This window comes from Theropithecus gelada, chromosome 5 (assembly GCF_003255815.1).
Source record: "Theropithecus gelada isolate Dixy chromosome 5, Tgel_1.0, whole genome shotgun sequence".
Lineage (NCBI taxonomy): Eukaryota > Metazoa > Chordata > Mammalia > Primates > Cercopithecidae > Theropithecus > Theropithecus gelada.
In genome coordinates, this window is record NC_037672.1 from 12,979,744 (window position 1) to 13,051,832 (window position 72,089).

General features: G+C 39.2%; 1 long non-coding RNA gene across 1 annotated transcript; it reads left to right on the forward strand.

The window, feature by feature from the left end:
- The first annotated feature begins 16,898 nt into the window (after positions 1–16,898).
- Positions 16,899–45,882, forward strand: LOC112625135. Its single transcript, XR_003119533.1, has 4 exons — positions 16,899–17,082; positions 33,376–33,592; positions 33,892–34,024; positions 45,608–45,882. It is a non-coding gene; the product is annotated as an uncharacterized LOC112625135 (long non-coding RNA).
- The last annotated feature ends 26,207 nt before the right edge of the window (positions 45,883–72,089 follow it).

Sequence of the window (72,089 nt, forward strand, 5' to 3'; positions counted from 1 at the left end):
TCCTCCAATAAAAAACTGAATAGAGTACATCTTATTTAGAAGTGAGGAAGATGAAGCTCCACCCCAAAAAGTGACTTTCCCAAAGGCACACTCCAAGTTGACGTCACAGCTGCGATCTACAGCCAAACTGATTTCCTGGTTCTAAGACTGCAGTTGTTGCTATTAAAGTGTGAGTCTGTGTGTAGATTAGAGAGTTAGTACCCTCTATGGTGAGGAGATTTTTCCATACTATGTGCATGCAGACACCTAAGGTGTTTAGCCCCTCTTTTTAGACTCTAGGCAGCCCAGAAGACCTCTGTTATTCAGAATCTTTTACGGAGATACCTTTGCTGCAGGTATTTCAGGACTTTTTTTTTTTTTTTAAGACAAGCAACCCTCATTTGCACATGGAGTTTATGAAGCAAAATTCATTCTCTACTTTCAAAGCCCTTATTTACTGTATAAGGAAGTAGGCTTCCCAAGGAGGCCATGAAAAGCCAGAATCTCAGTGCCCAGAACAACTGAGTTGCACTGGTTTAAAGAAGTAGGCCCCATGCTTTTACAGTAATAATTTGGATGCATCAACTAGAGGCACATTTTAACAGTATATTTCTATCTAAAAGAGAGACTTTCTTTCTTTTTCACAAGAAGCTGGAGAGCCAGAACTCTGTCTGCACTTTGTTGGCCAATTTCTATTGTGTTTCTCATGTGAGGCTATGCTTAGGATCAGGAAATAAGAATGACATCTAGGCAAAAAGCATGCTGAGACATGGGGCTTCTCTAGGATTCATAGCAAGCATCATTGGAGGCAAAATGCAAGCAGAAAGAGCCGTATGTCAAATGTGACAAAATAAGCAATGGGGAAAGGATTCCCTATTCAATAAACAGTGCTGGGGTAACTGTCTAGCTATTTGCAGAAAATTGAAACTGGACCCCTTGCTTACACCATATAAAAAATTAACTCAAGATCGATTAAAGACTTAAATGTAAAACACAAAAATATAAAAACCCTGGAAGACAACCTAGGCAGTACCATTTAGGACATAAGCATGGCAAAGGATTTCATGGGAAAGATGCCAAAAGCAATTACAACAAAAGGAAAAATTGACAAATGGGATCTAATTAAAGAACTTCTGCACAGCAAAGGAAACTGTCAACAGAGTAAAGAGGCAACCCACAGGAAAGGAGAAGATTTTTGCTAATAGACATCTGATAAAGGTCTAATATCCAGCATCTATAAGGAACTTAAACAAATTTACAAGAAAAAAACACACAACGCCATTAAAAAGTGGGCAAGGATGGAATCAACCTAAGTGTCTATCAATGATAGACTGGATAAAGAAAACGTGGTATGTATACAGCATGAAATACTATGCGGTCACATAATAGAACAAGAGAATGAGATTATGTCTTTTGCAGGGACATGGATGGAGCTGGAGGCCGTTTTTCTTAGCAAACCAACACAGAAACAGAAAACCAAACACCACATGTTTTTACTTATAAGTGGGAGCGGAATGATGACAGCACATAGACACAGAGGAGAAAAACACACACTGGGGCTTCTTGGAGGGTGAGGGGTGGGAGGAGGGAGAGGATCAGGAAGAATGGCTGGTGGATGCTAGGCTTAATGCCTGGGTAATGAAGTAGTCTGTGTAGCAAGCCCCTTGGATACATGTTTACCTATGTAACAAACCCACACATCCTGTACATGTACACTTGAAGTTAAAAAAAAGACTCAGTATCCTCCTTCATCGTAATTCCACAGCTGGAAAAACCCAGAGACATTATTTGGGATTAATTTACATACTTGCCTTGGGGAATGATGAACTACCTTGAGTTGTTCTTAAGATTTTATTTGCATTTGTGTCCCTGAGCCAATGGATTTGAAAAATGAACAAGAATTTGGGGTTATTGCCAAGTTTCTTGCATTATCTCGGTTTGAGCTCTATTAGGAGGGTGTGATGGTTTCTAACCTAAAATCTTTTCTGTTTATGGGCTGGGGACTTGGAGGTGAAGGCTTAGGGAGCATGAGCTTATTTCAGCTTGGGTGAGGTTCCATTTTTCTTTATGGAACACTGCTAAGAACTAGGACTTTAACAGCGACTTATCTAGCTTCTATTCTGCAGAAGCTCATAGTCATGAGGAAACTGACCACACAGTAGGGAAATATGTTGCAATGTAGTGATTGCAATTGTGGAGACCTGAATAGTGGCTAGAGAAGCAGTAGCAGGAAATAGGCTGCTAGAGAGGGGACCTAACCCAGGAACCAGAAAAGACTTCTTTCAGAAACAATGTCAAACAATATAAAGGACAATAAGAAGACAGGCAAAAGTATCACAGGCTAGGGCTGGGGACAAGGTAAGCACAGATATGGAGGTGAGGAACCACAACGTGGGAGCAATGACTGTGAGAAGCTCCATGCTATAGGAGGGCAGAAGTGTGAGGTAGAGGATGAAGGAGTTGAGGTCTTGGTGAGGAGATAATACTCCTCACCTCCTCCAGTAACATGATGAACTGATCACTATTAAGCTTGGGAATAACATGGAGAGATTCTGGTTTCAAACAAATCATTCCCATGGCCTGAGAGGAGGATGGATTCGAAGGGAAGACATCACAAAGAGAGAGATCAGTTAAGAAGTCACTGGGAGCTGAAGATCCTAACAAGAGCAGAGGTCACAGTGATGAGGAAGAAAGGAACAGTTGTCATACATTATTGTAATAGTATCAGTTCATCTCAAGATGAGAGATAAGGAAGAATTAGAGGACCGGACCTCTGCTCCAAGGTATAGGAAGAGGGAGCTGAGAGGTAGCAGATACATGACCCTGAAGTGATTGAAAAAAAAAGAAAAATGAAACCCTAAGACTTTTCGTGTAAGTTGCTTAAAAGCCTCCAAAAGACTGTTCTCTAGGGGTCATGCTGCTGAGACAGCTAGATGAACTGGCTAGTCCCTGGAAGACTTTAATCTTTTTTTTTTTTCAAAAGAGCATTACCACAGAAACACCACTTCCAAAAAGACCCTTCAACTGCAGGACCCTCTGGAAGGTTGGGTCAGCAGGTTCTTCCCAGGAGGCTTACAGGCAGCACAGGTGGATAAGCAATTGGGGGCTGTGAGTGCTGGTGCAGAGGGCCAGGGATGGAGGGATGGAACCTAGTCTTGGGAATGCCCACTGGCTGGACTGCCACGCTTTTATATTAACAAGTAGGGGTTTTTTCATCAGAATCCTGGACGCAAAGCTAGGCTGTAATATGTAGTTTGACTAAAACCTCAATTCTTTCCTTGTTAGGTTCAAGTGTGTTGTTGTTTGAATTATGTCTTTCCAAAATTTATATGTAGAAGCTTTTGTCAGTTCATTTAGTGTTGTAACAGAATACCTGAGGCTGGCTAGTTTATTGAAACAGGAGGTTTCTTTAGTTCTGTAGGCTGGGAAGCTCAGGGCACAGCATTGACTTCTGGCAAGGGCCTTCGGGCTCCACAATATCATAATGGAGAAAGTCAAAGGGAAAGTGGACAAGTGTAAATAAGCTAAACCTGAGGGGCATCCTGGCTTTATAAATACCCCCTCTCACAGAAAGTAAGCCATTCATGTGGAGAACTAATCCAGTCTCACCAGAGTGAAAACTCACTCACTACCATAAGAACAAGAATTGCACCAAGACATTCATGAGTGATCCACCCCTGTGACTCAAACATCTCCCACTAGGTCCCACCTCCCAGTGTTGCCCCATTGGGGATCAAATTTGAACATGAGTTTTGGTAAGGAGAAACAAACCATAGCAAGGCCCTACACCCTAGCACCTCAGAATGGGACTGTATTTGAAGATGGAGCCTTTAAAGAGGTGATTCAGTACAAATGAAGCAATGAGGGTGCATCCTAACTTAATCCGATGGTGTCCTTATAAAAAGAGGATATTAGGACGTAGACATGTACAGAGGGAAGACCATGTGAAGACACAGTGAGAAGACAGTTGTTGACAAGCGAAGGAAAGAGGTCTCAGAAGAAACCAAACCTGCTGCCACCTTGACTTTGGTCTTCCAGTCCCCAGAACTGTGAAAAAACGAGTTTCTGTTGTGTAAGCCATCTAGTTTGTGGAATTTTGTTATGGAAGCCCAAGCAAACTAAAACAAGGTACAAACACGAATTTCATAAGGCAGTTACAGTTACTATAAATAAGCATATAGAACTCCAAGCAGTGACTGTCACATGCTAATCTTTTGCTAACTGCTCATAGTTTATTGTAGTAGACTTCATACTACCGGTAATGCTAGTGTTATCTTCACTGAAAGGAGGGAGCACATGGTTTCTTGGGCTACTGTGTGGTTCAGGAGCTTCTCTGTTCATTTGTCCTGGCCTTTTCTGACAGGATTTCACTGCTGGTTTCTGGGAAGTTCTGGGGATGTTTCCAGATCATTGAATACCCTTAAAATTTAGTTTAGTGGCAATTCTCAAAGTCATATCCTGAGCACTACTAGGTTCCTGGCAATAGGATAAGAAGTTCTCACATAGAAAAAAGGTACTCACTTTGACCTTATGGAGCTCACAGTCTGTCTTGAATTTTAACTTGGATTTCAAATCCCAGTAAAAAAAAGTATATCAGTTAAGGTAACACTAGGTGATATAATAACAGCAACAAGAAAACCAGAATTATAGTGGTTGAACACACTTAAAGTTTATTTCTGACTCAAATATTAGTCATATGTGGGTCGTGATGGTTAATTTTATGTGTCAACTTGACTGGGCCATAACATGCCCAGATATCTAGTAAAATACGATTCCTGGGTGTGTTGGTGAGAGTGCTTCCAGAAGAGATTAGCATTCACATTGGTAGACTGAGTAAATTAGATGATCCTCTCCAATGTAAGTGGTCATCAACCAATCCATTGAGAGCTCAAATAGAACAAAAAGGTGGAGCAGGGTTGAATTTGCATTCTACCTGACTGCTTGAGCTGTCCCATGGATCTTCTGTCCTGACACTCCTGGTTCTCAAGCCTTCAGACTCAGACTGAAATCCACGGGATTAGCTCTCTGGCTCTCAGGCCTCTGAACTATACCACCAGCTTTCCTGGATCTCCAGCTTGTAGAAGGCAGATCATGGACTTCTCAGCCTCCACAATCTTGTGAGCTAACATTGTGTGTGTGTGTGTGTGTGTGTGTGTGAGTGCACGTGTGCCCTGTTGGCTTGGTTTTTCTGAAGAACTCTAATACATGAGTGTTCCTTGTCATTGTGTAGCTTTCTATGTAGTAAGTGAATCTTGTGGCTCCATCCTCCTCTTTGCCTTGAACACCTCCACCTTCAGCTGGAGATGGAGACAAAGAATGAGCAAGACATGACACATCTCTAGCTCCCTGTCCTGAAAGTAATAATTATCTCTCCTGTTCACATTTTATTGGTGAGATTTAGTCAAATCATCTCAGATGCAAGGGTGTGGGTCACAGAGGGATAGAATCATTCTGAGCAGCTGTTTCCCAGCAACAACATAAAGCTGTGGAGGGAAAAGCATGTTATCTCTGAACAAAAGCTGATAATCTCAGCCAGAAACATATGCTGGATTTGGCCCGAGAGTACAGGATTAGAAAGCAAGATCTCTGTGTTAGGCCGTTTTTGCCTTGCTGTAAAGAAATATCCAAGGCTGGGTGATTTGTAAAGAAAATAGGTTTAATTGGCTCACGGTTCTGCAGGCTCGACAAGCATGGCACTGGCATCTGCTCAGCTCCTTAGAGAGTTTTTACTCAAGCAAAGGGTGAAGCAGGAGCAGGTACATCACATGGTGAAAGCAGGAGCAAGAGAGAGAATGGACGGTGAGGTCCTACAAACTTCCAAATGACCAAATCTCATGAGAAATCACTCGCTATCATGAGGACAGCACCAAGCAGCTGGTGCTAAACCATTCATGAGAAATCTGCCCCCATGATACTATTACCTCCCAGGCCTCACTTCCAACAATGAGGATTACAATTCAACATAAGATTTAGAGGTGACTCATATCCAAACTATATCAATCTCTTTTTAGGTTTCCTTTACCCTATTTCAAAGGAGCAAATAACCCCTTCTTTAAACTCCTGGGTTGAAATTAAATGTGAAATAAGATAATACTGTTATGACATCATTGAGATGGAGTGCTGACAATAGAGGCAACAATATCATAGTAATTGTTATGATGAGCATTGAGGGTGGATTTATCAAAGAAACATTTTCTGACAGGCAAGAATTAAGTTATAGTGTATCTTGACCCCTCAACATTCCTAATAGAAACCTGGGATTAAGGTAGTCTCCTGAGTAGGTACTTGTATTGCTTACTTAATCTTTTATTTCTTAAACAAACATTCATGGATAGCCTTCTTAGTATCAGAGACAGTAGACACAAAGATGACTCAACAGGGTCTAGGACCTGGGAGTACATTTGGTGCAGGGGCAAGCAATCCACATTGCCTGTGTTCACTTCCATATTACAGTGGCAGAGTTGAGAAGTTGCAGCAGAGACCTTATACTCTGCAAAGCCTAAAATATTTATGGCAAGTCCTTTACAGAAAAAGTTTACCAACCACTCATCTAGGGGAAGGTAGATGGTTGTGGACCAGCTTGAAATTAAATGGACCAGACCATTTCCAAACTTCTGGGTAACTCATTTCGATTCTCCCTCTCTCAGATTAATCGGTGTCTCCCTTTTAGGTGTTTTCATAGACCCATATGCTTTTCTTCCATAATGATTACAGTTGATATAATTTTTCACTTTCTTGGTAATTAATTGATGAGTGTCTGCTTTCCTCACCAATATAGGCCTGATTATATGCCCAGCACTATTCTTGGCACTTTTCATACATTCACTCATTTAATTTTCTCAACAATCCTCTCAACCTACTCTATGAGGCAGATACATTATTATCGTCATTTTACTGAAAGGACCTGAGACATAGGGAGGTAAAATAACCTGTTTAAGGTCCCTTAGAAATAAGTGGTAGTGTCAGGGTTTGAACCTAGGTAATTTGGCTCTAAAGCCAGCAATTAAAACATTGTACAGCATGTGATGGGCCCTAAAATACACTTACTGAGTGGATGAAAGATACAGTACTATGGGTCAGTGCTAGTCCAGAGAAATGGATGAAACGCTGTGCAGACAGAAAAGACGAGGCACATTTCTAACTGCATTTCAGGTGAGATCAAAGGGAATGGTATATATGACCTTCATGTTTTTACCTTGACTCAAGGTCTTAGAATAAGAAGCAAGAGAGCAGGCACCTTGTCTTTCTCCATTTTCATTTGCTGTAGTTAAGGACTAGTGCCCTCGCACGCCCCCACGTACCATCTCTGGGCTAAGGTCATGCCTCTCCGGCCGTCCTTTCTGTTTTTCTGATCTGTGCAGTTGCAATCCCCCTCTCAAAGCAATTCCCTTGTTTCAACTCCCTCTTCCTTCCCCAGACTCTATTAAGCTTCAGGAAGCATAAAAGCAGCTAAGTCATTACCTGAACTGAACTTGAACTCTAAACCTCAGGAGATTCACCCATCATTGTGCTGAAAGGGCTCCCTGGGTTTTCAGCTGTAGCAATTTTGTGAAGTCAGCACAGTGTGCCCACGAGGATGCACCATACTTTATTCTTCAATCGAGCATGGTGCCGTCAAGGATTGCTTAAGTGGCTTGATACCAGCACTTTTGTTTTTCCCAAACAACTTATGAGCTTGACGTGCATGAATTTTGCCTGTGTGTAAGAGTGTCAGTTACCAACATTTTTCAAAGTCTTGGTTTTCTGGTTCTGAGTGACTTCAAGAGTTTCCTCCACTGGGATCCCTTGGGTCCTGTTCTTCCAGCAGAAGGTCAGCCTCCTTTTTGCTGTGCAATACTCTGTTGACACAAAATTGAAGCAGCCAAGTTCCACCTCAAGGATGGCAGGTCAGGGGTCAGAGGTGGCTTCAGGTATTTGGTTGGTAGCATACAAGACTCCTTACTTGCAAATTGGTGGTGCATTTCTGCACTGCTTTCAGGCTGAGCAGAGTCTCTGAGGCTGAGAAAGCGAGTGCGGTGCTGACTGCTTGGAATCAGGTAATATTTTCCTTCAGCCTGCTGCTCTGACTGGCTTTTCAGAAGACTGTTGCTTCTAATACAAAATTCCTTATTTTCACCTGCAAAGAAATCTGACTTGGACAGTGAGTATCTCTTGTCTTCTGAAATGCTAATTTTTACAACATTGAGACAGCAGCTGCAGATGTGTATTTGACAGTCCACCTCCCTTCTACAGCACAGCTGAGGAAAGAGAGTATGACTTGAGCTTGTAGATAAGACAGTTTTCATCCTTACCCATCACAGCTGGAGAGATCTTGATCTTCCTGGTGCTCCCCCCATACATTCTATAGACTTAATTTTTGGTAGGTACAGTGTGATATATAACTTTTCCAAGATCAGAGAATATCAGGGAGAATATCATAGGCCCTATCTGTCTGTTTTTCAGAGACACCCAAACTATGACCCAGTGATTTATTATGTATTAATTCAACAATGGCAACAGCACCATTCTGCCAAACTCTAATTACTCTCTATTTGAGACTGGAGGAAATCAGAGCTTTGGTTCTAGCCAGTACTAGGTTTAACTGCTCAGATCTGAGTATCAAGATTTTACGAAACCCAATCTCTACTAAACTTACACACACACACAAATTAGCCGGGTGCAGTGGTGCACACCTATAATCCCAACTACTTGGGAAGCTGAGGCAGGAATCACTTGAACCTGGGAAGCAGAGGTTGCAGTGAGCCGAGATCATGTTACTGCACTCCAGCCTGGGTGACAGAGCGAGACTGCATCTCAAAACAAAACAAACAGATTTTAGGGTAGTCCAGACGAAAGTACTTTGTAAGTTAATATTCAACATTCATAGTTTCTAGTATATGTGAGTGGGTTGTAAACTGTAAAGCACTGTATGTGTTTGAAGCATTATTATTTAGATTATATACAGGCTATTATTACTTAGATGATTATATTATTAAGATAGGTTTAAAATTAATAACAGAAAAATATAGAACAAATAGAAGGATAGGCTATTTAAAGTATAGAAAATAATCTTAAATATTATTTTTTTCTATTTCCCCTTAAGCAAGAGGAAGGGGAGTTCCCGGTCATCATTTACAGTGTTTATTTAGTGCCCACAGTATATATCCCTTTTGTAGCCTTACATTTTTCAACATCTTTAAAGCGTAAGATTAAGTTTCACGGGGGCAGGACAATATATCTGATCAGTTCATTGCTCTAGCACAGAAAAGGTCCTAATATATATCCATAGCATGAGTAAATGAGATAAAACTTACCACGTACATTTATTAAATGATACATTTCTCTCAAGGTTTGTAAGGAAACAATTTGAGTATCAACTACTGTGATCCAAAGTGCAACAGCTTTTGTCACTCTCAAATTCCCTTCAAAACTTACTAATGACTATTAGTAAGTATTTTGCTCACATTTATCGAATAGCTAAATATTCAAAATCCACCACACCTAGCATAACTCAAGGTGCTTTCCTCTCATTCAGTCTTGGGAGGTAGTTTTTTAAAAAATAGGTTTTATTAATATTCAGGTGGGCGAGTCCAACAGATCAGGAGAAAATTGCCAGATAAGATAATGTATTACAGTTGCCAGAAAGAGGAAGCCCACCATGCCACAGGAGCCACACAGGAAATCACTAAGATTGATCAGGAGGCAGAGAGAGCAAGAGGAAAACTGGGGTAAGAGCCTTTATTGTTGCTTTATTGGGAAGGAACAGGTGAAGTAGAGTAAATAGTTTAACGTTGTCTAGTTTGAATTATTTCAGCAGTTTTGGGGGCATAGGAGCTGTCCTTAGTTGCCTGGTGCTGGCACTGGGGTGATTAGGGCAGAGGAGTAGTGACCTGAAGTGTTAGAGCCCGATAAATGAGATGGTCAAGGGTATGGGCTCTGTATTGGCTGGTTTGCAAATGAAGGCAAGTCCTTTATTTGTAGGAATTAGCTAGTCCTGGGAAAGGCAATCCCTCCAGAGTCAGCAAGCCTTTAAGATGTTAAAGCATCAAAAATATAGAAAACAAAAAGGCATGGTTAATGTATGTAGGTATTTATTTACATATTTCTGCTGAGAAAAAATGTTGTTCTGAGAAGTTAGGTGGCTTGATGAGGTGGAGACAGCAGGAAAGAGTATGTAGGAGTAGAACCCAGACCGCAGGAGGGCATACTGGCCCCAGTCTGCAAATTTTCCTCTTCTATTCATGACATCTTTTAGTAGCAAACTTGAGTTAGTTGAAACTGATATCTATAGTGGGAAAGGTAGGAATTTGAGAGTAGAAGGTGATATGGAAGGACTCTCTTTCCTCAACTCATCTTTGCTTTTCTCTGCATATGGCTTCAACCTTTCCTCTTGCAGACTGCCTTTCTTCAGAAGGCTGGAATAAAAACTTCGAGAGGTTTCTGTGCCCGGTCACTCAGGTATTCACCACTTGAGAGGAAAAAACACATTTCATACAATGGGAGGTCACTGACTGATATAAGTTGGAATGCTATTCCACTCTGTGAACTAATTCTTGTCACCTGAGAAGTGAGCTACTATTGTTGCTCCATCTTGGGTCAGATGCTTATCTTCTGGGGGAAGGGAGGAAAAGGAGGGAGAGCCGTCACTAAAGAAGTCATTAGATGGTGGTTAGACTAAAACATTAGATACCCACCACAGGAGATTTGGTTAAACTCAATGTAAAATCTTCACCTTCCATTCTCAGTCAAATTCTTGGATGGTGTATTGGGTCATCTGAAGTGTTTTTACCAGAGCAAATCCCAGGAACATTTCAGCAGTCATAAAATGGATGGAGAAAACATTTCTTTCGTTGCACAACAGAAAAGTAAAGTTAAAAATGTCAGCACAATTGTGAATGGAGGTTGAATTTTGTTCCAAATAAACATGAAAGACAAAGAGAAGTGTAAGGGTTCTTTAGCTCTAAAGAGTGAGATTCTCTGAGCAATACAGCCCCTGACAGTCTGAGTGTGGGGAAACCACACTGATCCTTATAGAGTCATAAAGTGCCTTGAGTAATAAGAATCAAGCATTTACAATTACTTCTAAGACTTGGTCAGTACAGGGCTAAGGGAAACCAGTTCCCTTTCCCAATTTCAAACTCTTCAACCTTAATTTTTTGGGGGTTGGAATCAACTTTCAACATTTGTGATCAGGACAAATCCTATCTTTGCCTGACTTGACATCAAAGAGTCATCCACTTGACAGAGCACAAACTACATGGAGTGCTCTGTCCTTGTGTGTCTCTATCAAAGGTAAGTGACCACTTCAGACAGTACCACTGCCTACCCTCTCCTATACCCACCTGCGATTTCCCTTAGTAGTTTAAGCTGAAGTCTTTACAACACAAGGCTGTTGTAAGTTTAGAGTGCACAGTAGGGCATGGAAGGCTTTGAACCGAAGATCCCCATCTGTTGTCTTCAGCCCCTGAGCATTAGTAAAGAGGTGAGTGAGGGTTTATAAACCATTAAACATATCAAAATATCAAACAGAAATTAGATGTTGGCCAACATCAATGTCAAAATGGTCAATGCATATAATAATTGCCTCCACTTGTTGGAATTCTAACAATTTCCTTGTGTGGGTTACCTTCCCAAAGATCAGAATTTTCAAAGTTGGGCAACATGGATCATTGATTAGTACAAGCAGTAATCAAGAAATTAAGAATTATTATCTATAATGCATTTTGTGATTAAAAAAACTATTTCAAAATATAAAGATTACTTCAAGGGTTCATTTTTTAAAGTACTTTGAAAGGAATAGCATTGAATCTGTAAATTAGTTTGGGTAGTATAAACATTTTAAGAATACTAGATATTCTAATCATTGAACACAAGATGTCTTTCCATTTACTTGTGTCTTCTTTAATTTCTTCACCAGTGTTTTGTAGTTTTTAGCATACAAGCCTTTATCTTCTTGGTTAAGTTTATTCCTAAGTATTTCATGCTTTTTGAAGCTTTTATAAATGAGATTTACTTAAAAATTCATTTTTTGGTAGTTCATTCTTAATGTATAGAAATACCACTGATTTCTATATATTGATTTTGTGTCCTGAAATTTACTGAATTGATTTGTTAGTTCTAATTGTTCTTTTTTGACATCTTTAGGATTTTTTTATATGTAAGATCATGTTATCTGCAAACAGAAAATTTTACTTCTTCCTTTCCAATTCTGGTGATGTTTATTTCTTTTTCTTGCCCTATTGCTCTGGCTAGGATTTCCAGTACATGTTGAATAGAACAGATGAAAGTGGATATCTTCAACTTGTTCCTGCTCTTGGAGGAAAAGCTTTCATATTTTCACCACTGAGTATTATATTAGCTGTATGATTTTTATTCACATATATCAATGATATCTCAACAAGCTGTTAAAACATAAAATAGACTCTGATAGGAGAATATTTGGAAATATTAATAAAAGTTTCAGGCCCAGGCTGCTAATGGTGATAGCAATGGTGTGTGTTTAAAGTTAAGCACATTTGAAATGCAATGCTATATTTTTGTGGGAGAAGGGGATGAGACAGTTTTTCTTGCTCTGGATCCTTGAGATTCGGTGGTGAGAACAAGATGAAAAGTGCCTTATGGGAGGATCCTTAGGTTATGTGGTAAAATGTGTACAAGGACTAAATTCCTCTTCCCAGTGAAAATCCTGGAAAACAGCAAGAGCAGGGCATGAATAAACTAGCTCTGTTTATTCTGAAGGGTCAAAGAGACTCACCTAGAATACATCATGGGTGAAGCTTCAGAAATTCATTACATCCAACCCACCATTTTTCAGAGAAGAAATCTATGGCTTGGTGTAGAGGGCTTTGTCAGGCAAAATAACTTACCTATGATCAAGTACTCATAGTACAGGCAAGTAGTAAACTAAAAGTGAACCTGTGTCTGGGTGACACCTTCACCATCTCCACCATCATACTCTTGGGAAAGTATATGTTTTTTCTGAAGTACTTTAAAGGCTCATGTTAATTTTTTTTTCTGTTTGACTTCAAATGACAAAGAAGATAAGTGGTTTGAAATTATAAAACATAACCGAATACATAGAACATTTTCTAGGAGTTAGAGCTGTACAAAAATGGAACGAGTCAGCATGTCGTAGATCAAACTTTAGTGAGCATGGTTTTGGGGAGGTGATAAGCCCTCCATAAGTACGAGAATTCAAGAATGGCATGACCAGTGTGGTAAGCTCAGAGACGTTTCCCCAGCATTGTCTTGGTAGGTGGCTGGGAGAAACTTGAAAATCACAGGATCTTAGTGAGTCTGAGGAAGGCTTGGAAGAGTAGTCAACTCATGATAGGGGCACTAGACCTTCCTCTACCTTTCTATTCCTTCAGAAAGCCTTCCATGTTAAGCTTTTCCATCCTCAGGATTCATACAACCCTGTGACAATTCTCAATTATGACATCTGCCCCATTAAGTTAGTACAGAATACTTGACAGGGAGGTGTTCCTGAAGGCCTCAAACAGTTCAAGACTATTCTCAACCAAGGATGGTAGACTTAAAGACCTCAAAAAATATTCACTATTCCTATTGTTTTTATCAGCTGGCCTTTCTTTCAGAATATTAGGGGATGAAATGAAACTACTTCATGAATGCACTGTAACATAATGAAAATACATGGACTTTTAGGATCAGCCAAAATTCATTTCAAGTTTTAGCTTAATCATGTAACAGCTCAATAGCTCAAGGAGAAGGGCTTAACTCCCTCGAGACTCTGCCTTTTCATCTGTGTGATGGAAATTAAAATTTGTCTCAGGTGGGTGCTGCAAAGATTTACCAAGGTGGCATGTAATACAACTCGTCTAGAGCTTCATCTCTGGGATTAACACCCTTTGCCAGCCTCCACTGTTGGGCAGCTCACATTGCTTAAAATATCCTCTTTTTTTGTCCTTATTTTCAAATACTATCTGCTTACTTAATTTCTGCTTCCACCAATGGATTCCAGACATACCACTTTTATTGTTCTCACTATGCAAAAGAGCTGACTTTTCTGCCTCAAGTTCCCATGTAGATTCTTCATGTCAGTGGGGGCATAACAAATAATATTTGACCATGCCTGAAAATTAACAGTGAATGCCTTTTACTTTGTATTTCTAGTGGTGGCAGGTACTTAATAAATGCAAAGGAGTATTACATTCTGTTACAGAGATGAATACTGGTTGGTGGTATAAACGAATATTGTCTGTATTGCATTTCTCCAATCTTAGAATAGCATTATGAAAGGATCAATCATTTTGTCATTACGGTCTTCTTTGGCTCAAATCCAGCTTATTGGATTCCTTTAGTTTCAAGTAACAGTAAAATGAATTGCCTCTTGTATTGAAAAGGAAAATACCATGTCTGGGACAGAATTGAGATTTTATGACTTAGATAAAAATGAACCCACTGAAAATATAGGCTTCTTATCCATGGGCCAGTGAATTATATGTGAATAAAGTCTATTCCTTTTCCTTATTGAGGACTGACATTATGTCATTGGAATTTGGTTTTTGAAGATGAAGATTAGCATTTTGATTCAGATATTTCTTGTGTTTTGGAAGGAGGCAATAAAAAAGATAATCTATTCTAATATCTTTGATTTATAATAGAGAAACCAAGGTCCAAGTTCAGCCCTTAAAATGGCTTTTGTGTGTGTATTATCAAGCCCTACAGTTTCTCCTTTAACTTGATCTAACAGTCACAATTATAGGCTCCTGAAGTTTTAAAACTAGTTTGGAACTTGCTGATTATCTGGTCATACTTATTTTACAGTTGAAAAAACTAAGAGGTAAGTGGTTGTTCAAGGTCACATGGAGAATTACTGGAAGATTTGAGAATAATAGTCAACTGCCCTAGGACTTTTCCAGAGTATCTCATTTCCTCTCTCTTTTTATTTTTTCAATCAATCAAACAAGCAAGCAAGCAGCCACCTGTGTTTGAAGCTTCTCCACTGTGCTAGCACTATAAAGTAATATGGACGAATGAGGCAGAGAAATAAAATACTGTCCTTTTCATGGAAGAACTTAACACTCTTAGGAGACAAGATGTCTTAGGGAACAATCCAAGAAGAAACTGAGAGACAATAACATCCTATGTTCTTGTGTCCCTCCATCGCCCATTGAGTCACCTGCCTCTGTGCCCTCAGAAGTTTCTGCTCTCATCTCTGCTTTAGCCTTTATCTCACAGAATTGCAGTTGTTCACTTAACTTTTCTGGTTTTCATTTTTGTTTTTATTTCTTTGCCACTTGGCAAGTCAGTGCCTCACAATTTTCTACTCACAAACTTCAGGATTTGAAGCTACTAAAAATATCAAAATGTCAGAAATTCAGAACACTTTAGCGTAAAGAAGTAAAGAAACAGCTTACACAACTCAATACATTCTAAAACACTTCTCCCATCCTGGCCTCTCTCCTACCCTTTCCTTCTGTCTTAAATTTGTAATGACATTTTAATTTAAAAGTTGATAAAAATTATCCAGGAACATTTAACATTTGTAGATGGGGGCTGCATTTTTACTCAGATGGAACCTCCCAGCTTGAATGATTCATTTGTGGGAGTTGTACACAAGAGTTGCTTGCACAGAAAATCTTATGAGTAAATGATAAGTGAAGTCATCCTTTTCAGAAAATAAGAAGAGTTATAACTGGGGTGGAGAAGCACCTGCCCTCATCTCAAGAAGGGACCTTATGCATGGCCACAGAAGAGTGAGGCCATAGCCCATGATTTTGGCAGTGATCATGCCCTCCCTGGGCATAGCAGGAGCCATTAGGTCAATCCCAGCATTAACTTGACTGTATTTGGATAAAACATGAGAATCGATCTTAAGTACTATTAGCGAGACCTGCCTATATTACCAGTAGCCAATGCAGCAGAAGCAGAAACAGCTGGAAAAAGCTACAAATCGGCGCCATGAGGGGCAGATGTAACTTGGCACTCAGGACTACAGAACATGTGGGGAGGGGCAGCAACAGCACCTCCTGTGATTTTTCTGCAAAGATTGAGGACAGACTCTGAGCTAGTATGTAAGTTTGTTACCCTTGTGATTTTCATCCAGGCTCTTGATTATTTTTTTTTTGAGGTTATATGTCCAGGACACTCTTTTCTTCCATAAAAGAATGGAGCAAGAAAAGATGGGGCAGAAAGAAGGGAGAATGACCTGTTATTGGGAACATTCTGTCTATAGAAAGAACACTGTGATTGGTTAAAACAAAAGCAGCAACAATAAAATTACCAAACACCTCTGTGTTCTGGATAGTGTGCTGGACAGAAGGGACATAGAGACAGTGGGATGAAGTCATATAACTCTATTAGTATATTTATCTTAGCTCTTATATTATAATCATCTACTTGCCTGTCTTTCTAAAAAGACTGATCTCCTCTAAGGCAAGGATACTGTCTTTTCTATCTTTGTGTCTCCGATGTATACTGTATCCTTGCTGGCTATGGAACTTGTGCAAACTGAGACACTTGTGAGAATGAAATGGGTGCTATAAATGATTACTCCCGGGCGATAGACACAAGCCAGGACTTTCCCAGGCGAAAGGAAGAAGCACTGAACAGAACATGTATTTTCAAAGATAAATGCACCTTGGGCCAATTCTTTGAACTCAAGGCAAATCTTGAAACAGCTTCTGAGCTAGGCAGAGATTGACAACAGAGGGTATTTTGACTCTTTAGTTTTGTGTCAGTTGGGACATCTTACCATTGTGCATTATTGGGTTGTGACTGTGCAGAAACCCAATAAAAAAAAATAGGCATGTATGAGACTAGATGTTCCACAGTCATCCAAAGAATGACAAAACCATTTCAAGAGGAACATGATAAGATCTGTTGGCAAGGATCTTTCTTGGCATCCTGGGAACTTCTGGGGTGAATGTATGCACTGAGCTCAAATCAGAATATCTGCAGGAAAAAAAAAGGAAGCCAGACCAGGAAAGTAACAGGAAATGGATATCGCTGCTGGAGACAATGACTAATTTAAGCAGAGTAGGAGAAAAAAATTTCTTTTCCTTTGTGCCAGTTCCTTTTACACAACTTCAGAACATTCTATGACAACCCAGTGTGCAACTTGGCACTGTCAGAAGAGACCTGGGAAAGAAAGAAAATGCGGTAAGAAATGAAAACAGAATATTGTTGTTGAGAGCCTGGAGACCATTTCCAGAGTTTTTTACTCAGTGGGGAATAAGAAAATAGGAAAAACCTTTTAAAAAAAAAAAAAAAGAGTAAACGGTAAATTTCTCCCTCATCCCCATCTCTTTTCACTGGAGGCAACAAGGAAAAGAATGAATTTTCACGTTTGTCTGGGATTCTTCCTATGTAGGAAACAAAAAAGAACTCAGTCAGATAAAACAAAACACTTTCCAAGACTCATCATGGAGGGGTGGCCTTAGTATGAAATGATGATACCCATCAATGGCAGAAAACATCTTTTCTTTCTACCTCAGGTTTGGCCCAGTGCCCTTTGTTTGAGTCTCTTTTTTCTATCAACAGAAATTGAGTCTGTAGAGACTATATGTAATGGTCTCCCCATGACTTCAGCATTTCTTTTTTCTTTTTTTTTTTTTTTAACTTGAAGTTCCAAGTTACACGTGCAGAACGTGGAGCTTTGTTATATACATGTGCCATGGTGGTTTGCTGCACCTATTAATCCACCCTCTAGGTTCCCTCCCCTCACCCCCACCCCCAATGGGCCCCAGTGTGTGGTGTTCCCCTCCCTGTGTCCACGTATTTTCATTGTTCAGCTCCCATTTAAGAGTGAGAACATGTGGTGTTTGGTTTTCTGTTCCTGTGTTAGTTTGCTGAGGCTGATGGCTTCCGGCTTCATCCATGTCCCCACAAAGGACATGATCTCATTCCTTTTTATGGCTGCATAGTATTCTATGGTGTATAGGTACCACAGTTTCCTTATTCAGTCTATTGTTAATGGGCATTTGCGTTGGTTCCCTGTCTTTGCTATTGTAAATAGTGCTGCAATAAACATATGTGTGTATGTGTCTTTATAGTACAATGATTTATATTCAGCATTTCAAACAGCACATTTGAAGTAGACATGTGAGAGTTTCCAAGAGACCACTCATTTACTGCAAATAAAAAAGGGGGGGGGACAGTTTGAGTGTCTTTTCTTTTTTGTAAAGGAATAGTAGTTCACTCCAGTTCAGTGCTGGACACCCAAGGGTATGCTCAGAGGGTTACAGTTTCTGCTCCCACAATGGTACTGTGGCTTGCACTGGCAAAGATTGAAGGTGAGCACATATTGTTCTCATGCTTTTTTTCTTGGTTGCCTTCTCTTCTCTCTGCTTGATTAAACACGTGAGCTTGTAGCCTTTCCAAGACTAGTACACATCAGTCTCTTCCCTTCCTCCCATGCTTCTTGCTGGGACTATGGTATGTACATCCTTGGCTTGCTAGGCAATTCTACTCTGTGTGTGTGTGTGTGTACGTGTGTGTGTGTGTTACGTGGATGTTTTGTGCATACAAGTATGTGGTGCATATATGCACATGTGTGTCCCATATATGCTATGTGTGTTGTCTAGTGGGTGGATGTATATTGTATGTGTGTTTTACCTGTACTGGATGTGCTGTGTATGTAATGTGTGTCTGATGTGCATATGATGCATTGTATACATGGTTTATGCATGTTGTATGTGTGTAATATGCATGTGTTGTATATGTGTTTGCGTGTTGTGTTGTGTGTGCTGTGTGCTCAATGTGTGTGTGAAGCATATGTTGTATATGTGTTTTGTGTGTATTGTGTGTATGTGCATCATCGGAAATGTCGAACTACTTTCTTATGTTCATCACTTTTGTTGGATGTGCTGTGGCTCACCAATGTCTCTTTTCAGCTTTGGGCTGCCGGAACCACATTTCTTCAGCTATCTCTGAGTAGTGCACAAGATGTCAAGACTCCAGATTCACCATTCCTCTGCAAACAACTGCTGACTTTCTGTAAGTTTATCAGCCATTTTGCATGCACAACCCTCTCCCTGGAGGCTTCATCCTTTCCTGGTTATCACTCACCAGTCTGTGCTTTCTCATGGAGTTGTCAACTAATTCTCTCTGCATGCTCCTCCCTTCCCACTCATTCCTTAAACCGCAGTGATGCAGCCTTCCTCTGCCACGACTCCACTGAAGATGGCCTCCCTGTGGTTAATGAAGTTACTGCCAAATTCACTGGACATTTTTTAATCCTTATATTATAAAAATCAAACAATTGTAAGCATCGTCAAACTCTTCCTCCTATTTGAAATTCCTCTTGCTGAATTCGGCAGCGGCATGTAGCAATTTCTCAAATAATGCTGTTTAATTCAACAATGTTTCATTATAACGTTTATGAAAAAAATTTGATGCCCAGCTGGGGCCACTGTCTGTATGGAGTTTGCAAGTCCTCCCCAGGTCTGTGTCTGCATGTGTTTTCTCTGAGTACTCCAGTTTCTTCCACACGTCAAAACTGTGCACATTAGGTTTGTTGGTGTGTCTCAGTGGTCCCAGTCGGAAGGAGTGTGGATGTGGGCATGAATGTGCGCTGTGATGGGATGGCATCCTGGCCAGGATTGGGTCCCACTTGGCTCCTGAGCTGCTGGGACAGGCTGCAGCCACCCAAGACCCTGTACTAGAATAAATGAGTAAATGATTATCTAACTTGTTTTTATTCACCTTTCTTCAACACATGCATATCTCATGTTTATGTCAACGTTTAATATTAGAAGTGTTTGGAGTTTCCATTTAGAAGCATAATGATGTTTTTCTGACCAGAATATGGAGTACAAACTTAAGTCTTGTTAATATCAATTAGCCTGTGGTAAAATTGGTTTTGTCACACATCGTTTTGTTTGGAGTTGCCATTTCCAAAAGCCTAATGTTAAGTGAGATCTTTCTTCACTGTCACACTCCCCTTGCTTCTCTAGCAGTTCCTGAATCTTCTCCATCTCATTTTCTTCTTCAGTCCATTTTTAAAATATTAGTCCCAAGTATTCCATTGTAGTCTCCATATTTCAGTCTATACGTTTTCCCTGATTGACCACATTCACACACTCAGTCTCATTTTCCTCCTCATGAATGACCCACAAGTGTCCAGGCTCAGCCAAGACCCCTTCCAGGTGCAGACCTGAGTTCTGCCTGCCTGCAGGACAGCTCCCTCTGGGTATATCAGCAAGTAACCCCCAGGATCTGCTCAGAGCCCATGAGTCCTCCTTTGTCTGTCATTGGCATCACTAAGCCTGTGGTCACTCAGACCAGAAACCCAAGAGAGTCACTTACCTTCTGGGAAGAGAGAATCCTATTTTCCTCAGAGGGTTGTTGTGGGACTAAAATGAGATAAGCAATACAAGTAAATTTAATATATTACCTAGCTTTTAGTAGGTATCCAGAATATGATTTTTCTTTCTTTTTCTCTCTTAAAACATTACCATGGAAGTTCATTGAGTCAGAGATTAGTTACAGATGGGAGTTTTCAGACATGACTTCAGTAAACAATCAAACAAAATTACAATATTTAAACAACAAATCATGGACAAGGACTGTCTCTGCAGCACATGAATTCACAAAGCGATTCTACAACACCTCCATTATTGATGCCTAGAAATCTGTTGGACTGGAGGACAGGAATTGTATTGTCTACTTTGTAGAAAAGGAAACTGTGCTTCTGATGGATTCAGTGACTTCACCAAAGTCACCCAGCAGGCCAGTGGCAGAGCTGGGAGAGAAATAATCAGAAAGATCAGAATCCAGTTTAAAGAGGGTATTCACATAAAAAGCTGGGAATGGCCACCTGGAAAACACAGACATCAGAGAAGTGAAGTCAGTTCTTTGAAGTTAAAAGTTAAGATTTTGCCCATGAAGGAAGAAAACAAACAAAAAAATTTAACAGGATTACAACATTTTCTATACAAGGCTGGTTTATGAGTTACAACAATTTAATTAGTTACAGTTTTTCTTTTCTGTACAACCAGTTTTCATTTCCTTTCCAATTTAAAAGAGTATGTTTAACCTTCCAGTAGACCAGAGGTCCCCAAGACCTGGGCTACAGACCAGTGATCCTGGACCACTCAGCAGAAGGTGAGAGTGGTTGGGCAAGCATTACCCCCTGAGCTCTGCCTCCTGTCAGATCAGCGGTGGCATTAGATTCTCATAGGAGTATGAGCCCTACTGTGAATTGTGCATGTGAGGGACCTATGTTGCATACTTCTTGTGGAACAGTTTCATCTCGAAACCATCCCTCCCACTCTACCCCTGCCCATGAAAAAATTATCTTTTGTGAAACTCGTCCCTAGTGTCAAAAAGGTTGGGACTGCTAGATTAGATAATTTGACAGCCGTGGTCTTCGTGTGAGAGAGGTAAGAGGGAAGTTACTGTATAACAAAAACCAACAATAAGAGGGTAGGGGGTCTTCCCTTCCTTGGTGCCCTTTAGTCATTTACATTTTACAAAACACTATAGGTGAGGGAGGAGGCTAATCCATAGTAAGAAAAACAAAGTTTACAGCTGCCTATGTTGCAGCTGCCTATCACCTGACTCAGGCCCTGTGATCTTATTCCTTTAAGGCTCAAAATAATTTAAAGTTCCAACAGCTTAGAGTTGGAATTACTTATTTTTACTCCTCCCAAGTGTGTGTTCCTTCTGTTTTTTGTGGCCTGCTAATAATCAGGTAGGTAGTGTCTCTCTACCAAGGTAGATATTACCCAATTGGACAGATTGACAGGCCACCATCCATCTCTGAGTTCAGTGGAGGGGGCAGTGGCTGAATTAGGAGGGTCTAATCACCATAAAAGTCATTGGTGAGGTTGAAGCTTATGATAGTTTTTAAGATAGGGATATAGATTTGGGGAGAGAAGGGTAAGGGGTTTGCTAAGCCTGTGACGTGACACATAGAATGAGATAGATGAAGGAGTAGCTTCAGGAATATAAATCTGCCAGACACATGATGTAGATTATTTTGCCTGTCTATGGGTGATCATTTCTGGAAGAGTGAGTACAATGCAGTGCCAGGTGCCACGGCAATTCAAAAAAACTAACTAAGCTCACCATTTTATAGTCAGTGTAGTGGAATCATATATACGATCTGATGTGGACCTTGCAATCTACCCTTTGATGTTTTAGTTATTATTATTATTATTGCTCCTCTATAGGCCAGGAAAGTGCAAATCTCAGAGTAGAGAATTTGTAAAAGGTCTTGTTCCAAGGTCAACTAGCAGAGAGACAATAGACAAAAATCTAAGGCTATAGACCTAAAATCTCTTTAACTTGTTTACCATGCTACATCTGGGTCTTAACCTTTGCTCTCATCTTGGGCAGAGGCCTGAACGTAGGCCTCTCACAAATGTAGATACTAATAACCACTCTACCTACTCCATGCCATTGTTTGTGAAATCCAGATTGATGATGTACATGGAAGGGCTCTGTAGAATCCAATGTAGTATTATAGACCTGGAGAGTATTTGTATCAATGAGTTTCCATTTCTGCTGCCTTTCTGCTCCATGACTTTCAGCTTTATCTCACGGAGGGAGGTACCATTTTCTTTGCTGGCAATACAAGGCTGGTCAAATCAATGAGCCGAGCCTTCCTCAGCCATCAGGACAATGTGTGTTCCATTCCTGCACAGGAGGCTCTGGGCTGTTTGCAGTGCTGCCCTCGTATCACGGATGTCAGAATGTCAGTATGAGATGCCAGATCTCACAGGGTAAGCTCCTCTTTCTGCAAAGGAGTGGACACAGGACTGCAGTGGTGAAGTACAACATGCCCAAGGTCACACAGATGGTTAATGGAAAAGCCATTTCTAATAAACCATCTGTGATTTTCTTTTTGAGACCTTTAGCCCCTCTTTAGGCCCTTTCTATCCACATCACTGTATTCAAACAAAGAAAATAAAAGGCCTTCTCAGTCCCCGTGTTCTACTTTCTGCTTTGTGGTCTAGTTCCAGGAAGTGGGTGGTGGGGAGGGAACACAAATTCATCCTACTACTTTTTGGAAGAGTGAGCTGGCTAAGAGGTGATTTTGTTTTGTTGGTATCAGCACTTTAGCAAATGTAATAGGCTTCTGATTATTTCTGTGAAAGAAGAAGACTAATTGGAGGAAAAAGAAAAGAGGTGAGCAACAAGGTGCTGATGCTTTAAAGGAATAGGTGAAAGTGACAACAGCAATAATAACAATGGTAACTAACATTTGTTGAGCACTCAGTGTGTGCCTAGATGTGTGCTTACAACATTTTAATTAATCTTTGTGAAAACACTATGAGGCAGTTATTATTGTTATATTTACAAAAAAAAAAAAAAAGGCTAAGTCTACGTGAGGTTCAGTGACTTTGGATAGCATGACAAAATAGTAAAAGGATAGGTGGAACGTGAACTCTGACCATCCAGTGGCAGAGGTTTTATGCCAGGGCATTATGCCACATTGAGGGTAAGACAGTGAGAAGCATTCCTGTTGGGGTGCCAGGATTTTCAGATGACCAAGATATCCATGCTGTCTGGGTAGTCTACTCCTAACAGGTAGTACATTCCCCCAGGGTACTACTAACAAGTACTACAGGTACTACCTGTTAGGGATAAAGGTAGCCTTATAGAGAATGATTCAGAGGCCTCAGTCATGGGCTCATTCATTCACTTTTTTTTTTTTTTCTGTTCAACAGGTGTTATCCTATTGGATTAGAGATTTTAAGCAAGTGAAATAGTGCTTCCACCTATACTTGACATTTCTTGTTCTTTGGCCTTTGGTGTGGCAGGCAGAATTCTAAGATGACCTCATTGACTCTCACCCTTTTCTTATTCTCTCCCCTTAGAGTATGAGTAGAACCTGAAAATGTGATGAATGTGAGACTAGAGAGTGAACAGAGTTGCTTCAGAGTATGCTTAAGATTCTTGATTGTGAAAAGATGGGTAGAGAAAGGGTGATCGCTGGGAGTGGGGACACCAGATACATGATATGTCTAGAGATACAGAAGAGAGAAGGAATTTCGTGAAACAAAATCCCATAAAAATAGCAGATGAGGTGGTTATCATGGGATGGGAGTAAAGAAGAGATTACCCATGAACAGAAGTCTTACTGCCTTGTCTGTATCTTTCTAATAAGTAGGAGTGAAACGAGGGAGAATCTCATCTGCCTAAAGAGAATGGGACATTGTAAGCTTTGTAATAAAATCTGAGGGTTTAATGTTGATGCACATATTCATATACCTGCCACTCATTAGCCTCTAATGTAACCTTAGCTTGATGGTATGTGCCTAGTAGATATTCAAATTCCTCAAAGTATTACAGTTTCTGGGTTTTTTTTCTAGGCATCTTGTAAAATTGTACTTCTCTCTTCCCTTGCAGTTAGGCATGGCTGTAGGAGCTGCTTTACCAACCACTTTCGGGAAAACACCTTAGAACCAGTTCTCAATCGCTATCTTGTCTTCTCTGCCACAACAATCTGCAGTTATTCTGAGTGGGCTGTTCTGCCAACCTGAGCACTGAAGAGAGAAACAGTACAGCTTCTAGTTTATCCATAATGAGTATTTCACGACAGTAAGAAACACACATTTCTTGTTTTAATGTATTGGGGTTTGGGAATTGATTGTTACTGTAGCATGATCTAGATCATCCTGACAAAAGCAACACACAAGGAAAAAACACTTGGCTCCCCATTATTGAGATATTCCCCAAATGTATGAATGACACCATGCCATGTGCCGAGGACCATTACAGCAACAACCAAAAATGGCAACACAACAACAACAGCAGCAGCAAACACAATTGTGTCTCCATGCGTAGCCCTCTGGGCTTCCATGGCAATTATAGTCACTGGGAGGATTGCACTGACTCTTCTAAGAATTCACTGCTCTCTCAAAGCAGGGACTCTATATCCACATTTCCCATATCATTTCTCCACAGCTTGTCCTTAGGGTGAAAGAACAAGGGCTTTTATAACACATTCCATTGGCTGGGTTTATGATGTTCTGCCTCACTCTCTCTGCCCCGAAGTAAAGCTGAATTATAAAATAGGGCCAGTCTTATCTTGGGCAGCCATGCAACAATGGTTTCTGGAGGTGAGTGTTGAAATATGTCTTGGGGCTTTGGGTAATGTTTTCAATTCAACATTCTGTGATCCTTGTCCAAAGATCCTTGATAGCATCCTTTAAGCGTCACTGAATACAATCAGCACACACACAAAAAAAAACAAAACAAAATTTTTGCATTCAGATGCCTTAAACTAACAAGTAAAGAAGCAAATATCTAGAAAATATTTTGTAGACTAAGTAAAAATATTACTATAATTGCATGTATATATATAAATAATAATAATGTAGTCATGTACATTCATAGATAGTCATATATATTAGGGTTCAGAGTCTTTGAGAAGAATATTGCCCAGGTGTCAGAAGATTTGGGTTTTAGTCCAAGCTTATCATTAAACAAGAAACCTAAAACAAATGGCTTTCCTTACATTTCCTATTTATACAATAAAAACATTGAATATATAAACTAATTGTTCTCTGAAGGCTCTTAAAACTCTGATATTCTAGGATTTTATTTACTATTATGCCACAGCCTCATCTAATCATAGTAACAATAGCTAACATTTCAGTTCCAACAACTATGGAGGATTGTTGGCAAAGATAGTGACAATTATTCCCTTCCCTTTGTCGTATGAACTTATAGTTCTATCAAGTGGTAGAGTCTAGGCTGGCCTTGTGGTTTTCTTTGACCAATAAAACAAGGCAGAAGTGGTGTTGTGCCAGTTAGAAGCCTAGGTGTCAAGAGTCTTGCATGCTTCCTCTTTTTCTTTTGGAATACTGCTGCTACCTTATGGACAAGTTCAAGGTAGGCTACTGAAAGATCTGAGACATGTGGCCCATGCAAATTCTATCACCCCAACCAACAGTTACCCAACTGCCAGAAAACGTAAATGAGACCACCTAGAGAAACCAACCCCAGCCAATCCACCAGCTGACCTCAGACTCCTAAGCCAATCCTGCTGAGATCTACCAATACTAGTTCAGATCAGCAGAGCCATCCAGATTACCTGTAGACTCATAAGCAAAAAGACATTGTTGTTTTAAGCCACTAAGTTTGAGGGTTGTTTGTTACATAGATGTAGTAATAGATAATTTATGCAACATGTCAAAAATTAACTCATTTGATCCTTACAATAAACCAATAAAGAGGTATTATTATTATTATTATTATTATTATTATTCTACTCGTTCTACAGAGGAAGAAACAGAAACAATTTACTTGCCCTACTAGTGAGCAGATGAGCTGGAATTTTAACTCAGGTTGTCCTGCTCTAGAACCTCCATTTTTCCTATGATAAACACAAACTAGTAAATAATTTCTGCTAATTGTAAGAAATATCTGCCACCCATATACGTCTGTCTGCCAACCCACACTTCCACGTTAAAGTGAAATAAAACACATATAAAAATTTCACAGTTATAACTCCCAATGCAATCCCTCCCCCTTGCCCCCTCCCCATGATAGGCCCCGGTGTGTGATGTTCCCCTTCCCGAGTCCAAGTGATCTCATTGTTCAGTTCCCACCTATGAGTGAGAACATGCGGTGTTTGGTTTTCTGTTCTTGTGATAGTTTGCTAAGAATGATGGTTTCCAGCTGCATCCATGTCCCTACAGAGGACACAAACTCATCCTTTTTTATGGCTGCATAGTATTCCATGGTGTATATGTGCCACATTTTCTTAATCCAGTCTGTCACTGATGTGATGGACATTTGGGTTGATTCCAAGTCTTTGCTATTGTGAATAGTGCCGCAATAAACATACGTAATGACGAGTTGATGGGTGCTGACGAGTTGATGGGTGCAGCACAGCAACATGGCACAAGTATACATATGTAACAAACCTGCACGTTATGCACATGTACCCTAGAACTTAAAGTATAATAATAATAAAAAATATATTTAAAAAAATTTCACAGTTTACATTCACATTACACATCTTCATCCACTTTGTCTTTGAGTTATGGATGCCAATAATAATTTCACTTATTATCTCCAAAGACAGTCTTTACAAATCTCCCTTACTTTCATTTATTTCAAAAAAATTATTGAGAAAGAGCAGCAGAAATAAACTCCTTCCCACCCAGAGAAGTTTTTTTTCTACAGATCTGGAATCTGAGGAGTCACACTTTCAATGGAACACCCGTTCACTTACCCTCACCTAATTAAATGTTGCTCTTCTTAAGGATGTTTCATAGACATTTCCACCAACTGCTGCTAATGGCAGAGACAAGGGAGAGACTATTTTCGTGGGTGTTTCTGACCACAGCCCAAAGTGATCCCTTGGGTATGTTGCATTGCATAACAGATTACCACAATAACAAACCTATATTATCTCATCGTTTCCATGGGGCTGAAATCCAGGTACACCTTATCTGGGGTCACTGGATCTCTTACAATCAAAGGGTCAGCCAGGGTTGCAATCATTTCAAGACTCAAATACAGAAGAATATGCTTGCAAGTTCATGCATCTAGTCATTGGCAGGGTTCAGTCCTTGTGGGTGGTCTGACTGAGGGCTTTAGTTCTTTGCTGGCTGTTTCTGACCAGGGGGTCATCTCAGTAGGGCAGCTGACAACATGAAAACTGGCTTCATTGGTGGGATTAAATGAGAGGAAAGAGAGAGAGAGTGAGAGTTTCTAGTTTTTTTCTAACCCAAACTTGTAAATTTATTTCTATTAATTTTGCTGTATTCTATTATATTCCCTTTTTTAAAAAATATATACATTCATGGGGTGTAAGTGCAATTTGGTACATTGATATATTTCGTTGTGGTGAAGTCAAGGCTTGCACTGGAGCAATGCACATTGAACTCACCAAGTGACCTCCCATCATGACCCCCCTCCCACCCCAGCACCCCTCTAGGTTTTTATTGTCCATCATTTTACTCTTTGTTTCCATGTTTACACATTCTTTAGCTCCCACTTACAAGCAAGAATGTTTGGTATTTTTCTTTCTGTGTCAGAGCTGTTTCACTTAAGATAATGGCTTTCAGTTCCATGCATGTCGCTGTAAAAGACATTCTTTTTTATGAATGAATAGTATTTCACTGGGTATATATACCTCATTTAATCTAATTTTCCATTGTTGTATACTTAGGTTGATTCTGTATCTTTGTTATTGTGAATTGTGCTAAGAAAAATATACCAATGCAGGTATCTTTTTATGATTTTTTCCTGCCTTTGGATGGATATTCAGTAGTAGAATTGCTAGATTCTATGATAGTTCTATTTTTAGTTGTTTAAGAACTAGCCATGCTATTTTCCATAGAGATTGTACTAATTTACATTCCCACCAACAGTGTATAAGAGCTCCTTTTTCTCCAAAATTTTGACAAATCTGTTATTTTTTGTCTTTTTAGTAATAGCCATTCTGATTTGTGTAAAATGGTATCTCATTGTGATTTTAATTTGCATTTCTCAGATAATTAGTGATGTTAAACATCTTTTCGTATGCTCGTTGGCCATTTGTATCCTTTTAAAAAGTGTCTATTAATGTCTTTAGCCCACTTTTAATGAGATTACTTGGGGTTTTTTGTTGAGTTGTTTGAGTTTTTTGTAAATTCTGGATATAAGACCTATATTAGTCCATTCTCACATTTCTATAAAGAAATACCTGAGACTGGGTAATTTATAAAGCAAAGAGGTTTAATGAGCTCACAGTTTGGCGGCTGTAAAGGAAGCACTATGCTGGCATCTGCTTGGCTTCTGGGGTGACCTCAAGAAACTTTCAAACATGGCTGGATCAGAAGGAAGAGACAGAGGGGGGTGTTACACACTTTTAAAATGACAAGATCTCATGATAACTCACTCACTATCATGAGGACAGTACAAAGGGGATGGTATTAAACCATTCATGAGAAACCATGTCCATGAACAAATCACCTTCCATCAGGCCCCACCTCCAACTTTGGGGATTACACTGTGACATGAGATTTGGGCGAGACACAGGTCCAAACTATATCAAGACCCTCGTTGTATGTATAGATTGCAAATATTTTCTCCCATCCTGCAGGTTGTCTGTTCACTCTACTAATTATTTCTTTTTCTGTGACTAGGGTTAGCATATACTCAAGGGACAGGAAATGCAAAAGGATGTATATGCCAGGAGGTGTAAATCATTGAGGGCCCTCTTAGAAGTCTGTCTATTATACCTTGCAAGCTAGATACGTCTTTGAAGCTTTGTGTTTCATCTTTAAAATGTATGAATATTTCCATTATATGCAAAAGTCATTATGTCTACATTTATTTCAACAGAAGGATAGTATCTGAATTATTTATTATCAGGAGATGACACCTATTTTCTATTCTGTGACTTTCAGTATGACAGTTTGCAGGCATAAGCTCTGTTTGGAGAAGCATTGCCTGGGTCATTTTCTTATCTTTTCAATTCAAATCAATCTTGTCATTTGTATAAAGGAGAAAAATAAGACCCAAATGGGACAGTGAAGGTCACCACTCTCCAAGGCAATGACAAAGTTGAAACTATATCCTGGGACTCTGGGGTTGGGGCCAGAATAGTTCTTTCAAGACCTTGCTTTAGTTGTGTCTCAAGCACACCTACTAGCATTTAGCACATACTTAATTTGACTTTTCCTAACAGTGCATGGCACGTGTGCCTTGTTCTCCCTGTGATGCTGTAAGGTGTTAAACTCAAGAACCAAGTCACATTTGTTCCTGGCACATTGATAGTCACATAAGACATGTTCAGAGTCCATTCCATTTATTCTTTTTTTCTTAATGTGGGAAGTCTTGATAATCAGGATTCTGTTATCTGTCAGAAAACTTTTTTTTTAATTAAAATATCTTAGGGTAATCGCTCACTCTCCCCTCATGGCTTTTCTCAGGCCCTCATTTTGCTCTCCTGATTCATGATGACAAACTGCAAACAAGTCCTCTGACACCAAGTTCTTCTTTATTTCTATACATTCTCCTCCCTTTAGCTTCTATAGGGTTTTGAAAGCAGATCTCTTTTTCCTGCTAAAAACCCACCAGTCCTCACATTTTCTTCAAATATATATCCAATTCCTTAGGTAGACCAAGTAGGGTCTTCATGTCAGGACCCTGGCTTAGCCTACAATTTCATCTCATCCCTCTCTTTGTCATCGGTCCTACTCTTCATCCAAACCATACTCCTTAGATATTCCCTAAAAGGCAGAGTTGTTTGTGCCTCCATGCCAATATCCACGTTGTGTCCTCAACTTTGAATCACCTTTCCTCAAGCCTCTTCTCTCTCTTACTCATTCTTCAAGATTTATTTTAAGCATCTCCAGCATTGGAAGCTTTTTATGTGTCCTCCTCTCCCAGTCTGTACTTCTTACGAAAGCTCTAAGACATTCACTTCAGCTATTATCATTCCTCCTCTTTACATCTTCAATATCACACCCAGGCACCAATAACTACAAGATTCACAACAAAAACCACACAGCAATGAGCTATTTTCACATCATTTACTAAGCTCTTCTGACACATCAAACACTGTACTATGTATAGTGTATGTTATCCTCTTTCTCTTATAGTAACTTTAAGAGATCAGTGTGTATGAGCTTTATGAGTAAAGTTATCTCAGAGAAGTTAAGATACACATGGTCAAAAATAGATCTCGGATGCCAGTCTAGGTCTGTCTTGTGTTCTGTTACTATACTTCTCAGATTTATATTATTGAGGCGAATTATCAGGTAAAACTGAATCAGCATGACCTTTAGGGCATTGTCTCTGCAATACTCTTGTGAATATCCTTGTGATTGATCAAATTTGTGCAACATTTGCTAAAAATCAGCAACCTTTGCTTTTCCTAATTGAATTTGAGAATTAACTTGAAATGGGTCCAGGGGTGTGGCTACTGGCAGCATGGTATTGGTATCACACAGAACTGTTCTCCTGCTTGACTCCGTAAAGTGCTTTTCATTGCTTTTGAAGCCCTCAATGATCTAGTCCCTGCATCTGGATTTTGGGTATCAGATGTTCACAGCAGTGGCTTTTAACCATTAGCATGAACTTGTAGTGCTTGATAAAATACAGATTACTGAACCCCACCCCCAGGGCTTCTAATTCAGCGTTCCGAGGTGGCCCTGAGAATTTGCATGTCTAACGTGTTCCCAGGTGACATGGGTGCTGCTGGTTTAGGGACCATGGATCATCTATTGAAAATGACGAGTTTACAAAAATTGTCTGGGAATGCTAGGGGAAGGGAGGCTATGGTCACACTCCACAGAATGCTTAGGCTGGTTACTGTTCCACCCACTTAGAGAAGGTAGCAACCACTCTGCATTCCCTCATGACAGCTGGCCTGCTTTCCTAGCAACTGAGAGTGAGTTTTTATGGTCATTTTCAGATAATTCGATTCACTGTTTCACATTATTATTAAACAAATCTGGATACATTTCTTCTTAAATGAGATAATAATATCTTTATTGTTTAATCTTTATTGTTTACTTAGGACATCTATTATTTGCAGTCTAATGCATCCCAAGTGACATGGCCCTTTTATATGAGCTTCTAAAAAGCACCATCTCACCCTCCAAGCCCCACTCCCTGGAGGTGTGATTATATCTTTCTTTTTTCCTTCTTTTTTTTTTTATGAGACAGAGTCTCGGTCTGTCGCCCAGGCTGGAGTGCCGTGGCGCGATCTCGCTCACTGCAACCTCCGCCTCCCGGGTTCACGCCATTCTCCTGCCTCAGCCTCCCAAATAGCTGGGACTACAGGCACCTGCCATCATGCCCGGCTAATTTTTTGTATTTTTAGTAGAGACGGGGTTTCACCGTGTTAGCCAGGATGGTCTCGATCTCCTGACCTCATGATCCGCCCGCCTTGGTCTCCCAAAGTGCTGGGATTACAGGCGTGAGCCACCGTGCCTGGTCAAGGTCTCCTTCTACCTAAGAGTTTTGGCTCAATTTCTTCCAGTCTTGAGGTCCTTATTTCATCATTGAATCATTTTAACACGTGTTCCATCAGCTTCCCCCTCTTTATCTTGCCCTCTTTGGCATATAAACATGCTCAAGTTTTCTACTCTTAATGTAAAATGCTGAGGATGCTATTCTTTACCAATTCAACTTTAAGACTAAAGACACATTTTGGCAAAGAGATTCTTTACAGCCCAGGTATTGTTGACATTTCTGAAAAGAGGTGTAGTTATTGTGAAGAGCCCCAGTGAAGCTCTGCAATGAGATTTCAGACACAGCAATATTGACCTGTGTCTCCTGGAAAGAAACAGAAGAAGTGTCAGAGTCGCTAATGTTGGGGAAAGAGAAAGAAACATGCTACTGTTTACATGAGCTGTAGTTTGTAGCTGTACACAGACCACACTTAAAGATATTGCCAGGGACTTCAAGAAGAGGAAAAGAGAGGTCTATGCATGTTCACTTCCCCACTGTAGAATTTATTCAAGAAAGTCTCACTTGTTTAAATCAGAAAGGTTTTTTTGCTTTAAAAACAAATAAATGAACAAGTAAACACATTTCTTTAGAGTTTGATTGAAGCCAGGCATTGCTTTTACATTTTACAAGTATGGAATGATAAGGTACTTCTTGAAGGAAATGTGATGGAATGTGAATTAAGATTCAATTGCCTTGATCCACTGAGTCATGTCAATCGTAATTCTCATCTCTCTCCCCCTTTCAGAAAGATTTGACAATGCAGTGTCTCCAGTTTTGATGTCCAATTTCAAATTTGCTGCAATACATTCTCAGTCCACAAAGGCAGCACTGACAACTTTGGGACAATTCAGAAATTACTTCTTAACTGTCGAATTCAGTAGACTTACATCAGTTCCTCATTTCACCTAATTTATCTGCTTCATTTGACACTATTGACGTCTCCTCTAGAGAAAACGTTATTTGCCCTTTTCTGTTCCTTTCTCCTTTGGCCCTGAAACTTGTTCTCTTTCTGTTTCCAGTCTTTTCGTGCTGTTTCTTACCGTTTCCTATTTATTAAATGTTTGTATTTCACTTAACCTTGTCCCTGGTCTTTTATTACTCTTTCTGAACTTCCTGGGCAATCTTGCCCACTGTGTGGCTTTCACTCCACCAATTAGCTGCCTCCCATTCCTGGATACTTTCTAGGGCAATAATTCCCCCAATGGGGCATTTGGAAAATCTGGGGAGATGCTTTTTTATTATGATGATGAAGGACAGAAGGGGACTACTGGTGTTTAGAGGGCAGGGCTTCGGTAGGCTAGATGTCCTATAATACATTATATAGTCACTCCCACAAAATAGAGAATTATCCCCTGCCCCACATGATTTTGAATGGCCAACCTGACACTCATGTAAGTAAAAGACCTGATTATAATAGCATGGGCCTAGAACATATGTCTAGTTTTTATAAAATGCCAAAGTATTTTTTTGCTTATTTTTATTATATGCTTGAATTCCAGAAATGTAATGAAGGTACAAATCAGTAAGCAATTGTTGTTTAAGTTTTTCAGAACTTCACTAGAAGTAGTTGATCCATAAGGCAATATTGGATGTGGTGGTTTCCGGACACCCACCTGTGACACTGCGGTGACCGGTCGCCTGTCTGGCCTGAAGTGGATCTGGACCCCACACAGTCCCCATGTACAGCTGATACCAGGCTGAAATGGATCAGGTGGCTGAGGAACTAAGCCAGTGTCAGGTGGCACACCAGGCTGCCAAAGTAAGAGGCTCTACACATACATGGCCTTTCTTCCCTTCTGATGCGCTTGGGTGAAATATGTGGATATACAACAGATATAGATCACATAGATATGATCAGTGCAGCTGACAGTTTATGAGATCTGACCACCTCAGGCAACACCAAAGGATTCATCAGCAGATGCCAAGATCTTCAGATGCATAGGCTGAGGATGAAGAGATGGATGGTCCTCCTTCTCCTCGTCTTTAGGTCAGTCTCTTCTCATTTTGGCTTTTCTACCCAGATCACATCTGTCTCTGACCAGCTTGTCTCTTTGGTAGGTGGAGGCTTGGATGAACACAGGAAGATTATGGAGCAATACTTGAAGCCCAAATGAAGCTCAGGACTTCTCAAAACTTGTCTTCAATGCTCGAACTCTTCTGCAGCCACCTGTTTCTACTGGAGTTTAGCCAGGTAGGAAGGTGGGGCAGAGTAGAGATTGGGAGCTTCATTAAAAAGCTCTTTATTTCATGTCCCTCTCAAGCTTAAAACCCTTTAGCGACTTCTTTGCCTGATACATAAAATTCAAGTTCTTTATCTTGGCCTTCCACAGTTTCCAGAGCCAGGCAGCACTCAAATCCTAAATTTACCACTTAATAACCATGTGACCTTGGGAAAGATCTTTGATCACTATGCCTTGTGTTCTCTTCCAGAAAATGAGAAAACCAATGTTGGACTGTACTGGACAGGATATATGTACTATATCAGGTCCTCCCTGGCACTCGTTGGCCATATGCATAGAGTCTGTGTCTCTTCCCACCACTTTAAAGACATGGATAAAATGCACTACCACAGGGCATGAGATCTGACATCCCAATTTGGCACCAGCAAACCTAGAAGTGTGGGAGAGTTAATACTTATGGGGTAAAATTTGACTAATGGAAAATGGGAGACAGCTAACTGCCAGGCAGATAAATTCCGCCTTCTTTCCTTCCTTCCATGAATTGCTGCAAAGTTCCATTTCTCCAAAATAGCACAGTCTATGGGGAGACTTCCCAAGTAGCAGGTGGGCACAACTGCTGTGCCTCCTCAAGGCTTGTCATGAAGCAGTGCCCAGCCTGGTAATACATCATCTTGTATTACTTCCCATTATTTCTTCTCTTACTTTCTCCCTTGCTTCTCACTCATAATGTCTTGAGTTTTTACCTCCCCAAATAAAACATCAGTATTTAGTTTTTTGGCTCTGTTTTCTAGGTGACTTTGATGGTGGAGGGAAAGGAGAACCTTAGACTAGGGCAGAAAAGAATGAATTCTACTCTAACTTCTCCTCCTGCTCTCACCTTTCTCAGCTATCTGGAGTACCAAGTACCAGATATTAAGGGAGTCTATCCTGCCCTGCTGTCTCCTGAGGTTGAGGGGATAATGACTATCCTGGCAACTCTGCCAGATAGTTTAGACATCATTTCCAGGCTGAGTAGGCTGTTTTAACCCAGAAAACTAATAGGAAGAAAGGAACTTGGCTATGCTATCAAGTGCAGGGCTGGAATCCCAATCAGGATCAGTCTGCTTCAGTGGTTGTCTCTCTCCTAAAAGATAATGTCTTCTGTAGGTGTTTCCTGAACCCACACTGGTGCCAAGCATGGCCGCATGATGGCTACAGAGAGATGAATCAAATATGGTTTCTGTGCTCAAGGTACCATCGTGATCTTGGGGCAGAGAGGTCCTCCTAGGTACAGTAGCCATGGAGAAGACGAGCCCTAAAGGAAAGAGTCAGAAAGGCCTTCTGAAGGAAATGACCCTTGAGTCCAGTAAAAGAGTGTAGCATCTAGTAATCCCTCAAATGTTGAAATAAACTGAACAGGTAAATGAAGAGGAAAGAGGATTCCAGGCAGAGAGCACTAGACCTAGCAACTGTTCAGGAGAGAGTCAGCCTGCAAGTGTCCATTCATTCATTCGGCAGATGTCTTTTGAGCCCACAATACAAAGCACCAAGGCTATGTGGTCCCATGGTGAAGAGCACCAAAACAACTAAGAAATGTGTCAAGGAATAAAGGCTTCTCAATGAAGTACCTGAGTAAGACCTGAAGGACTCACAGGGGCTGGCTGCATCACCCATTTCTTGGACGTACGCCCTTGGTCATGCTCTGTGCTGGACACAAGAATTCAGAGGAGCATGAAGGTACCCTTTCTGCTCCTCTATTGTGGAGCAGAAAGATCATGGACAGTAATTGTAAACATATTCAGTGCTGCCAAGGAAAAGAGCCAGACCTCAGCAGGATCAAACGTATTTGGCTCTCTGGAGAAGCTCCACAGCCTTGGCCATGCCTGCTCCTGCCCTCCCACCCCTACCCTGACTTTATCTTGCTTGGCCACCTTTGTCTGTGTCACTAGTAGCCCCAGCATACTTGGGGTGGACGTCAGATGCCTTCCACCTCTCCAAGTGAGAGGAGTGGATATGATTGAAAGAACAGGGGCAGAAGGGACTAATTTGTGACCTGTTCACTAGCTCCAGGGATTGAGGTCGTGGGTGTCCAAAGTCACTTTCATTTCTACCTGGGCACCAGGTCCCTTCCATGGAGCAGGCTATCTTGAGTTCCATGGGCCAGGGCTGATCTCTGTTCCCCAGCCCACCTGTCTCACACACAGCCCTGTGGGTAGGGTCAGCAGACCAGATTGCTTATTGTTGGAATGTAAGATGAGAGATCTAGTTGGTGACCTATCATTTTCACTGAGAGATGGACATGGAGAGTACCAGAGTGAGCAAGGGTGTATGATGTGCACTGTGATGGTGGGCAAAAGAGGCTCCTACCTTTGTGGAGGTCACAATCCAGTGGAGGAGGGATGTTACTAGAAATGTACAAGGTGCTGGGAGGACAAACAGTGGAGACTTGCTGCAGTGGGGCCAGGGGCTTAGGAAGGCATTTCTTGGAAATTGTGGTTTGAGGTCAGAGTTAAGGAAAAGTAAGCAGACAAAGAAGGTGAGATAGTGATTCAAGGAGAAATAAATCTGTCCTTTATCCAGAGATTACCCTGTGTGAGGCAGTGACTAAGCCTTTCCCAATATCACCCAAAGTCCTGCCTCTGCTGTTTCCTGGCTGTGCGGCTTTGGGCAATTTACTTGTCACTCTGTTGCTTCTGATAGCAAAGGGGATGGAGAGATAGACAAGTTGAAGAGAGCTAAGGTTTAAAGCGTTTCCTTTGGCTGCTATCCGGAGATTGGATTAGAGCAGGGGTTTAAGAGACAGGAGGGACTTCAGTGTTTTTGGTGACAGTCAAGGTGGCTTGGGTCTGATTGTGATAGTGAAGGTAGGGAGAAGTAGAATGTGATAATTAATTAGATTTGCTTGGTGAGGGAGTGGTCAAGAATGACTCCCAGCTTTCTGGCTTGTGTTATTATAAGTAACACATAAAAAGAATGGATGAACTTCATTAATTTATTTTCTATTTATTGTGATATCTAGCATACTTGAAAAACATATTTTCTGCATATTCAATTTAAAGAATAATAATACTACTTATTTACTCCTTAGGTCACTTGAGGGAAAAAATTTGCCAATATACTTAAAGCCTTTGAGTCCCCCATTCTTCTCCCCAGGGGTAACTGCAATCCTGAATTTTTATTAATCTTGTCTTTCCTACTTATTGTTTTTATTCATATATATATATATATATCTAAATGATATAGTGATTGGTTTTGTATGATTTTGAATTTTACATTTACTCAATTTGGGGTTCATTGAACTTTTTCCAATCCAAAGGTTTATAGTCTTAATAAAATGTGGAAAAAAGTAATAACAATGTTATGTAATTTGAGTCACCAATTTAACATAACTGCATCAGTTTGCATTCAAAGGGATTCTGCTTATTTACACCAATGTGTCGCGTTCTCTTATTTCGAAATGAAAAACAATTTTTAAAAAACCCATTGAGCTGAAAATCAAATGCTGTTAAGTTTTTTTACTCCAAACTGTTACATGCTTGCTTCTCTGCACATTGCTAGCCTTAGACAATAGGGGAGGGATGATACATAATTAAAATTAATAAATATTAGAAACCCCTAAATAGCATTCATTAATTGCCAGGCACTATTTTAAGGACCTGGCATATTATAACTCAATCCTCACACTAACCCTAAAGAGATTACTATTATGCCTGTTTACCTACAGCACAGAGGTTGAGTTATTTGCCTACAACACAGAGGTTAACAAGTGTCCCAAGGACAAATAGCTTGTTGGTGAACCAGAGTCTACACTCTTAAATCACCATTTCACATTAACTCTCAGGAAGGCAGCATCATCAGGAAAGAGCTTTGAGTGTGAGAGATTAATGAAATGTGGGAGATGATGAATATTCGCATTCCAGAAAATCCTAGAGAGACACATCACATTAAAGTATGGCCTTTAAAACCAGTTTATGCCAGTTGCAAGTGGACATGTACACTAAGAGCCAGGAAATTAGTAACTATTATGAAAAGCTTAAGTCCAAGTTGACAGAGCTTCTTGCCACACAGCCAAGAGCACAGTCTAACATGAAACGTGCCTGGTGCTGTGTTTTGCCTACTCCAGGAGTCTCTCCAGGTTCTGTTAATCTGTATATTATCCTTAAATTTTCCCATGACTTGGACTATCCTTCCTAGTTATTAAGGATTGATAACTTGGCTCCCTGTTTATCTAAAGATGGGTTCGGTTTTTCTCGTGGGTTCTACCCAATGGAAGGTCCCTATATTTAACCCACTGTAGTCCGTGGTCCTTGCCTGCCCATCCCAGACTTCCAGGACCCCAGCCAAGTTGCAGATCTTCAGATTTCCTTTTAGCTAAGATGAGACAAAGAATGCCACCAGATTTTCTTCTATATACAACAGAATACAAAGTGCTGGAGTGGGTGTCTCTAAAGATTCTTTCTTGCTCTAATGATGAACACTTTGTTTTTTCTTTTAGTGTGCAAATGGTTCCATAATTTAAGTTAACAGTGTTTATGACAATATGTAATAAATACCATAAAAAGTATAAGTCATTCTGGGTGTGTTAGCTCATTAAAACAAATGCTTGGTAGATTCCATAGTAAGCTTTAGAAACATGGTGCTAACTCATGTAAATTGCCATGACAAATGTGCTTTAGGACCAATAAAGTGTGTACTGACTCATTAATAGTCAAACCCAACATCTCCCTGTTGGTTCCCAAGAAAAGTCAAGTGGAGATCGGTGGAAGAGAAATTGCTGCCTGAATTCTGCCAACCTTCAGGCATTCTGATTAGCATGTGTGATTTGGCGCCTGTCTCTTGTGACACTGTGCACTTGCTATATCACCCTTGTGTTTTTGATCCTGCAAGGTCTAGAAAAGCCTCATAGCTCAACACATTCTTCCTGCCAGTGCCTGATGTGGAGTCTTTGGATTTATGTAGACTCCCCAGGCTCCTTCTGTATCAAAAAAAAAAAAAAAAAAAAAAAAAGCTTTAAGGGGCTCAGAAGGGGGTTCTCAGATTAAACTCCACACAGGTGAGTGGAAATGGAACCAGTCCAAATGGTAAACAAGCATATCTCCTGCCTCAGAAGCACCCAGGAACTACGGGCATAAATATGCAATAAAGCTGCACTGAGGGGAGGCAAGCTCATGTTTTATAATGCATTTCTATCTTACACAACATCTGAGATTCCAGGAACAGTCCAGATCATGGCTGTTTGGGTTTTGCTAGGAAGAAAGCATCTTTTCTGTTACTTAGTAAAAGTATGATTGGGAGTTACAGGAATGACTGTGGAAGAGGTTGAGTATGTTGAAAAATACCTTTGTTGTTCCTTTTGCTGTCAAGCTTTGCTATTTAATTTCACATTATACAAACTGCTTAAAAACAAAGGGTTAAAAGGTTCATTCAACAGAGTCCTATGGTCATGAAGTTCACAGGTCTCTAAACCTCAGTTGTCTGTGGATGGTCTCTAACCTTTTATGCTTTTACAGTTGACAGAGTTGACCTTCTCTATTGCATCCGATGTGGATGATGTGGTTATTGTCTCATATCTGCAAAGCACATTAAAGTTTAATGCACACGTTCATGAGATTTCTTTGATTGAATCCTCACCACTGGGAAAACACTGAGAAAGCATATTTCCCCTTTTACAAGTGAGAAAATATGAGACTCTGGGTAGCTAAGAAAATTGCCCAGTATCTTATAGCAAGGAAGTGACAGACATGGACACTAAATTCATTCCTTCTAATTTTAAAGTCTTATGCTTGACTTACTCCATTAAAGTAAGTGGTGGGAAGAGGGAAGTTTCCTCTTTCCTTTAGTACTTCCACCTCCTGACCCTCACCTTTTCTTGGGAGTAGATCTTGATGATCAGAATCTGCTCACATTGCCTCTGGCTCATGTAACTTTGTCTTTGCATCAGACAGATACATGCCAAATGACAGTACACAAACAACCAACTTTGATGCCTATTGGATGCAGAATTTACCAGGTATCTGGGAGAAGAAAGGATATATAAAACTGAATTAGTCAGTCAAAATAGTTTATCAAGTGCCTATTACATGCTAGACATATGGTATCTGTCTTTTAGAATGTTTGGAGAAAACAGACTTTTATAAATGTATTGATCCACTCATCTTTCCATTCAATCATCAATTAGCTTAAATCGTTTAATTGCTAAATCATATAGTAGCCCCCTCCAAAACCAGATAAATAAAAGAAGAAAATAAAAAAAACCTCACCAAAGGAAACAAATAAAAACCCTCTGGGCCTAATTTATTCAAATTAGGACTAAAGATTGTCTATTTGAAAGCATATCAGCTCCCTTTACATTTTCTCCATCGCAGCAGGAATCAACTACTCACTCAGACATTTATATCCACAATGTAATGTTAAGTTTGTATAATGACCAGAGCTAGAATTGCCTTGGTTTATTGGACTGCTTTCCTTGCATGCTTTTCTCCGATATTTCATGCCAATGAGTATAACTTCCCTCCAGTATATTTCAATTTTTCTTTTCATTCCTAAAGTGCACAATCTCAACAAACAGGAAAAGCTTTGACAGTAACTCTGAAAGGTTTTTTTTTTTTTAAAAAAAAAAAAGCTTTTTAAAATTTACTGTTATTTCCAGGTATAGCTATCAGCCTGTACTAGTATACCTATTTGATGTAATTGAATTCTTAGAAAAAATAAAATATACTTCATAAAATGCTGGTATAAAATCAACTGCAGCAAGCAGTTAAAAAAAATCCATCAAAATTTACTAGCATGGAATTTTTAAAAATTTATTCCGTTTTTTATTAGATTTATATTTCAATTTTATGCTTTAATTTCTTATTAAGAGACTGCATAAAAATAAGTATGCAAAGGTCTTAGTTAAACAAATAGTGAACACAACTGTGTGAATGCATTATTGTAAAAATGAAATATTTGCCGAAAATCTAGGAGACAAATAGAAAGAGCTAACATTTACTGAGACCTTACTAACAACCAGACATAAAATACACATGCATTACTAATCCTCTTACCTTCCCAACATTTTTGTTGTTTTGTTTTGAGATGGAGTTTTGCTCTTGTCGCCCAGGCTGGAGTGTAATGGCATGGTCTCAGTTCAGTGCAACCTCTGCCTCCCGGCAGTTCTCCTGCCTCAGCCTCCCGAGTAGCTGGGATAACAGGCCCCTGCCCCTACACCCAGCTAATTTTTGTATTTTTAGTAGAGATGGAGTTTCATCATGTTGGCCAGGCTAGTTTAGAACTCCTGACCTCAGATTATCCGCCCACCTTGGCCTCCCAAAGTGCTGGGATTACAGGCGTGAGCCACTGTGCCCAGCCCAACTATTCTTTAAGACAGGCAGCACTGTTACCTCATTTTACAGTCTGACCATTTTGGCATATGGAAATTATGGAATTCCTGCAAGGGCACTGAGCTAGTCCGTGCCAGAGCAGAGATTTGGGAATTCAAAGCCAGCTTGTCTGAATCTGGCTGTTACTATTGTTGTCAAGCCGTCTTGGGTCTGTTGAGATTCACCAATCACCTAATTTGGAAAAGGCACTTTCATTTCCCCTTCCCTTAGCTTCTTTCTTCAACAAAGAATGAAACATTTAGGGACTATTTAAAACACATTAGATACAAAACTAAGCTTCTAGCTTCTTTGTATCTACGGAAGTGTTGAAACAGGTTTTTCAAGAAGGAGTGAGTGAAATGTGAGAGTTGATGGGACCCCTACACATGGCCAAGTTTAAAGACAAATAGAACAAAGTCAATTATTGGGCACAGAAGCAGCATATCTGTGCCCAAGTTAAATTAAAGTAATAAGGGATAGTGGAAAGTAGATGAAGTTTGAATTGAGGTACAGGTGGACTACAAAAGTAGTGTAGAAAGATAAACAGAAAAAAGAAAAAAGACAGGTGGGTGAAGACAACTGCACATATTGAAGAAGCTGAAAACAGTGGGTTAGTGGGTGTAAGGATTACATTCCTCTAGAAAGAATTGGACCAAGGGAGAAAGTTGTTAACAGATAACCTTCTAATCCCCAATAGGAACTGGATTTCAACTCACCATGACTTGGCTTCCATTATTTGATGCAGCAGGCCCCCTAAGAGCGGGTTCTCTCCTCCAGCATCTATCATTTTAAATTTCCTAAGAAATTATTTCTTGACTTCATTACTTGGCAGGTGTATTAGTTTCCTGTTGCGCCTGTAACAAAGTATCACAAAATTTGTGGCCTAAAACAGTCTAAATTTATTGTTTCCCAGTTCTGGAGTCCAGAAGTCCAAGATCAAGGTGTTGGGAGGGCTGATTTCTTCTGGAGATTCTGAGGGAGAATCTGTTCCAGGCCTCTCTCCTAGTCTCTGGTGGCTGTAGACGAACGGCCCTTGGTATTCCTTGGTTTGTAGATGTATCACTCCAATCTCTGGCTCTATCTTCACATGGCCTTCCCTCATTGTGTCTATATGTCTTTGTATATTCACACGATAGTATTCCTGTGTTTCTGTGTCTGTGTTCAAATTTTTCCCTTGTTAGGACACTAGTCATATTAAATTAATGCACAATGTAATGACCTCATATTAATTTAATCAAATCTGCAAAAACCCTACGTCCAAAGAAGATCACCTGTGCAGGTACTGTGGGTTAGGACTTCAACACGTGTTTTTGGGAGGACACGATTTGACTCCGGACAGTGGGGTGAGATCTGATGTTTCACTACCTGCTAGTTTTTCATATTTTACATCTGACAAAACCAAGTCTTAAGATATTCAAACATCAGGTTTTATTGGCATGATTTGATCCCAGGCCCAAGTCCTAATGAAATTTTTCTTAGTATACCATTCTGGAAAACTTCTTTTTAGCTAATGCTCATGGGGTCCCCTAAAAAGCCATGGTAAAAGATGTGGTTTAGGGAATGGGGCTAAGGAAGGTGAGAGTTGGGGTAACAATTATCTCTATTGGTATCAATGGTACTTTACACCACCTGGTACTGAGTAGACACCCAATATCTGTTTCATCAATGCAGAAAATCACACAAAGCATCAAGGACACTCATAGCAATGAAGGACTGCTTTTGATAATTCAAATATCTCACCAATAATTTTTGCACTCTCCTCCTGGTACACTTATCTGAAAATTGGCTTCCAGATTCAATTTCTCACTAGAGGTCTGCCTTCACTTCACCACTTAATAGAAAGCTCTACAGGATGCCTTACTTTTCTGTTCTAAAGCACTATCTTTAGAACAGAAGCTACAGAATAAAAGAGATCTGGTGTCAAACCCCAGCCCATTTCCTTGCTGGCTTTGTGATCTTGTGTAACATATATTCATCTTTCTTAACCTCGGCTTCTTCATCTATAAAGTAAAGACAAAGATAGCACCTGTGAGGATTAAATGAGCAAATCTAATGTAAAGTGTTAGAGAATAAAATCTGGTCAACAGAATGTGGTATGTTGTTATCATCATAAGTATTCCATGTACTTGACTTGATACATTGTATGTGATTTTACACATAATGTTCATAACATTTTTTGAGGTAGGTGCTACTTTTATCCCCATTTTGCCAACAGAAACTGACACAGAGGGGCTGAGGACCTAGGTTAAGCATTGATGGCTTCAGAGGAGTAGTGAAAGGGATGGGACAGGTCGGGCTTAGGCCTGTCTGACTCTAAAGACTTGTTTTTTAACCTCCTTATCCTAATATGTTGTATTATTTTAGGAAACCCAAAGAAATATGTTTTGGTTTAACACCAGACAGAAAACAGTCTGAATTTAACTTCACAGTGTTTGTTCAGATATTGACTTCTCAGACACAAGTAGAATAAAAACTAATAAATAAGCAAACAAACAAACAAGCCTGCTTTTCCTTAGTGGGAAGTGAACATGGCTAGAAACCATCTGCATCTCACTCCTACCTCAGCTCAACCCCTTCCCCATGACACTGTCAGGACTCTCATCGCCTCTCCTGGGTAAAACAATGGCCCTTTGGGTAACCACCAGCATGCAGGAACAGCAAGGTTCCAAATGGGATCCTGGCTAGTTTCAGTTACAAGGAGATTTTAAGCAATTCAACAAAGCATGATATACATACAGGGACCAAAAACAAGTGGGAAAAGTAGGGTGAAGAATCACTGGCAAACGAGTTACCAAATATGAACACAAGGGATATGTAAAAACAGTTATCCAAATCCAAAAGGAGCTGCAGAAACAAGGAGGGACCTCTGGAGGAAACCATTTGTGAATGGCTTTGATTTAGTTCCCCTGGTGTCCCCTCTGCAGCTCTGTAAAGTAGCAGACCTCAGAGTTTAGAATCAGATACCAATGCGTCAAGGGCATTCACAGGAACCTCAGTTCCAATAGCCAGCTGCTATGGTCTGAATGTCCCACAAAACGTCTGTGTTGGAAACTTATTCCCAATGCAACAGCATTGGGAGTTGGGTCCTAATAAGAAGTCTTTATGTCATGAGGCTTCCTTCCTCATGAATAGATATTGCCACAGTAGAAAGTGTTCATGGGAGTGGGTTCACTCTCTTCTACTCTTCTGCCATACAAGGACATAACTTTGGTCTCTGCCTGTCTTTTTACTTGGCATGTAAGCAGGCAGCAAGAAGGCCCTCACCAGACACCAGACACCACAGATGCCGGTGCCTTGATCTTGGACTTTCCAGACTCCAGAACTGTGACAGATAAATCCCTTTTCTTTATAAAGTTATGCAGTCCCCAGTCATCTGTTATGGCAGCCCAAAGCACACTATGACACCAGCTCTTCCCTACTCACTTGTCTGACCACCTCAGAGGGACAATCAACATGAGGTCAAATGCATTTACCTTGAGGATGCTACAAAACATAAACACTACCTACTGACATAGAATGTGTGAACCTATCTTCCCATAAGAAATTAAAGCATTTTGGTCTGCACTAAAAGTAGAATTCAATTATTATATGAAGACCTATGATGAAGGAATAAAAGAAGAGGTATGTAATGAATACGAGTCACAAGAGTACATTGGTGAACTTGGTTTCAATTATCCCAAGCATCAAGAGAGTTAGGGCTCTGAATTTTGTAAAAACTAGTTTGTTGCACATTTTAATGGAGGAGGTGATAAAGGCTGTAAATGTTCTGCATACTTAGTACTACTTACTTTAAAAAAACTTGAAATATAATTTTGTGTATTTAATATAGGTGGATGATTAAGTCAGGAAAAAATTTGAAAGAGGTTCTTTGATCTGCTTTTTCAGATTAAAGAATTTGGTAAATCAGATGACTAAACAACCAACAACTTTAAACCCTCAACTAAAATTTTATACTGTTATGACAGAGATATGGATTCACCAAACTTGATGCTGTAAAATGACAACATATATTTCAATTCTGCTGATTGGTTTCAGAAAGTAAAGCCACTCAGGAGAAAGCTGGACATGAGGATTGAACAGATGGTGACTTGAGACTGTAGCCAATTCCCATTGCTAAACTACCCTGAAGTCAATGGAATCACAGCTGTCAAAGAATTGTAGAGCTATTCAGTGGAAATGAAAACCTAATTGCAGAAACAATTCATAGGTTTGATGGGCATGAATCACACCTTATATTTTTGTGTCTGCCTTTAGGTTCCAACTCTATGGGTATATCTCAGTCATTTAGCATCTGCTTCATCTTTGAGACTGAGTTTCCAGAAGACCTGATTCAACCAGAAGCAAAAGACAGTGGCCAAGAAGATGGCACAGCATAAGAATTTGGGAAATGGATAAAAACATCCCAGAGACACACAACAATTAGTAACCATGTGAACAGATTCTGTAATATTGGGTCTGTTGGGCTCTGCGGGAAGGTATTCCCTTTGGAAATGACTGAAATGGAGATTTTGAACCACTTTCAATGATACAAGTTTGGGGTTAACATGGAGAAGGTGCTTCACAGAATACACCATGTTTCAATAACTGTATTCTTATTGAATTGTTCAAAATTGGCCAGTGACTAATATTAGGCCTCTAAGAACAAAATTCATTAGGTTTATTTAGCCTGTTTTTGTATTACTACTACAAAATCCAATAGTTTAAATAGCTAGCTGAATACTTTTGATGTTAAAGAGCAAAATTCCATGAAGATTTTAGAGCAAGAGAGCTACCGCTGAGAATAAACAATGCAGATTTGTGGTAAAGTGCAATGAATTTGTTGAACTGCCAAGGCTTCTGATCATCACTGTTGAAACAGTAATGCTGACTGCTATCTGAGCTTTCTCATTGCCAACTATTGAGAATGTCTGGATTATCCAGATGTTGCAACACAGTTGCGTTTTTGGCTTCACCACTCCCTCTGAGCTGTGATTCTGTTTTTTCTTATTGTTGATGTTCTTCATTTTTAATATGAGGCATATTTGTGTATTATACTTCAGTTTTAGTTTCCTTAATCACAGACTAGACAAAAGAAAATTGGCTTCGTTTCCATTAGGAAACCACTTAGAAGCCATTATCAGAATTGTAGACATTACTGTGAACTATGTCCAGGTGTTGTCATGAACGTATGACATCCTAGAGTGGAAAAGCAACCTGGGTTTCAGAGACTGTTTTACTCCTTTATCTGGAATGTTGTTTTAGCTGCTATGGCTCCAACAGGGCGAGCATAGCATTTTATTTAATCTAAATATCTTTCTTCTTTTTTTTCTAAGTTATGAAAAGTCAATGACCACATTTCATCTCTAGCCTCTCGTGAGGTTTAAATTATACAAGGAAGAAATATTTACAACGTCAAATGCTGAAGATTGTTGGGAGTCAGAAGTGATTGTTCAGAATCAGTTTTAATGACAAGTCAGAAATTAGATGAAGAGATGAAATGCTAAGCCCCCAATGTGTTCTGAAAAGTTAAATAACCATCTTACATCAGTTGGTACCTTTTTGAAAGGATCCAGGATGCATAAGTGATAAATTAATAAAAAGCACTTTTAAAAATCAACAAAAACATGGCAGGAAATGGAAGAAAAGAGAAGCAAGGGATTCATTCTAATACATATTAAGAACAAGCCAAAGTGCAGTATTTGCTTTAGGGTTTTACTGTTCATTGTGTCAAAACTGTCACAGATTTTAGATTTTTTTTTTTTTAATGGGGAAAGTGAATGAGGCAGGTAGATAAGTAGAAAAAGTTCTGTGAAACTCTTTAGTACTGAAAATAAATAGTTGTACTTCTCTGTGACTGCAGTTAAAATTATTCAAAGCTCAGTATCCTAGTGGAAGAGTGGAAGTGAACCTCACATAGTTGTTCAACTGTCCTTTGAGTAGGCAAAAATTTCCACACATCATGTTTATTGATCATGATTTTTCTTTTCTTGAACTATTGTTTTAAGATCAGTACACACTTTGCCTCTTACTTCTACAAAAACGTGTAGGATCTCATGGTCCTGTGTATGTGCTCAATAAAGTCCATGATGAAGGAACCCTGTCTGTCTTTTGTTATACAGCCCAACAGAGAATAGAACCTGACACAGTGGAGTCGCAAAAAGCATGCGTCAAATGAATGAATAAAGAATCAACTCGCTTTATTCTATTTTTTCTAACTTTTTATTCTTCTCTTCTGTTTTTCTACTTACTAGTATTTTATCTTGTTTGTTTTATATGTAATTTTGAAATCCACCTCAAATCAAAAGGACAGGGAAGGAAATTTCAGATTTCAGGTAGCTATAAGGAATACTCCCAAGAACCATTGAGGGTAAGATGCAGGAGAAAGTCTGGGATAGAATATGACTTTAGGTTTATAATCAAATAGACTTGCTTGTATTTTACCCCCAAATTACACAGACTTATAAACCTAGCCATTGCCATAAATAGGCAGCCACAGGTTCCTCCTGGAAAGAGCTGAGTTGATCCTTTTTAATTACTTCTCACATGTTCACCTCTTAAATAAGCTACTTCTCTTCTGCTGGTGTAATGGCTAATTTTATATGTCAACTTGACTGGGCTAAGGGATGTCCAGAAAGCTGATTAAACATTATTTCTGGGTACATCTGTGCAGGTGTTTCTGGAGAATGTTAGCATTTGAATCAGTAGATTGAGTAAAGAAGATCACCCTCTCCAATGTGGGTGGGCATCATTCAATTTCTTGAGGATCTAAATATCATAAATTCACTGTCTCTCTCTGAGCTGGGACATCTATCTTCTTCTGCTCTCGCACCTCAGTGCTCCTGGTTCTTGGGCCTTCAGACTCAGACTGAATTATACCACTGGCTTTCATGTTTCCCCAACTTGCAGATAACAGATCATTGAAGTCTTAGTCTTCCTAATCTTGCAAGTGAATTCCTACAATAAGTCTTCTCTTACAGTTACATTTAATAAAATATTCTCTTATAGATATATGTGGAGTACTAATAACAAAAAGGATTCAGACTGATGGGAACACAGGACAGCAAAAAGATAAAGGAGATAAGATATAAATCTATCTTTTTCATGGTCCAGGACTTAGAGCCCTCCCACACAAATAACTCACAATCCTTCTGCACCTGACTTATCACCAGTCCCTCGGCTGATAGAAAAATACAAGTTAGCTCCTTCAACCTTGACATTATCAGTACTGCATATAGCCCTCTCCAGCACAAGCACCATCCTATAAAATTCCCAGCAAGCCTTTGTCTCCTTGCAGTCAGCTCCTCTCTTTCCTCCCTTGCTAGCCTGCCCCTTGCAACCTTGCAATGTATTTTCTCTATTGTTTTTATTTTTATTTTATTATTATTATTTTTTTATTATTATACTTTAAGTTCTAGGGTACATGTGCATAATGTGCAGGTTTCTTACATATGTATACTTGTGCCATGTTGGTGTGCTGCACCCATCAACTCGTCAGCACCTATCAACTCATCATTTACATCAGGTATAACTCCCAATGCAATCCTTCCCCCAACCCCCCTCCCCATAATAGGCCTCAGTGTGTGATGTTCCCCTTCCCGAGTCCAAGTGACCTCATTGTTCAGTTCCCACCTATGAGTGAGAACATGCGGTGTTTGGTTTTCTGTTCTTGTGATAGTTTGCTGAGAATGATGGTTTCCAGCTGCATCCATATCCCTACAAAGGACACAAACTCATCCTTTTTTATGGCTGCATAGTATTCCATGGTGCATATGTGCCACATTTTCTTCATCCAGTCTGTCACTGATGGACATTTGGGTTGATTCCAAGTCTTTGCTATTGTGAATAGTGCCACAATAAACATACGTGTGCATGTGTCTTTATAGCAGCATGATTTATAATCCTTTGGGTATATACCCAGTAATGGGGTGGCTGGGTCATATGGTACATCTAGTTCTAGATCCTTGAGGAATCGCCATACTGTTTTCCATAATGGTTGAACTAGTTTACAGTCCCACCAACAGTGTAAAAGTGTTTCTGTTTCTCCACATCCTCTCCAGCACCTGTTGTTTTCTGACTTTTTAATGACATTCTAACTGGTGTGAGATGGTATCTCATTGTGGTTTTGATTTGCATTTCTCTGGTGGCCAGTGATGATGAGCATTTTTTCATGTGCCTGTTGGCTGTATGCATGTCTTCTTTTGAGAAATGTCTGTTCATATCCTTTGCACACTTTTTGATGGGGTTGTTTGTTTTTTTCTTGTAAATTTGTTTGGGTTCTTTGTAGGTTCAGGATATTAGCCCTTTGTCAGATGAGTAGATTGCAAAAATTTTCTCCCATTCTGTAGGTTGCCTATTCACTCTGATGGTAGTTTCTTTTGCTGTGCAGAAGGTCTTTAGTTTAATTAGATACCATTTGTCAATTTTGGCTTTTGTTGCCGTTGCTTTTGGTGTTTTAGACATGAAGTCCTTGCCCATGCCTATGTCCTGAATGGTATTACCTAGGTTTTCTTCTAGGGTTTTTATGGTATTAGGTTTAACGTTTAAGTCTGTAATCCATCTTGAATTAATTTTCGTATAAGGAGTAAGGAAAGGATCCAGTTTCAGCTTTCTACTCATGGCTAGCCAATTTTCCCAGTACCATTTATTAAATAGGGAATCCTTTCCCCATTTCTTGTTTTTGTCAAGTTTGTCAAAGATCAGATGGCTGTAGATGTGTGGTATTATTTCTGAGGACTCTGTTGTGTTCCATTGGTCTATATCTCTGTTTTGGTACCAGTACCATGCTGTTTTGGTTACTGTAGCCTTGTAGTATAGTTTGAAGTAAGGTATCATGATGCCTCCAGCTTTGTTCTTTTGACTTAGGATTGTCTTGGCAATGTGGGCTCTTTTTTGGTTCCATATGAACTTTAAAGCAGTGTTTTCCAATTCTGTGAAGAAACTCATTGGTAGCTTGATGGGGATGGCATTGAATCTATAAATTACCTTGGGCAGTATGGCCATTTTCACGATATTGATTCTTCCTATCCATGAGCATGGTATGTTCCTCCATTTCTTTGTATCCTCTTTCATTTCACTGAGCAGTGGTTTGTAGCTCTCCTTGAAGAGGTCCTTTACATCCCTGGTAAGTTGGATTCCTAAGTATTTTATTCTCTTTGAAGCAATTGTGAATGGAAGTTCATTCATGATTTGGCTCTCTTTGTCTGTTACTGATGTATAAGAATGCTTGTGATTTTTGCACATTGATTTTGTATCCTGAGACTTTGCTGAAGTTGCTTATCAGCTTAAGGAGATTTGGGGCTGAGATGATGGGGTTTTCTAAATATACAATCATGTCATCTACAAAGAGGGACAATTTGACTTCTTCTTTTCCTAACTGAATACCCTTGATTTCTTTCTCTTGCCTGATTGCCCTAGCCAGAACTTCCAACGCTATGTTAAATAAGAGTGGTGAGAGAGGGCATCCTTGTCTTGTGCCAGTTTTCAAAGGGAATGCTTCCAGTTTTTGCCCATTCAGTATGATATTGACTGTGAGTTTGTCATAAATAGCTCTTATTATTTTGAGATACATTCCATCAATACCGAATTTACTGAGAGTTTTTAGCACGAAGGGCTGTTGAATTCTGTCAAAGGCCTTTTCTGCATCTATTGAGATAATCATGTGGTTTTTGTCTTTGGTTCTGTTTATATGCTGGATTACATTTATTGATTTGCGAATGTTGAACCAGCCTTGCATCCCAGGGATGAAGCCCACTTGATCATGGTGGATAAGCTTTTTGATGTGCTGCTGGATTCAGTTTGCCAGTATTTTATTGAGGATTTTTGCATCGATGTTCATCTTTATTTTTATTTTTGAGATGGAGTCTCTCTCTGTCGCCCAGGCTGGAGTGCAATGGTGTGATCTTGTCTCATTGCAAACTTCGCCTCCTGGGTTCAAGCGATTCTCCTACCTCAGCCTCCCAAGTAACTGGGCTTACAGGTGCCCACCACCACACCTGATCAAATTTTATGTGTGTATTTTTTTCTTTTCAGTAGAGACAAGGTTTTGTCATGTTGACCAGGCTGGCCTTGAACTCCTGACCTCACGTGAGCTGGCCACCTTGGTCTCCCAAAGTGCTGGGATAACAGGCGTGAGCCATCATGCCTGGCCCTTGTAATGTATTTTCACAATTTCTCCAAAAAAATTATGTCTTTTTTTTTTTTTAATCTGCAACTGTCTTGGTAAATTCCTTTACTGCCCATGCCACAGGCTCCAGTTTGTTGCTACCTATGACAATGTATTTATAAGAGAAAACTTTGTTTCACTGGAGAAGGTTAAAGAAAGTTATTCTTCTCTCTAACTTCTCTATATTCATCAGAGAACCCTGATGAATATACCTGGGAAGCAGGGAGAGCTAAAAGAGGTCAACCTTCTTTGGCTAGTATAAGTCCCTTCTTTTGGAAACCAAAGCTTTCATGGGAGTGAAAATTCTTCCAAAACAGGTATACAGAAAGAAATGGAGGAAGAGAGGGAAGAAAGAGAAAATCTTCCAGAAAATAAAAAGACAAAATCAAGTAATGATCTGATTATTCCATCAAGGTAGCTAGCATAAATGGCAAGCCCCTGCCCCTTCCCTAATTCCATTTCAGCAACTCCTTTCTTTCCCACAGGGACTTTGGGTTTCTGTCCCAGTGTCTTTATATTCTTTTCCTCTTCCTAGGACAAGTGACATTTAAAAATTATACCAAAAAGTGACAAGGATATCAAGTCTATCTATCATTTGCAGTTCAAACATTCATTATTCCAATATAGACATAATTACTAAACATCTTCAAGGTCATCAAGGTCAGATAAAATCTATGGTTATCACTGGAAATCTATTCTTGTGCACAAGAAAATTCTAAAACCTTTTTCTTTCTTTCAGATGCTTAAGGTGGGAATAGAAGCTGGAAACCTAGAATTATTTCAACTCAATCACCAGCCATTCACTGACTTTTTACCATGTATAAATCCTGATTGGCCTCAAAAGGAGTAATATTAAGTTTGATTCTTACATGTTTTTAAAAAAAGATATCCAAGATACAACTATCAAAAGATGGCCCAGGATCAACTGCCAGATTAGCTATATGTCCCACAGATAATGATAGAGGAGGGAACTTAAAAAACTACTTTCTTGTGCAAAACTTATACCTGTCACAAAATAAAGATAAGCCGGAGCACTAGAATTTATGAGACATTAAAAAGAGCTTATTATTTTCTAAAGCCTAAAAGTTTTTTTAAATTTTTTTATTTTTCTGAAAGATAAAAGAAAGTGAACATGTAAGGGTTAATCAAGAACCTGAGCAAACATTCAACAGATAGTATTCTTTACCAACTTCAAAGTTCATAAGAATATGTTTTTGCTAAGTAGTGACAGGAGAAAATAAGAATTCAGTTAAACAACGAATAAAGATAACTGTAAGTTAGGAATAAACATACCAGAGGATACAAGAGTATTATGCCTCTTCAAATTTTGCTTCCAAGGTTTTCATTTTTCTGAAAATATAAACCAAGTTCAAGTAAATTAATATTTTTACAATTTTAATATTATTTTTCTTTTAAAAACTGATATTGAGTACTGAATTCCCTGAGACCTAGCAGTCCACACCTGGAAATTAGTTACTACTTAAAGCAAGAACTAATGGCTCCTAGGAGAAAATGCAGACAATAATGTCAACCGGCCTCTAGAGGGCTTACTACAAATCAAATCTAGTTAATGAAGACATACCACACATCACTCCAGGAAGCACTTGTTTTTAAAGGTGATATACAGGTATTTAAGAGACTTTTATTTGGAGAGACTCATGCCTGACTTGCTTTTCCAAATGACAGATGAGTCTTCACTAATCTTCAGACATAATTTGATATTTACAAGTCTTTCTTCCTTCCTTCCTTCCTTCCTTCCTTCCTTCCTTCCTTCCTTCCTTTCTTTCTTTCTTTCTTTCTTTCTTTCTTTCTTTCTTTCTTTCTTCTTTCTTTCTTCTCTCTTTTTGAAAAAATATCTATTGAGTGCTAGGTATTTCCAAATCTTAACTGGGGTTATTTACCATCTCTGGTGCCAACCAAGCTGTGAGTTCCTTGTGTGCCCATTATACCCAGCAACAGACACACAGTCTGGCATAGAAGCAGGCAACCAGGAAATGTGTGTTGCTTTGAATTGATCCTCTCTTTTAGTTCCAATGATGTTAGAAAATCTTCTCAGTACAGAATGAGGCTGACAATAATAAAAACTCATTTGACTTTTTTTGTAGCTTACAATAATTAACACACACTTTCATGCACATTATCTTAATGAAACCTTAAAACATTAGTGAGTGAGGCTTTATTATCATTTACACTGATGAGATGACTGAATCTAAGGGACTTAATATATTAAAGTAGAGATTCAAATTTAGTTCTTTTGATTTCAATCTCAATGACCTTTTCATTGACTCATTGCTGCTTCTGATTATACAGATAATGAAGTGAAAAATTAGTAACCTTTTAATAGTTGTCCGTCAGTGTGTAGAATTGTAGAACCTGAGACAGGGAAAAGGCATCAGACATGATTGCAGCTAATTAGTCAAAACGTTGGAAACTAGTTGACTTATGAAGGGAACTGGGAGGTGAGGCCTTAATGTATCAGCTCCTGGAGAGCTCCTTAAGCCAAATCGTTAAACTAATCAGGTGCCAGGAACAGAGATAAGACCCAAAAAGGAGAGCCATCTTCTTGGCTGACAAACTAAGAGAGGTGAAAAGACCACTAGGATGGTACTGAAGACACCGGATGAACTATGTTAGAGCTGAGCATAGAGTTTGATGTGAGAAACCATCATGGAGAAGCACAAGAGGAAGTGAACAAGATGGGATCTGGTAGACATGGTGTTAGCTCCAGTTGACTGGGTCTAACTGCAGAGGCCTAGTTTATTCCACACATACTGTTTCCATCTTGGTGCACTGGTCAAGACTTGTCCTCACTCTCATTCAAATGAGACAGGAGGAGAAAGAGGTAATATAAATTATTAACCTAAAAAATGATTTATTTTCTTTCTACTAATCAGCAGATGCATGGCAGTTAACATGGGAATCACGCCCTAGTAAATGTATGCTTTGATAAATGACCTATCTTCCTATTTGGAAATAAGCATAGGTTGGTGTGGCTATATAGTGTTTTCCAGAGAAACAGAACCAAAAAGGATGTGTGTGTGTGTTTGTTTATTTATATATATGAACACATTTATTACAAGGAATTGACTCACATAATTATAGAGGCTAAGACCTAGTAAAGCTGATGATGTAGTTTCAGTTTGAGTCTGAGTCTGAAGGCAAGAGATGACCAATAGCCCAGGTCAAAGATAGTGAGGACTTTTATTCTATTTAAGTCTTCAACAGATTGGAGGGGGCCAACTCCCATTGAGAAGGGCAATCTACTCAAGTCTACTGATTTGAATGTTAATCTCATCCAGAAGCATCCACAGACATACCCAAATAATCTTTAACCAATGTCTGGGCACTTCGTGGCTCAGTCAAATGACACATAAAATTAACCATCACATGCTGTTTCTAGACAAAGCAGTGAGGGTGGTATTAAAGGCTGAAATGCATGAATGGTCACAGAGAGGAGAGGATGAGGCCCTGAAGGTGGGTGCCGGTATCTTGCAATTTTGCACTGGGGTTAGAGCTGTTGTTGAGAGCACTGGGAGGGCAATAAAACAGTGGTTAAGAACACGGACTGCCTGGGTTTGACTCTTGTTTCTAACACTCACAAGCTGCATGTTCTGAAAACCTTTTCTAACCCAATTTTTTCTTTTTTCTTTGTAAAGTTGTGATAATGTAGTACCTGCTTCCTGGGTTGTAAGTTTTAAAATATTTAAATAATATATATGATTCACTCAGAGTTGTAAATCTCCAATAAATTTTGAATTTTTTTATGGGAGAAGGATTTGGGGGGGGGGAAAGGCATTCTGGGAAAGTATAGTAACTTGCATCAGTATAAAACTAGATTGAATATCACATCTCTTAGGGCGAGGGTATTTCTTCAGAGGATACTGGAAAAGTCTAAACTATACAATACATGAGTGAATTTTTGATACGCATCACTTGTTTACCTCTTCAACTTACTATTCCAAAGGAAGGAAGGTACCTGTTCTAATTTATCTATTAATTCAACAAATAGCTATTGAGCATCGACCCTATGCCATGGGATGTTCCAGGCATCAAGATACTGTAAGTTCCTGCCCACAGGGAGTGTCCATTCCAGTAAGACTCGCTTCAGTAGTTGTTAATGTTTATCTCTGTGCTTCCTGGTTGTTGTGCTTCTTTCACCGATGATTAGGAGGTAGAAATCCAGGCTAGGTAAGAACCCTGCAGAGATGACAGGAAAATGGCTAATTGGTTTCATTTGCTCTCTGCCCAGGTTGAAAGATCTTAGGCCTTTCCACACACTTGTTCCTTTGGACATTTTTCTTTTTTGAAAAACTGAGTTCCATTCCGGTTCTGACCGCACATCTAGAAACCAGCGGGGATGGATACCTGAGGAGGACCAGTATGCTCCACCAGTGAGCCGAGTCCAACCTTCTCTTAGTTGGAGTATACTTAGAGTAGGGCTGAGTCCTACTCTTTGTTTCTGGTGTCCTGTTCTGAGAACCCCCACTAGTCATAACATAAAATGGGACACTGCCTCCTCTGTCCCCATCAAATCTGTCCGCTCCAACCCAGCTGTGCTCTTCTAGAATAACTGTCTCCTTGGGCTCCTTATGGGACATCAGCAGAATGTTCTATTCTTTAATAGTCATGTCTTTCTCCAACGGTTTTTGCCTTTCTTATTTTCTTGCTATATGCCATGCCTGGCACATTAGCAAAGACCTAATAAATATTTGTCAAATGAATTTGGGTGGTGTTCAAGATGATCTTAGAAAGTACGTGGTAAACAACTTATATTTCTATATATCAATATTAATATTAATGTTGTAGGAAAGATATATAACTGGAATCAATAGATTAATGTCTTTTTAAAGACACTAAACATATAAACTGAAAGTATTAATATATATATGTTCATCTGTAATGATTGCAAAGTTTTCTTCTCTAGCATAGTAAAATCTAATACATCTTTTATTATTAAACATTTAACATTTTTAACTATTATGTAAAAACCTCAGGTGACATTATGGTAGCTACATCTTTTTAAACATCTTATTTATTTCAAATGATTTAATAAAAATGGAATTTTAAGGAAATAAATAAAGACATTTACAGTGGTATGAAACTGACCAAAGTTTGGGAAACATTGACCCAGTGGCTAATCACACAACCTCTGTAGTTTACCAGGATGGGTTTTAATCCTGATTTTGACATAAACCAATTGAATGGCCGTAGGAAAGGGTTTGACTCCTCTGGGCCTCAGTTTCCTCAGTTTAAAATGGGGCTACAACAGTATCTACCCCATAGAGTTGTTGTGATGAGTAAATGAAATACATAATCCATGCAAAATGCTAAACCCTCCGGCAATCAACTGAGACTTTTCAGTAAATGGCAATTATTATTAATCATTGCTCGAATAACATAACTAACATCTTCTCAATTCCTACTTGGCATTCTAAATGCTGTTGAATGGAAGGCTCAGGATGCTGTTTCATTCTCAAGGACTTGCACAAGAATTGGGGTAGGCCTGGATGTGGAGGTGGATCCTACCAGGACACAAGCTTAGAGGAAGGAGAGGCCATAGACTGAGAAGAAACCAAGAGAAACTGAGGTCTGGGCAGAGGTCCCAAGGCTTAGCTAATGAGCACATCTCCTAGGCTGTTGAATGGGAAGACCAGAACCTCTTCTGAGACTCCCCCATGACTACTTTACTTTGGTAATTTATTTCAATTGGTACACTTGATCCCTTAAGAAAAAATGACCCTGCTTTTCTGAATGTTAAGTAGATGAGAGTTCAGTCCATATTCAATGCTAAGAAGCAGAATTTTTGCAGAGCAATAAAGAGACCACATACATAAATAAGATGAAATTTTGTTTAACTGTAAAACCTGCAGTTGGTTAGTCATTACATTGTAATCTAACCTGATCTAAACAAGGCAGTGCACAGATGCCTTATAAGCTTTTTCTCTTCTACAGATATCTCATTACCATCCGCAGGAGCAGTTAAATATAGATATTTTGTTTTTATGGCCTTTATTTCTGAAACGTAAAAGGTTTTATGTTTCTAATTCCTAGACAATTTTTCATGGTATTTCTGTTTATCTTGCATTCTATTTTCAAACCCTGTTTAGGAAAAAAATCAATGATTTCAGGAAAGTCTAAAGTGTTTTTCAATTATATTGTGGGAATTCTGGAACTAAGCGAGTGCTTTTCTGCCTCTGGTCTTAGACAATTGCTTTTCTCAACAGGAGTTAGTCTAGTTGGAATTTTAGTCTCCTGGTCTCTTTAAAAGTCTCTCTGGTTGCTCTTATTTCCTTTTGTTTCACTATTGTTTATTGCACTGAGTTTTAATAAAGTTTACTTAGACTGGCTTTGGCAGCAATAAAGTCTTATTTAGTTGAAAGTTCCAACATAAGAGTTTTATGTTGCAGAAAAATAACATCCCTGCAGTCATGCTTCTGATGACCTTCACACAGATTTGAACAAAAGACTCTGAGAGAGAAAAACAGCAGAGGCAAACTTCATGCACATCCATCCACAGGCAGAGTGACTTTGTCCCACAGGCCCTCACACTTACAAGGGTTCTTGCTTAGTTTAATGCCCTGCTGTCCCTAATTTGAAATTCTTAATGATGTTTTCACGATCCCTTATGAAGCCATGGGCTGCCCCAGCCCCAAGCTTGTTGCCACACTATGCTCCACCTGCTTGGAAAGTCACCAGTTACATTTTCCCTTCCTGATCAACTCCTCACAGCTCAAGGGTAACTCTCTGTAAAACTTACTCTCCCTTCATTAGGCCAAGTTTGTCAGTCCACATCTCCGTGTTCCCGTGACAACACATGCACCCCTTTAGAGATGCACTGTTTATTCTATACCATATGTGCACATGTGATTGCTATCTGTCCCAAGTATGAACTCTAGGCCAAAGAGTAGGTCTGCATTTATCTTTGTGTTTCTCTGGAATAGTGCCTGCTTCTTGTAGGATTCCTTAAATGTACCATAACGAGAAAAGTTTCAATAAGCATTCACAATCGGCTCCAGCAAGATGAAGCTTCTTCTTGCCCTTGGTACACTTCTCTATCTACAGAAGCTACAATTCTCCGGTTTCTTTTTTTTTTTTTTTTTTTTTTTTAAATAAATGTGGAACTCTTAATCCTCTTTTAACAGACAACTAAAAGGTCCTTTTTCTGAGAAGTTTTCTTTGAATGTAAAAGAAAGAAGGAATCACTTCCTCCTGTGTGGTCTCTCTGCACTTACCCCATTGTACTGTGAGTATTTGAAAATGTCTGTTTCCCCCACTTGACTGAGAGATCCTTGAAGCTCATGTTTTATTCATCTTTGTATCCCAAGCTCTGGCATGGTACCCAGCACAAAAAAAGCAGGAATGAAGCAAGCAAGCAAGAAAAGGCAAAGGCAAAGAAACAAATCACACAGTTGCATGATCCCAAGATAATGATGTGATAGATGAAAATTCCAATTGAGCAATTCAGTTTTATTAGCTGACATGTCATGAGTTGCTAAGTACCTTTTTCTTTATACTTTATCAGTTGAAAGAGAAGTAGGGGTCCTCTAAGCTGGTTGATTGTTAGCACAAACTAGAATTTGCTGGCCATACTAGTTTCATGAGTCCAGCTAGATAAGAATCCACATCTTTTTCCAAGTACAAAAGAGAAGTCTTATACTTTAAGGTAAACACGCGGTTTCCTTAAAGGCTTACAGGCATACTGATTGCTACAGTTAACAAGATAAACAACACAACAAATCAATCTTACTGTCTCCCCAGTGTGATTTCCAAACCCAACTGTTCACAGACCTTCTTTTTTTGCAATTTCTTTTCCTTCAGCTCATCTAGGTAAGTTAGTTTGCCCTGGGATGCTCCCTTTAATCCTAGCTGATGACATTTATGCAGCCCAAAGATTCTTCAGGCATCTGGGTTTTTACATGGTGGAAACAAGAAAAATTGTTCTCTGTAGTCCTGGGTCCTGTTTTGTAATTTCATTTCCCATTTTGTGCCATCACTTCTCTCAGTGGATTTACCTGACTTTAACCTTCAGTGGCACCAAAGTGAATTAGAATCTGACATGAAATGCCCCGTGGATCCCTACTCTTGTGTTCCCCATGCACTGTCACCTCACTACATGTGACTCCCGTCCTTTGTCTTAGGTTCCTCCTCTTAAAGAAAAGAAAATTTGATTAGCCCGGAGTTCACCAAGCTATGTTTCAGAATTTAGAATCTAAAAGCTCAGCTTTAGAATTGGCTGTGGCAGGTGTTAGGTAAAAATGGAGATCCACAGCATCATTTCAGACTAACGGACTGAGAATCTCCAGCACTTAGGCCCTGTACTATCCACCTCTAATAAGCTCCAGGCAGATCTCTGTGCAGTGCTGTTTAGGAGCCACTAAACAGGAATATCTCTAAATCTTTACATCTCTGTTACAAAGTTCTCTCTGACGTGTGAACTGAATTCATGGATAAAATGATGAATGGGTCTCCATGTAGGAGCCCCGCTATTCATGTTATTGTTTTTCATTTTACAAGTCATACTGCTATCGTATAGGTCACACAATTTTAAATAGTTTGATCTTTGTGACATTCTTGAGAAGAAGAGAGGAAGGTCTGCACTCATCAGGCAATCTTTGTAGAAAAATAAAGCCTTTCGGAGATTGAGCAATTTGATCAAAGTCACATGGAGCTAGGTTCAAACTCCAAGTTCTTAATAGAGTTGAAAGAGTGGATTGTAAGGGATCCAAGAAGTGGAAGTTCCATTGAATAAAAGAGTCTGGAAAGAATTTTGTTTCATTTTTAGGCTGCCTTCCTGTCCATTGGTAGAAGAAGGTAGCAGCAAGGTTTGCCTCTGTGTGTGGGTTTGGGTGATTTGCCAACACACGGGTACGGAATCCAAATTAGCACATACTTTATGCTCCAGGCATGTCTGAAAAACTAATATTAAAGACTGGTTGTGGACTGGTAAGTTCATATGTGCCAGGTCTTGGGTTGGGTGGTATGGGTATAGAGCTAAGGCCTCACAGCCAAGATTGTAATGATTCTCAAACTGTGGCCTTTGCCCATGTGCATCAAAAATGCTGATTCGTAGGTACTACCCTGACTGTAGAATATCTGGGAATGCTTCCTAAGAAATTGCATTTTCTACAGCTCCACCTAGTGAGTCTATAACCTCTGTTACAGTGCGGAAAAGAAAATATTACTGAAAATGTCTGAAGTGTTCACTCATTCATCAAACAAATATTTTTTGAACATTTATTATGTGCCAAGTCCTGTCCTGGAGGACATCAAGGAATAAAACAATAAAAAAGTATTTTTTTTTGTAGCTTACTTTTTTCTTGTGAAAGATAGGAACAACATCAAATAACTAATAAAGAATAAACTATGTAATAAATTAATAATAAGTAAAATAAGTTCTACAGTATGTTAACAGTAAATGGGACAAGGAAAATAACACAGGGAAAGAAGATAAAGGGGGTGGTGGTGCAAAATTTGGTTTGAAATTTTAAATTGGGTTGCCTGCATGTGTTTTATTGGGTCATTTGAGCAAATTCTGCAAAAAGTGAAGGACTGTTCCTGTAGATACCCAGGAGATGGCCTTCAAGGTAGAAGGAATAGCTGGTGTAAAGGTATAACACCAGGTCTCACTGTGAATTCAGAAGCATCACTTCATTAACTTCCCCCAATAATGCTATTTGGTAGACACTCCCATTTCCATCATCTGGGTAAGAAAACCCAGTTTGGAAAAGCTGAAACTTTTGCTCCATGTGATTCCACCGAAAAACCAGGTTAGAACAAAACAAATCCTGCTCTCCCAAGTGAACAATTTTGTGGGGTTTTTTGGTGATGATTTAGGGGTCGGATGTTATTTATATTAAAAGGTTGAAGTCATTTCATTTTAAAAATTCAGAAGGTGGAAACCCATTCTCTGTTAACGGGTGCCAACTACTTCCAATAATGATCCTTTACAAGCCTCTGCATGCTACAGAGTGTTAACTGTTTAGTAGCAGTCGTTTTTAACAAGCCCATAACATTGCCATTACATGAATTATACATGGCTTATAAAATGATTATTTAGTCAGTGCAAAATTAAATTCGTCAGTGTTTTCCAAATCTGAGCTAGGACATTCATCAGAAAAACTGTTAAATTTTTAATCAACTGTACTGTGGCTGATGTAGCTATCAGCCTAAATTGCTCTTTCTCTGTCATTCCCCTTGTTGCAGAATATAGTGTAGAATTACCAGCTCTACAATGCTAATTGATTTTTTTCTTGCAAAGATTTAAGACACAGCAGCATCCCATCTAACACTAAAATAAAAAAGTTGCATGAGCTTCAAGGCACGTTTCACATATAATGAGTGGCAATTTAAAATTTTAGAATTTTAAAAAATGTCATCCCTACATAGTATTCCACGGTGTGTATGTGCCACATTTTCTTAATCCAGTCTATCATTGATGGACATTTGGGTTGGTTCCAAGTCTTTGCTATTGTGAGTAGTGCCGCAATAAACTGGCACATGTATACATATGTAACAAACCTGCACGTTGTGCACATGTACCCTAGAATTTAAAGTATAATAAAAAAAAAAGTCTTCCCTCTGACCTAACGCTTCAGACTGGAGCCTACCTCACTCTGATTTCACATTGAAAATACTCAGACCCAAACATTAATATTAGAAAATTATAAAGTGTGTTAAAAGACAGTAAGTTTAACAAAAAAAATTGTTTAGATGGGGTTTCTACCTGTACATCAATAACACAGCATAATGGAAGAGTGGATTCTCCAAGTGCACAAGAGTGACTAAAACTCCATATGAATAGATAACTCACCGGGTATTTCTTGCAGACATTAAGTGATTTAGACATTTCTTACTCTCTTTATATATCTATTCCTTTCAGTGTACAATCTTCTGAGACAACGAGAAAAAATCTTATATTTTTCTTCAAGGAAATTCATTTGTTTATTAGTATAGCCTTTTAAACTTGAGTTTACATCTCTTTAACCAAGTATGTTCTCAGGTGGACACAGGCAGGGCCCTGAGAACACTTATTGGCCCACATCTCTGTGTCACAAGCACAGCTGGTAATGGGGAAAAAAAAATCCATCGTCCATCTTTGCCCCTGACACACCACAGCTCATCCCCCTACAGCACACTGTGGGTTTCTGCACATTTCCAATCCATTCTGGCTTTCTCAGGCAGGATTTAGCGTTGGCAAGGACAGGCTTATCTAGACCGGTGTTTTTCACCCAGACATGCATGCAGCTCACCTGGGAAAGCTTGTTAACACGTAGATGCTGGTTTAATTGTTCCAGAGTCGATCCTGAGATTCTGCATTTCTAAGGTACTCCCAGCTTATGCCAATATTGCTGTTCGGTGAGCCACATTTTGAGGAGCAAGGATCTTCAACAAGCTTCTGGAAGGGAGCTAATGATGATGGTATCAGTCCTGGGACCCCAGACTAGGTCTAGATTACTACTGCATACATGGGATAGATATTGATTCCATGAGGTAAGTTTCAGTATGGATTCCAGCAGACTGAGAAAATGCCCAGAATGGCCCTGAGAGAAGGCGGGAGGGTGAGGTTGGGGTGGGGATAGGTAAGTGAAATTAGAGACTGCTGCACTGTATTCTCGATGGGGCTCTGACTGAGATCAGGAAGAAAGGCAGAACTGATTATCATTATTGCTTTTCCTTCCCATGTACTCTAGTTTGGGGCCCCATCCACCTGGAGAAAGTGGTGCCTTTTGCTTATTAGCATGGTGGGAGACAGCCTATGGGAAAGGGATGCACCTGCTCCAGGCCCCTCACTGTCTGCTCCTGACATTTTTGATCCCACCACGATCTGGAGATAAACTGTTACTGTTTCCTACACACATTCTGTACTTAAGAGATGTCTGTATATTTGCAATCACTGTTCCCTCTAACTAAAGCACCCTTCATCTTTTCTCTGCCCGATGAAATCCTGTTGAACTTTCTACAAAGATCTCAAATGAGAAGCGCATCCTGTTCCCTTCCTGGAGACTGCCCACCCAGGCAGAAGTAACGCTCCTTCTACTGCCCTGGTGTTACCGTGGCAGCCCATTTATGGTTCTTCCCGCTTCTGTACTCAGTCCCTTCCCACCTTGTAATCAATTCTGAATTCTAAAACATGTAAATAATATTATAAAATTCCTCCACTTAACATCTCCACCCTGCCAGTGGCCACTCAAATACCTTCATAAAAGCCAAACTCCCAGCCAGGTATAGTGGCTCATGCCTGTAATCCCAGCACTTTGGGAGGCCAAAGTGGGTGGATTGCCTGAGGTCAGAAGTTCGAGATCAGCCTGGACAATATGATGAAACCCTGTCTTTACTGAAAAAAAAAAATACAAAAAATTAGCCAGGCGTGGTGTCGGGCACCTGTATTTGCAGCTACTTGGGAGGCTGAAGAAGAAGAATCACTTGAACACAGGAGGCGGAGGTTGCAGTGAGCCAAGATCATGCCACTGCACTCCAGTCTGGGCAACAAGAGTGAAACTCTATCTCAAACAACAACAGCAACAACAAAAAAAGTCAATCTCCCTATCCTGGTCTACAGTGCCCACGCGACATGGCCCTGCCTGATTTGGGGACTTCTTTCCCTACTGTATTGCCCTTCCTCACCCAGGCTCTGGTCCCACCAGCCTTTCACCTGAACCTGGAAGCAGATGAGCTTGTTCTCACTTAAGCCGTGAGCTGTTTCCTCTGCCTAGAATGTTCTTCCCAAAGAGCCTCACTTGCCAGACCTCTTCTCATTCTGATCTCAGCTCATTCCTCCAAACTGAAAGTCAAAGCAGTCACAGGGCTCTCTCCATGTGTTGTCCCATCTCGCCAGCTTCATTATTACCTACCATTTTCTTCTTTGTCATATGTCCTCTTCCACCATAATTACTAGTCCAGAGAGAGAGAGAGAGAGAGAGAGAGAGAGAGAGAGAGAACACTGCCTCCTCTGTGGAATGCTATGTTCCCAGAGCCTAAAGCCAGATATGATGCTTGGAAGGCTTTTTGTAAATATTGGTTGGATAGACAAATGCTGCAAGTATTCAACAAAATGATCCTCCCTTTAAAGAAACAGATCTGGGATAGAGAGCCATTTCTGTCACTTACTAGCTATTTACCTTCCCTAAGCCTCAGTTTTCTCATTTGTAAGATGGGAATAATAAATTCCACCATCTGGATCTGTTTCTGAGAAATAACATCAGATAATGCACATAACATGTTTAGTACAGCATGCTGTAAGGAGCAGGCTCAGTAAATAGACCTGTGATTTTCATTATTATTATCCACTCCTTTATTTACACATGAGGGGCAGAGGGCATTGGGAGGAGGTGGAAAAAGTGGGTGTGAGGGCTCATCCTAGGAGCCAACATGGGAAACACGGCCTTCTCCCTGGCTGCAGGAAATATCACAGATCAGAGAATGTTTATTTAGAGAATCAGCCTGAAAGTTAGTAATTATCTGATTAATGGCCATCCCACAAAGGGCTTCTGTTCCAGGATGGTGGGTTTAAGTGTATCTGGACTCAAGGGGAAGATTCTAACCTGCTGCTATCTGAATGGTGAGATATTTAAAATGGGATGTGTGGATTGGGGAGGTAATTATGTGTGTGGCAAACATATGGCAGAGGCTATATTTCTCCTGCTGAAAGAAACAAGTCCAAATATGTAACATACACACATTTTCCCTCCTATAAATACACAGATTGGAGGATGCTGTGGCAACATTTTGTTAAGTACCACAGTCCCAGAGAAATCACTGGAAGCATGTTATCGGAGGAACAGATGGTCAGTGTCCCTCCTGGTCTGAAGGTATTTCTGGCTGTCATGTGGGTATTCTATAAATAAACCCCACTGAGAGGCAATGGAAGTTAAGCAATCAGTTGCACTCTCCAACTTTACAAAAAAAAAAAAAGGTACTGGAACAAAATTAAAGGCCGACTAGTTTTAAGATGATTCTAGCATTGAACATTAGGGCTAGAAAGGGTCTTGGAAAATCATCAAGACCATCTGCTCCTTCTAGGTGAAACCTCATTTGATTAGGTTCAATTTGACTTTTAAAGACCTTCAGAGGCTGACACCACAATTCAATCATGACATCTGTGGCATTGTTCGAACACATTGTGTGGATTCTGCCCATCTGGATCCTCATTCCTTTAGCTGCCTCCTCCCATTGCCTCCCTCAACTCTGGACTTGTTCCTGTTCTGGGTTCGAAGTTGAGGTAACCCAAAGTCAGTGTTTCTGATGATCCTTCTCTGACCTCGGGAGGGGACGCATGAAGAGAGATGATGTTAATTCAGGGTCCACTAACTCCCCAGTCGATTTGCATGCAATATGCTTCTTACATTGTTTTTCCTCACAACTGTACCATGAGGCATGTTTTATTATTCTGATCTTATGGATGAGGACTTGAAGTTCAAGACACTTGCTATTCAACCAAGATCACACAGGTAGTCACTGGAAATGAGATGGGGTGCTGTGCCCCAGGTTCTCTACCTCCTTGTCACTCCATCAGAGCTGTGCAACATGCTTATCTTTTCTAATTTCTGATGCTTTATTGCTCCATGGAAGGCTTCTTCCTGAAACTGAAGGGACAGCTATTTATTCTCTAAAGCACAACATGAAACTCGCCCATACATGAACAAGGAACAGCTGTAGAATGAGAATCTCTATGTCTCTCCATTTATTCATCTAGTTATTCATTTACTCATTCATTAATTTTTAAAAATTTTCAACAAGACAATGAGAATGAAGGACCTACTGGATACTTGCTGAAGTCAGAAGCCTCTTGCCATCACATCCCTATTGCTAAGTACATCTGCTCCTATTTACTTATTTCAGCTTTCTGAACCATAGTTTCCAGGTCTGTAAAAAAATAGGAAATCACCTGCCTGAGAGGGTGGTTGTGATGATGACAAAGGACTCTCTGTGAAGTGCTTAGCAAAATGCCAGACTCTTCAGTCAACATCAATACTCCTTCCCTTTGGGTGCAGAATAAAGTAGAGTGAGGGCTCTTCTCATACTTGCCACGACAACTCCTTCAATATGGGAAAAAATGTGTCTTTTCTCCAAATTCCTAGGACTGGATCTGGACAAATTTTTTATAGTTTAAGCACTGTTGATCTAATTCATTTATGTATGCCCAGAACCTAGAACGGAAATGGAGCTTGTCCAAAAGAAACGCTTAATAGGTCTTTGTCAAACACACATATTGAAAATGGAACCTAAAAACTAAATAACTATTTTTCAAAACAATTATACTCATTTTACTTCTTATAAAATAGACTGTTCTTCACACCTGAGCAATAGCTACTTTCAAAGTGAAATTTTCATATCAGATTTTTAGCATGTGATGGAAATAGTCTCAGAAATTTCTAAAGAAATCCAGGATATTCAAGCTGCTAGAATTTTTATTTTTATTTTTAACATTCTTTGTTATTACATTCAAAGAATAATTAAGATCTCTAACTTGAAGAATCTCAATAAAATAATAGCCTTTTAATTTTGTATTTAACTTTAGAAATAGTTTCTTAAGATTATTTTGTAACTTGAGTTTGGGGAAATAAAACAACCCTATGTAAATGAGAGTGCATTGGGGACTTTTAAAAGTCTTTGAAAATTACTGCATTACGGTGTTACTTACAACTATGATTTATGTTATTTGGAAAGAATTTCCATCAATAGAAAAAATGACATATTGAACAATTATGCTAGAATTTGATAAGTAGAGACAGTTCATTTGGAATGCTTTTGGTTACCAACTTAGTTTTTGAAAATACATTTCTGAAATATTAACTATATCTTTTTATTTACTTTGTGCATATTTCTTTGGCCCTGCCATTTAGATTTTTGTAGTAACATGGACTCCGTGAGGAGAAAAATGCTAGAATTCCATCAGAGTTAAGGGTGTCACAGTCCCAGTGGATGAAGCCCCTGTACAGATGGCAGTAGTCCTGGCCCTGCCATGGAGTTGCCGGACAACTTGAGCCAAGATATTTGAGCCCTCTGAGCCTTGGTTTCCTCATGTGTAAACTGTTTAAGCTGGACAAGTAATTCCTAAATTTTTCTCTAACACACTTAAAACATGCCCCTATTTTTCCTAACTAAAAATAATATATGTTCATAGTAGAAAAATTAAAAGTTGCACAAATTAAGACAAATTAAAATCTCTTCTGAAATCATCACCCTTCTATAAATATATGCGCACATGTATAAGTGTACGTCCACACACACACATCTCTCCCCATAAAAGCAAGTGTGCTTTCTTGGAAATGCCTTAGGATCCCTTAGACTAATCACAATAAACATCTTAATCCAGTCCTTAAAACTACTTGCTACCTTTGCCATTCTATTGTTCTTTAACTTTAAAAAATGTATAGATTTCCAGAAAGTTGCAAAGATAATGCAGAGAGATACCATGATCCATCACCCAGTTCTCTAGCTGCAAGAAATCTTGTTCTCATCACAAACATTTAATTATTTTAAGGATTATCTTACAATCCTACTAAACTCATAGTTGTTTCTGAATTGTTAACCCACATCCAAATGAGAAACAAATGAACTAACTCCATTACAGCATTTGTGTACAGTTCTTATTGTTTTTCTCTTTACAAACTATTTTGTCCAGGAAAAAATAAAATTTTCAAAGTTTCTTGGGTTAGTTCTTTTCATTGCCACCCATTTCAGTGTGATTTTGTTATTCCTCTCCATGCAACTACATTCATTTAGCATTGTGTCTATGGCATTTCAGATTCCCTTGAATTACAGATGATTTTAGTTATTTAACTTGGAGGTTTGCCATATTATCCTGTGATTCTAAGAGTTAGAGATACACAAAAGTTCCACTTAGAGAAGCATCTCTCTTTATCCCTACAACCTGTTCTAATTCCCTGCTGCTTTCCAGCCTCTTCTTACCCATATCCTGCATGTAACTCATCTTAGTTTTTGGTTTATCTTTCCTGTATGTCTTTTGTACAAATTATGTGTATGTGTATTTTCTTATATTTCTTCCTTTCTAACATAAAGGGATAGATAGACCTTTGTAATTTTCTTTTTCCACTTAACAATTATCTTGAACATCACTGCATATTAGGTAATAAAGATCTTCCTTTATGTCTTGTTATAGCTACAAATGATTGTACTGTTTAGATGTACCATTTTTTTTTCACTAACTCTTCTAGGTATGGGTATTGAGGTAGTTCCTGATTATCTTCTAATAACAAAAAATCTTCAGTGCATACCCTTGTGCATATATGCATTTTCATACTGTACGTTCCTAGAAGTAGAACTGTGCAGTTAAAAAATAAGTGCATCAGTAGTTTTTTGTTGGCTATGCACTCAGAAAATGTTCTGCTTGAAGAAATGTTTGAAGAAGCCTGTTTCCTTGCAACTTTGATAACCAGATGTGTTGTCCTGCATTTTAAAAAATATACACACTTCATTTTTAGAGCAATTTTAAGTTCACAGCAAAATGAAACGAAGAATACAGAGTTCCCATATTTCCTCTGCCCCCAACAAGCACAGCCTTCCTCACTACCAACATCACAACCCAGAGCGGTACATTCGTTACAATCAATGAGCCTACATTGGCACATTATTACTACTCCAACCCACAGTTTCCACCTTAGTGTTGTACCTTGCTTGTGTTTTGACAAATGTATAATGACATGTATCTACCTCTACCATTATTGTATCATGCAGAACAGTTTACTGCCCTAAAATCCTCTGTGTTCTGCCTTTTCATCTCTCTCTCCCCACTAATTCCTGGCAACCACTGGTCTTTTTACAATCTCCATAGTTTTGCCTTTTCTAAAATGTCATATAGCTGGAATCATACAGTATATATCCTTTGCTGAATAGCTTATTTCACTTTATAATATGCATTTAGGTTTCCTCTATGATTTAGGTAGTTATGGATGAGGACTTGAAGTTCAAGATACTTGCTATTCAACCAAGATCACACAGGTTGTCATTGCAAATTAGGTGGGGACTATGCCCCAGTTTCTCTACCTCCTTGTCATTCCATCAGAGTCTACTTAAGCTTTCATCAGACAGTACTTAGGTTCCCTCTATGACTTTTCATGTCTTGATAGCTCATTTCTACTTAGCAATGTATCATATTCTATTGTCTGGATGCACCAGAATCTACTGGTGGTGCATTTACACACTCACCTACTGAAGGACATCTTGGTTACTTTCAACTTCTGGCACTTATGAATAATGCTGCTATAAATATCTTTGTGCAGCTTTTCGTGTGGACGTAAGTTTTCATCTCCTTTGACTAGATATCAAGGAGCATAAGTAAGCAGATACTTAGTTTTGTAAGAAACTGCCAAATTGTCTTCCAAAGTGGCTGCACCATGTTGCATTCTCATCAGCAATGAATGAGTTTCTTTTACTCCACATTCTCACTAGGATTTGGTGGTGTCAGTGTTTCAGATTTCAGCCATTTTAATAGGGGTATAGTGGTATCTCACTTGGTTTTAATTTTCAATCCCCTAATGACATATGATGTGGAGCATCTTTTCATATGGTTATTTATAATCTAATCTATCTTTTTTTTTTTTTTTTTTTTGATGAGATGTCTGTTAAGGTCTTTGGTCCAATTTTAAAATCAGCATGTTTACTTTCTAATCGTTGAGTTTTAAAAGTTCTTTGTATATTTTGATAAACAGTCCTTTATCCTATATATCTTTTGCGAATGTTTCATCGAGTGTGTGCTTTCTCTTCTCATTCACTTGTCAGTGTCTTTTGGACATTAGAAGCTTTTAATGATAATGAAGTCCAGGTTATCAATTTTTCTTTCATGGATTATGGCTGTGGTGTTTTATCTAAAAAAGCATCAACACACTCAAGTTTGTGTAAATTTTCTCCTATCTCCTAGGAGTTTCACAGTTGTGCATTTTACATTTAGATCTATGATCTATTTTGAGTAAATTTTTGTGACAGGTACAATGTCTGCATCTAGATTCACGTTTTTTTCCCCTGTGAATGTACAGCTGTTCTACTACCATTTGCTGTCCTACATTTCAGTCTTTGTAAGTCTAAAAGGTGAGAGAGTGTACCTCAGTGTTGTTATAACTTGGATTTCTTTAATTATGAGTCAGCTTGAGCTTTTAAATCTGTTTGAAGTTCATTTTTATATTTTTGTGAGTTAATTTTGATTATTTGTCCCTCAATTTTTAAGAATTCTTTATGTCTCGAGAAATTTTAACCTTGTATATGGTATCTATTACAAATATTTTCTCATTTTTTTTCAGTTGTCTATTAATTTTGTGTATGGTGACTCTTGCCATGCATTTAAATAATATTTTTCCACAGTCAAATTTATCAATCTTTTCATTTCTTATTGCCTTTGGATTTTGTGTCATGGTTAGATATTCTTTCCCTATCTTGAATTTAAAGAGGAATTCACTGTGTAATACTTGTACGGTTCCATTTTTTTGTATTTAGATTCCTAATCCATTTGGAGTTTATCCTTGTGTAGGGTGTAAGATATGAATTTTATTTTATTTTTTCCAAATGGTTACCCAACTATACTAGCATCATGTATTTTAAAGTCCATCTTTGCCTGGGGTTTGTCTTGATTGCTGTGTCATCTATGATCAAGCAGATTCTGGAATTTCTGCTCTCTATTTCAGGATATTTATTATTAATAAAAGTGAGATGTTAGACTTCCCTCTTTTATTTTTGCTTAAAAAACACTGTTTAAGTACAGAGCTTTTTCAACTTAATCACCAATGAACTCATGCTTCTTAACATGCCACATAAAATAACAGCTTACCTATTGGACTTGTCAACAGGAACTGCTGTAGGATATTGCAGCTCTTTCACCTTACTATTCTGTAACTACAAGTTGGGGTGATGGGGATTGATGACTTAAATACCCTTTTTCATGAAGTCCTTTACTGTTCATAGTAGAGATTGAGATTCCCATACTAGGAAGCCAAGTCTCTTCCTATAGAACGTTTACCAAACAGTAGCCTATTGATTATAAGCTATGGAAGAGAGAAATATTGTCTGCCTTGATAACTAGTATATCTTCAGGATGTAGTAAAGTGCTTTGAACACAGTGGACCGTAAATTAAATCCTTGTTTAATGACTATGAAATTGAAAGAATAAATGAATGAATGGTGTATAACTGTCAAATTTCAAGCCCAGTATGGAACAGCTATAACAGGTTACTAGTCATTAAACACCTATATATCAACCATATTTAAATACGAAAAATGGTGTTTTTGAGTATATGTTCTCCTAAGGGTCAGCTATTTGTGGGTGTTCTACTATGGGTTAGGCATTATACAAGGGCATTTAACTTCTATTTACTCACTGATTCTTATCATAACCCTATGAAGTTGATATTATTAACCTGCCTAATAATGATTCAGTAATTTGTGCAAGGTGACACAGCTACAAAGGGAAGCTGGGTCTCTGGATTTCACGTCCACTAATCTTTCTCAACAGCTTGTTGAGAAGTGTTAAGATTTCATTATTCCAAAAATGCAGATCCTACAAGAGTATAATGATGGTTACTACTGTTCATAACTCAACCCTTGCAATGGCTGATGTGCAGTAATTTACTGATGTTTACAAACTGT